Here is a 54,782-nt window from a genome sequence, read left to right on the forward strand (position 1 = left end):
CCGAGCACGGCCCAGGAGGGCAGGGTGTGGACTTTGATTTTTGAGTGTGTATTCTTCATTGTTCTGGATGTTTTCATTGCTTCTGCTTTTCCTCTGGGCTTTTGCTGTTGAATTTGTGTCAAAGGGGTGCAGGAGTGAAGGGGAAATGTGGCAGGCACTGGCAGAGAAAAATGCCTCCGAAGAACTGCCAGCCCTCCCGGTTCTGTTGTGGAGCCATGTCTGCTTCTACTGGTGCCTGGAAATGTACATTATCAGGAAAAAAATAAGCAGCTTTAGTGACCTTTTTTGAGCTCATAGAAAAGGAAGTCTCTGTCGTTCTCTCGTGGTGCCCTGGACAATGAAACATCCTCCATTTAACAGGTGACCTCCCCTTCTGTCCATGCAAATATTTTAACTGTTAAGCTTTGTTAGACATGAACACTTGCAGTTTTGATGCACTTTTTAACGGTTCTTCTTGCCTGTGTGTGTTGTCTTTACAAGGTGGTGACACCCGCAAGAGTGCCAGTAGGGAGGTGGATTCTTGCCATTTTTCCCAGCTGAGTTAGAAAGCAGATGATCCAAGTATGACATCATGGTGGGAAATAGGGCAGAAAAGATGAACTTCCTTTACTTCACATCTCTACATCTTTAATCTTGCTAGGTCAGGTCCAGGCATTGCAGGTAAAGGTAGCAACTGAGCTGTCACCTTCAATCCACCTTCTTCGACTCACTTACCACCTGGAGGATCTTCCAGACTATCTCAGGTAACCCCAGACTCAGTTGGGCAGCAATTGCTTGGCAAGGGACAGTGTGAAGAACCGGTCATAGATTCAACGCCATTCCCATAGAAGGTAAAAACTTTTGGATCTGACGAGAAATCGAATGGGACGTGGAAAGGCAAGAGGCAGTATCTGTGAGAGAGCATTTGTCCAATGGGGATTCACACAATCTGGTGAGGGGAAAAAAAAAAAAAAAAACTGCCAAAGATGCTGGAGGATGGGAATGTACAAAACATGGGTAGAAAATTTGTTTATCACCACTCTATTCTCCCAAATTAATTCTGGGTTCCTTTTTCTCCTCAATAGCATCCCTTTTGTCTATAGGCAGGCTTAGAGCTTGTGAGAGGGGAAGTATAGCCTTTTATAGTGTCTGGGGAAAATATCTAATTTTCCCAGGTGTCGGGGTGGAGTCTTAGGGCATTTGTTAATTTTAACAGAAATTCCTTGGTATTTGCATCTGTCCATGGTTATTGCCAACAGACTGAACACATAAAGGCCATGAGAAACATTCAATCCCTTCAGCCTCTATGGTAGGAGGAAGTGTGGAACTGGGAGTCATGCTACGCTGCCACCTGGAACATTGAAAGCCATGAAAATAACTTCCCTTTCTGGGGTATTTTACTCCATCAGTTGCATTCAGAGTTACTGTACAATACACTCATATGTCTGCATATTCCTCAGTTAGTGGACAAGTTGAGTAACTCAGTGTTTCAATGTCAGTCTTACATTAGGTTCAGTAAGGTTAAAAGCTTGCCATATCCTCTTCCACCATTGCTAAGTCCAGGCAGACTGCAATGCAAGCAAAGGAAATTATATGAGGAGGAGATTATGCTATTACAGGGGTTTTCGTTTACAAAAGAGGGCTTTCTGAAAAAAGGATGAGACAGTTCACGTACATTATTAACACACCACCTCCTCCTCCTTTAGGGTCTTATCGCAATGATTTCAGTAGTGCTACTGGTGACTTACAGTGAAAGCATAACTAAGCCCATTTGTATTTCAGGAAATCCAGTGAAAGAGGATATTTAGTCACATTTTGGGGATGCTTCAAGGAACATCATTCAGTCTCCTTGCAATATGATACTCCGTCATAGATGAGTATGGCATGCGATTAAGAAAACCAGTGTTACTCTCCATTGTTGTTCCGAAATACAGTTTAAATTGATATTCAGATTTGTCTGTAACTGCTGATGGAAGCCACAGAGTGGGAGAAATTGTTGTCTGGTGCCAGGAGCATATCTTGATTCCAATGTGGTCGAAGTGCTCCCAGAAAGATGCACCTTCTGTATCTTTCCAAAGAGAAGATTTTGGCATGATATGAGATCAAAAGAGAGAGAATCAGTTGGAAGAAATAAGCACTTTTTTCCTGGGAGAAGGGAGATTTGTTTTGCAGGATGGCTTAAACCATGACTTTGTCATCAGACCTTCATGCAATAGTAATTGGTGTAGTCTGTATAGACTGTAAACACCAGTTTTGATTATCAAGAGGACAAAGAAAGAATATGTGGAGAGCTTGATTTTTCCAGGTCCACAGAAGGAACAGAGCTGTCAGGAGCTCAGAAAATGGTTTTATTGGATTCCTTCTTGCTGTAGCAATTCTGTTCTTTCAAAGAATCTGACAAAGTGGATGAGATAGGCAGAAGTGGCAAAGGGAGGATGAGAGAAATGAGTGAAAGCAGGAAATTGCAAAAGGCTCCAACTCATTGTTTCAGATCTTCTCAGGAAAAAAAGCTTGATGGTTACCTTCAGTGGTTGCAGCACCCACTTGCTTCTCTGAGCATTCAGATATGACTATTTTAAGGAGATAATGCAGTGGACAATATGGTGGAGTCAAAAGATTGTGTAGCTCTTCATGTTAAATGAAAATTTTGTGATGATGAATAGATAGATAATCATTTGCATGTGAAGAAAATTTCATAGACTACTGTTTTGCTGTAATAAATGGATCTGCAACAAGCTATTTATGTCTCTATGCAGGCATGTGGCACTTTGACAACAGTAATCAGTACTTTCCTGGGAGCTGAGTACAGTTCCACAAGCGTGAAAGGTAGCATCATGGCCTCTGGATGGTTTGGCTGTTGGAAGAGCTGACTGAATTATCTTTTGGAAGGAGCTGAGAAACATGCAGACACAACCAACCCAGACTGAGACAGGCACAGTAAATTAAGCCAGGCTGCATTTCTTGGGGGCATCTCAATAGAAACTAAATGAACATCACTACTAATTGGCAGCTATGCCATTAAGTGCAATTAAAATTAAATCAGTTCTTTATGAAACACACTGTTTAAGGACTTCCTAACTAAAAAGACGATGTTGGTAACATCAAGGCTGACATAAAAGCTTTGTCATCACAAATACATCTAGCTCTTGGCTCTCAGCTTATACTGTTTCTGAAGTCTTGCCTTATCAGGCAGAGTAATTTCAGCTGTAGTCTGTTTTGTTGCTCACTTGAGTTCTATTCTTGCATAGAAAAGACAATAAATCCCAAAGTGGTAGTGCATGGTAGGCACCATCAAGGAATGTTGAGGAAGGTTACATTTGTAGTGTAAAACTGTGTTAATACCATCACTTTGCATGTCTCAAACACTATTTTGCATGTTAGTCATGCACAGAAGCCAGTTATTCCCAAATTATAGCGGGTGTTGAACTTTTTTCATGTTCTTTGCTGAAATGGACTACCATAATTCAACACCTTAGAGCCTAGGGAGCACACATGAGATGGAGCAGACTTCACTGAAGTCTGTATTTTGTATTCAGACCATGGAATTGTAGCTTGTTCTTCCCCATTGCAAGTGCCTTTGTGCCACATTATTGTCCTTCTTCAGTTAGGGCTCTGTCAGTCTCTCCTTTCAGAGCGATTTAGGTTCATATCACCAGTGGTATCTTTTTTGAAGTCAAGAACTTGACTCTGGATCTCTCACACCCCAAGTATGTGCCTTGACAAACAGGCTGTCATGGAGACAGAGCAGGCTGTTTCCACAGAGCAGGCTGTTGGAAATTCTAGGTAGGTGCTGCAAAATTCTTCCTGAGGAAGCTGGCAAGTGTGCTCCCACTGAAATTGGCTGTTTCTGACAAATACACACTTTCTAACAAAATGGAAAATTCCATGCCTGTCCTGTACTTGCAGAGATGCTGCTTGAGCGCAGTTTGCTTGATTAGACAGTGCAGTAGTGCCCAGCACCTCAAAAAAATGAGAAGAATTAAAAAAAAAAAAAACAACCTCAAAAAAACCAAAACAAAAATGAAATGCAGATGCAGCATTTGTAACATACAGAGCCAAGAGCATTGTGGTCAACCAGTAAGACAAGGAGTCAAGTCACACTTCTGTCTGAACTTCATGCTCGCTTCTGATGAACAAAATCACATAGTGTTGGTCTGTTCCCACCCTTATTTGTCAGGGGTCCCTTTGCGACTGTTTGGTGACGAGATACTTAGATCCTTCTGCACCAGGCAAGCAGCAGATCTTTCTGCCCTCCCTTTTTGATTTCCAAATTTTCAAATTCCTGATCCAATTTTTTTTTTCCTCTGCTCTGCCCCCCTCGCTGGAGGTTACCTGCTGCTTGGGTTGGGAGCGTCTATGCACGGACATCTAGAAACCAATTTTATGCCAAAAGAACATATGGGGAAAAATAGTTTCAAGGGACAGTCGTAGCCTTTCTCCTCCATGCTCCATCTCTCTCCAGTCCATTTTCCTCTTCTCCTGCCTGGCTCCACTGCTCTAATCTGCAAATGATCTTCACGGGCTATGCAAAGTACTACAGCATAAGAGCAAATAATGAGAGGACTGTTTAATTTGGAAACAAATAAGAACGGACAGTCAGGTAAAGGACACCTTATTCACTTTCTTGCAAGAACAAGGAGATACTCAATCATATTTAAAGCAGTGTAGTGTAAATCTTACCAAAGGGAAATGATTTTATATTATGCAGAAGCACTAGTGCACAGCCACAGGATTTAAGTAAAGCCAAGGTCAATAGGAATAATGAGGGGAATTCAACATTTGTATGAGTAATAGGACCATAAAATTATGTCTGATGGGAATTTTTGTTTTGTTAAAGAAACATTAAAACAGCATGTTTTTAAAAACTATCCAGGGGTGTTATTAAATACAACTCATAAAGAGAGCTGGTGAGAAATGGAGGGGAGACTAATATACCAAGGGGAAGGGGGAAGTGATCTAATTCTCTTCCGATGTCTGAGCCTGTAGGCAGGACAGGGCAGAGCTCCAGACCCCTCACATCCACCTGGTCCTTGTGTGCCAACCAAAGAGCTGGCACGAGCCGTGTGGTCATTCAGCACTGTCCCACAGCTGTTGCAGAGGGCTTCAGTCTGGTAAATGTCACACATGCCACAGCTGGTTAAGTGGGAGAAATCCCTACTACCAGAGTGGAGACCTTGGGATTTGGGGTCACTTTGCCAGATAACAGGATTTGTCACATCTTAATAATAGGAATTTCAACAAAAACTCCAATGGCATTGCTTTCTGTAACATCTTACAGAGCTGTTTCACTTGAATTCTTAAACCATCTTAATTCTTGTATTTCATTTGTTCTCATTGTAAACAGATTGGCAAGACTTAGCTGCCTAATGAGGTAGAATCCCTTCGTCTTAAATCTCTGGAAACTTCTACTGTCTAGAAAAAAGGCTTTTGTGAGGAATTATTTGATTCTTAATTCATTTTTATCACTACTTTATCTTAATAAAATAAAGAAAACATGAAAATAGTTTAAAGAAATATACTTAACCTTGTTTTATGTAAGTAAATGAGGGATTTTCTTGTAAATTATGCTCACCAAAACTGAAAAATTGAGGATTATTTAACAATAAAATCAAGAAAAACAATAGCATATTCTGAATATAGCTAAGTGTGTATTTCTGTATGTTGAGCTGAACACATTAGCTCTACATTAGAACTGCAGCATTTGAAGTGAAGGATTACGGACTGCAAAGTTTAGCAATCACTCCAACCAAGCTGAAATTTCACATTAGTAAAAAAGTGAGAAGCTTAAAAAAAAAAAAAAAAAAGCCAGGCTGTATTTATCCATCTGCTTTAAAGCAACTTTCACGCATGCGTTAACGAAGTAGACAGTGCCGTCAGCATAGCAATCATTGTGAGTTCTGGGTGTGTAACAGGAAGGAAATAAATATATTTTTTTTTGTCCAATGGAGAAAATAGAAAGATTTGCCCACCCTGATGCTAAAAATACAGAGTAATTATCAGATGAGGCAAGTGCACTTCTGACCTAAGCATATGTGCACACCGTCTATTTTCAAGTCCGCTTTGTTATAATAAACAGATGAATTTTTCCTCAAGTACAGACTTTAAAAGCAAATGCAAGTGGCTTTCCTGAGGAAGGGAAAACCAGTCCGAGAGAGGCAGAGGAAAAGGGAGTCCAGGCACCTTCAATGCCTTGTTGTACTACTGCTTCCACAGCAGAACGAGGGCTCTGAAACATGTGCCACAATCTCTTTAGAGACAGTCCCAGGTGATACAGGCCCTGATGACATTGCCGTACACCATCTATGGCCTCTGCTTCTTCTGGTGAAGGTCCAACAGGTTTCAGGGCACGAACATACCTTGTGGCATTCACAGGATCACAGAATCACAGGATGTTTGAGGTTGAAAGGGACCTTCGGAGATCACCTGGTCCAACCTCCCTGTTCAAGCAGGGCCACCTAGAGCCAGTTGTCCTGGACCGTGTCCAGACATGTTTCAAATGTCTCCAAAGATGGAGGCTCCACGACCTTTGTGGGTAACAGTAAAAAACATGTTTCCTGATGTTCAGAGGGAACCTTCTGTGTTTCAGTTTATGGCTGTTGCCTGCTGGGACAGTCTGTCTCGTGTTTTGCTATTGAGAAGACTTTGACTAATCTCAGCTATTAATGGAAGATGATTCCTGATGTTTGACACACCATAGGGCAATAAACAGCTTTTCTGATTTCCTGAGTGGATGCTAAACCTTCAGAAAACCAGGACTCATATCCTAAATGGGTAGGTATAAAGTCAATACATATTCAGCTTGTATATTTTTGGTGAAAGAAGGTGAAATTTGCTGCTTTCTTCCTTCTGGTTGGATTCTATTTCAGTTTGTCAGTATGTCCCACTTCTGCTTTCTTCCAGATTTTCCTTCTTGGGGTGCAGTTGTGGTCTTCAGCTCTAAGCATGCAGGTCACCAACAGCTCCCTTCGGAACAGCTCTTTTATGACCAACATAAAACCAGACATAGAAAAGCAGGGTATCTAACACACATGAGATGTACCTTGTGAGAGTTAGGACACAACATACTACACCAAACTGCTCCTTTACTTATACTGTTTTCTATTTTATCCTACTTAGTCCTTCACCATTGCCTTCTACTCTTTCTTAGTCCCTCTTTTTGTGGTCCTACACTCCCTGACTTCCCTCAGATCTCTTTTCCTTCTCGGCCATTTTATAACAGGAGATGATTATTTAGCCATGGAGCTGTTGCTCAACATGGGCAGTTGGATGAAGTGCCTGCAGAAGGCACATCTCACAGTGCTTCTCCCTGTCCGTGAATCCAGTGAGGCTCCAGACTAGAAATATGGATTTTGTTCTTTCCCCACACTGAGATGAGGATGAGTGGGAGAGAAAAGGGAGAAGGTTTGGTGTACTCAGTCATAGGCATGGGGGTAGAGCTGAAAGCCTTGTCCCTAATCGCAGTTGTGCCAGAATCAAAAGATGGCTCAGATCCAGGATACAGGTCTGGGCTCAACTCTCTTTAGTGTGTCGGCTCTTCTGAAGCCTTTCCTCATTACATCATTCCTCACCACCTATTCCAGCCCCACAGGAATAAAGACAAGTTGCACTCCCCAAGTGCAAAGGCCCTTTTTGATTCAGGGCCATATGAATGCACATTGGCTGCTAAAGCAGGAACATCAGCAATTATTAAGAAATGAAGGGCCTTTCTTCCAGAAAGGGCTAAATAACTGATTTCCTCCCTGCATGCTCTTTCCAGAATTTCCACAGAAGTCACAATTATTCATTTGTGCCATAAAAAAGGGTTATACTTCTGAGTAACAGACAATCTTATACAATGCCAAATAAAAGCCGCTTTCACTGTTTGTTGAACACGAATCAAGTAATTTTTGTCTGAAAAAAAGTAATGGATAACCCAGGTGAAAAAAAGCCAAATAAGTATGTCTGTCTTTGAGCTCTTTTGAAGGTAATCACTTCAACACCCGCTTGTTGCTCTCGCTTGGTAAAAAAAGCTCCTTTTAATACCTTCTGCCAACTCAAAAGTTTGGCTTCTCTTCTGAAGAGATGCAGGAGTGCAGGCAAAATCCGTCTTACTTTGCAACATTGGGCCCTATTTGTTTTGGATGTGATGATTAGTGTGTTTGATTTGCTAATCTGACTTTATTAAGGGGCTGTACAGACCTATCCCACAAAGAGCAGCCTGCAAGGCAGAGAAAGACAGGGATGCGCCAGAAAGGGGGCAGAAAGGGGGACTATACAAGTTAAATGTACCATAACATAACAAATTGGGGCCTTTTAAAAAAAACAGATCTAAACCAAGGGGAAAATAAGATATGTTTTGTTCCCTACCATTGTCTCAGGCAGAAGATGGAGGCAACTGATAGAAAAGGGCTGCTGCAGTCAGGAACCTAGAGACTTTCAGTCCCTGTTTTCTCTAGTCCTTCTTCATAGCAGGCAATTTTAGGCCAGTACTTTTTGTCCTTTTTGCACAGAGGAACTAAGTGTTTCTGTCCCTGCCCCACAAATTGTTTGTGACAGTGCCTGCTACGGGAAATGTTTTCTGCATCCATTTAATCTCAGAAAATATATCCACAATATATTTATATGCAGTGTAAGATAACACTTTGTTTTCTGTCCCCCAGCCTTCTAAGCAATCAGATCTAACCATTTGTTTTATAATCATAAACACATGATTTAATTATTTCTGAAGGTTTAAATACATGGTTTTCCCCTGATTTTACAGGCATATACAGCTTTTGTGTGAACTGGAACCATTCCACTTACTGCAGTCAAGTGGGGTTGACATCCATGTTAGCTCAGCTCTTTTACGCTTAGAAAATAAGAACAGGATTATGAAAAGAATATATTTTTCTTTTGTTTTAATTTAAAATGCTTTAAATTGAACATATTACATTTGCTTTTGTTTGGTTTGGGAAGGGGGGAGACAGAATTGCCTGCTTAACTTCAAATAAATGAGTCTCTTCAGAAGGAAAAGCTTAGTTTAACCCCCTGGCTTTGAATTTGAGAGTGCTTTCAAATTTTCCCATGTGAATGATCTAAACCCTTTGACTTTCTCAGCTGGGGTTCCCTCAGCCATTCCTGACAGAATAAGGGGAAGTTTCACATCGTATGAAATGTTTAAGCCCCCTTGGGCTCTGCCCGCCCATGGCGGCAGCAGGCTCTGCGAGGGAGGTGGCTTTGTGGCCGTGGGAGAGGAAGGGAGCATCCTGCCAGACAGAGGCACTTAGCCAACAACCAAGCCAAAGCTCCCTCTCTTGCCATATTCAAACAAGCCACGGTGCCAAATCTTTCTGAGCACAAAAGCATCGGACAGAGTAGTTGACAGTGACAATATGAAATACTTTGCTTCTCCTCTTTGCAATGTATTGATATTATTTTAATCAAGCATTTAAAAGGAAACCAAACTGTTGTCTCAAAGTAATGCTGGAGAAGTGACCCATGGACTTAATCTGAGGTTTTATTTTATTTTATTTTCCTCTGCTCTTGCCATCAGCAAGCAGGCACTAACCATTTCTTTTGAGCTTCCTGCTATTTCCAGTAGCCACTAAGCCTTGGTAATAGGAGTTCCCAGTTCGCTGCTCCTAGCAGTAACCCCAATTTTCTCCTCTAGCTGGAAATGCTAGGTATCTCGTTTCCTACTCTTTCATACTGTCTGTGGCCCCTTTCCACTGGTGGAGTGTGAAGAGAGAGGTTGGTCCGGGGTAGGCTGCAGAGCTCCGTCATTTTCTTATGCTTTCACTAAATAAAATCAAACTCCAATCAAGATACACAGCTACTCAACACCAGTCCAAGCAAGACCAGAATCAAGTGTCCACTGAGAAATTCAATTTCTCTTCACAGAGAAATTCACAAGAAAAGAGGAACTGAAACAGGGTTCACAGAAAATCTGTGGAGACCAGACTGAAACCAGACACATTAGCGTAACCCAGAAAGTCTTTGGGCAATCAGGTGCCTGTCTCTGCGGGCTCAAAATTCCCCTCCAGCACAACCAGCAAATGCTTGCCTGGGAGGGAGAAGTGAAAAGACAGTGGATCTGAAATCTGAGCTTCCACAAGAATTTCTCTGGTTGGTGCTCAGCGTTGTATTGGGGGGATTAAAATGGCTGGGAGACAGGATGTCGGGTGGCTGGGTTGGCTCCCAGCGGCTGCGGTTCTTCCTCGGGTAATCCCACACGGTATAGCTCCACTAAAAAGAAGTTGTATTCATTTCTCCTCAGCCCATCTTTCCAGAAGCAAGATTTTCTTACTCTGAATAAACACCGAAATAACATTTTTCCTTATAATTCTTTGTCTGAAGAAGACTGTAGCTGTCATACTGAAAGTATTTCCTTTTGCAGCAATGACTATCTATGCTGACAGTGGTGCAGACTGACTCTATTTTACTTGCCTGTGGCAATTTAATTTTTCAGTATCTCTTTTCTTTAAAGCATTTAGAAATCCAACAGAAACAAATAAGCTTTGGATATGTGAAGAATACCAGGCATAAACCTTAAATCATTATTTAAAAGAATGTAGTAAGACATATGTTTTCATGCCTGATATGGGACTGAAGATTCCCTTATACTTTTGGGCATAAGCTGTTCAACTGAAGTCACAAGTGACGCACATCATAAATCAGATGCCCTCCCACAAAGGGCAGCTCTAAAATGTCCATTATATATAAGTGTTTTCTCATCCTTTCTGGGTTTTACTCAGAGAAAGGAGGATTACATGGGTTTCAAAGTCTGGTGGAGAAAAAGGAAAGGAAGACTTTCTTCATGGGTTGGGTTAAGAACAGAGCTAGATGCCCCACAAATTAAAATTTAAGGTTGAACTTGCATTCCTTAAACACAACACAGAGAATCTGAATAAAACACATTCATGCAGATCAGCTAAACTTGTGTATGACAACTGAGTCTAAACTCACCCTTCTTACAGTATGTCTTCAATCATAAGGAAACATAAAATTGTCTTTTCCTCCCTCTTGCTTTCCCATTTCTATACCTTTCTTCTTCCTGCCTGAATAATGCAACTGTCCTGCTTCTTTGTACTAGAGCTCAATATTGAGCCATCAATATTGGTGAGTCAGCATCCTTTCCCACAAGATTCAGTACTTGGGATTTTTCAGGGAAACACTGCCAGCTTGTTATGTCTCAATGGGAATTTTTTTGGAAAACACCTTACATTTGGAACACAAAAAAATACACCGCTAAGCATTATGTAGACGACGGCCAAAGACCCATTATCTCCCCACAGGATACCTTACCAAGAAGGTAGTAAACTGCTCAGGAGGTGGGGAAATTACTCCAAGCCCCCTCCAGTGTTGGCAAGAGGTTCCCTACAGGCATCTCTGAATTGATCATTAACTTACTCTGAAGCAAGAGTGAATAGTATCTCCAGGGCTGAATCTGAAATCTGATGTTCTCCTACAAAAGAGGAACTCAGGTGGCTCTTAAAGAATTGTAGAAATTTTTATTCTTAGTCTTATTATTGTAATTATTTTAATTTACTCTTTAATTAGCCAACTCTGGAAGTATACATTTATTTCTACAGTTAAACTTTCTGTATGAATGGTATCTCTGGGGCATGAGAGCAAACCCAGGAAACTGCTGATTAAGTACTTCCCATGCTGAATGGGCTTGTAGGTATTTTAGCCTTAAGCAAAGCTAACCAGGCAATGTGACTTATGCTTTTGTGTGTGTGTGTGTGTGTGTGTCAGATTTATTGTTGCTCCAGCAAAACTGGAGCATGTGTCTTATAATACCTGCACCGTGGGAGCAATGATGATTCTTCACAGGACTGTATTTTCCTAGCTTAAGGGTTTTCCTAGTCATTACCCTTCATATAACCCAGGCTTTTTGGTTGTCAGAGTTCTTTTATTCTGTATTCTGTGGGTGTTTGAGTTTGTCCTATACACTTCAGGATTGTATTGTGGGATGTAGCAGCAACCACCCTCTTACCGTGGTGTCAGAAGGAGATTTGTGTGGGACTAGGTGCAATTTCTGTAAATACAGCGTAGCACAGAACAATAGCACGGGTGCTTCACCGTCCTGTTTACCGCTGATGGAGCCTTTGCACTGACAAAATATTTTGAGTAGGGTCAGTTATTTAAGGTGGGGTGGCTCTGGGGCTAAAGCTGCTCCTTGCACTCTCAGTTTGTGCCTCGCAGGTTTTCTGCATGGCGACAGGAGGAAGACAATGTGGTTGGAAGGGAGAGGGGTGAAACGAAGGGTAACGGCAGAGCCATTTACTCCACCGGATCAGAGGAAGGAATGGCATCAATAACCTGTGAACTGCAAGAAAGCAGAAACAGCAGTAAGTGGGATATTGTGTGATCACAACGGTTGTAAGGGAACAAGGACGATGGGACGTGAACAGTCAGACCTGTGTGTTTTGCCCAACGTTGTTCTTTTTGAAGTGCTTCTCTTTGTGCATGTAGAAACACTCTACAATTAGTTTAATTGAAGAGAACCCTAAATTAATGGTAGCTGACTCTCGGTTTGAATTCGCAGTGCTGTACAGAGGGGTTTTGATACTTCCTTGGGCAGAACTCCTACAATTAAACCTCAGGCCTCATTACAGACTCTCCCAGGACTGCTTGCTTAGTCTGTCAGACAACTCCCTGCAGATTGCGCTGGTATCAGTTTGATGTCCCATATTATTGCAGGGAAAGATTCTTCTAAGAACTTTCTGGAGTTATTCTGAGGTTACTATGGTTAAAATAAAGAGATGGGTTTTTTTTTCCCTTAATCTTTTAAAGAAAAAGGGCAAACTTGTAGGCCTTAAAATCCTTCCAGATTTGTGCAGTTGTGTAAAATTTGCCCACCCTGCTGCAAACCACTAGGTTAGGATATAAGAACTCCTCTGTGTGTTGAGTACAACTTCACAGGCTCCCTTGAAAAGGATATGCTGTATGTTAGGGAATTATTAATAAAAATTGAATATGTGGGGTAGTTTCAGGTTTCCTGTCATATTAGGGTTACAAAATTAGCTACAGAATCAACTGTTTACTCTGGCTGATAACTGAATCCACCCCTCCTTGAGTGAAAGGTATCTTTTCTGCTTCTGAAGAACCACTGGCTGCTGGGTTTTCTGGGATAAGATTTCTGCTTCATGTGTTTTTCTTATTCCATTGGCTTCTGAGGAATCACCCTGATATGTGCAGACACAAACCATGGGGGAACCAAGTCCACAGCCTCTGGCTGCAGCTGGGGGGTGAGCAATGCTGTCCTGGAGATGCACACGTTGCCCTATGCACCCACAGCCCTGGTACTGGTTCGTTCGGTGCCCACCAGCCCCATGGCTCCAGTCTTACTTGGGCTGCAGGGGTAGAACACTGTGTCCTCACCATGGGGTCACCAGCCACAGCCCTCCATCCTCCTTCTTGGAGGCTGAGCCACTGCACAAGCAGAACATGCCCCAGTGGTGGGTCATGTGGGGTGGGACATCTTGTAGCCTGCAGATGTGTCTGTTTTCCTCAGCGCCTGGGGACGAGGAGAGAGGGTCCTGGCCATCACTTTCTGTCCCAGCAGGAGCTTCTTTCTATGCCTGTTTAATACAAATGCAGCCTCTGCCCACATTTTTTTCTATTCCTGTTTAATGCAAATGCAGTCCCTGCCTGCCCATTTCACTATGCCTGTTTAATAGGCACTCGGCCGCTGACATGGCCCCATTCCAGGTTGGAGTCTGGAGGCTGGTGCATCCTGTCCTGTCTCCACGCTGATTCAGTGCCTCTTCCCAGCAGCCGGTGTGTAGGAGCCCCTGAGGCTGGGGAGGAGGGAGTCCACCCCTGCTGCCGCCTCCCTGGCTGTGCGCACTGTTGGGCAAGGAGAGGTGGGGACCAGCAGCTCCAGGCGTGGCAGGAAAGTGAAGCAATTGTCTGCATCCAAAGGGATGACTTGGGTGCATCATACCATGAAGGAGAGCCAGGCTATGAGACCATGTTTCACAGAGACATCTAAGCCAGTTATGGGGTAGGGAGGGTGGGATCCAGTTTCAGCACACAAGCCTTTGCCGCAATTTCCTTGGTGGGGCTGAACATCCTTGTGCTGAGTTTCAGGTGTCCAAGCCCTTGCAGGGTACATAGAAGCTTGGGAGCATCACTGGGTCACTGCTGTGGTGCTGCCATCACTTGCCTGTAAGCATCCTCTCTCAACACAAAATCACCCAAATATTGCTATGGGGTCTTGCTCATTAGCTGTGAAAGAAATCTCTTCCTTTCAAAAAAGAGAGATTTAATTTCTGAGTACTTGGTTTTGGTGATTATTTCAAGAGACAAAGTCTGATTTTGAGGCACAAAGTGTAGTTTTCCTGCATCATTCTTCTGACTTCTTGAGGTTTCTGCATGTCAGTCTTCTTAGACTTTCAAAACACGTCTCAACACCAGTAACTACCCATTCCTTGTAAGGGTAGTTGAGCTGGCTCCCAACCCACGCGGCATAAAACCAAGCTGCTCTTCTCTACCTCCGGCAGACGGGAATAGCCCGGTTTCCCGCTGGCTTCACCGGCCTGCCAGCCACTCTCAGCTTATTTTGCTGCAATCCAAAAAACACACCCTCCTTCAAGCATTGACACATCTCCTGAGCGTGGACACCCTTCCCGAAAACAAGGGTCTATGTTCGCCTTCCCTAACTCCGGCCAAGGGAGGCTCCTGCAACCCTTCTGGTATTTAGGCACCTTGATCTTTGATGACTCTCCCCTTCAAAGAACATAAGGACCTGATCCATCTCTTACCGACACTGAGTTTCCATTGCATTGCTAGTAGGACTAATCATCCTTTAGGATGTATCATTTCACTCATCTTAAATGCCATAAGGAAGAGCTGAAGCACAATACCAACACCCCACCGTCAATACTATCAACAGACAGAAATCTTGTTTTGTGTGCTGACAAAGTTCTGCACATCCAGAATGATATACGTCCTAGTTGCCAGAAAGTTTATTTATTTATTTAAAAGTGGTTGTAGACTTTCATTCATAGATAAAGAAAAAAAAAGGAGAAAAATATTCTCCAGAAAGTTCTGTCTTCACCGTTATTGAACCACGCCCTGTCCTCTTCATATAAGAAATATTGCCAAAGCCACAATCTTTCATCATGTGGTTCCTTTTAAATAACCTCCTAGGTACTAAAGGTCAGGATGATTTTAAAAAAATAACCTGGTAGTATGAAAGAACTTTTTTTAAATGCAAAAAGACAAACAGAGGAATCCTACGCAAACTTACCATAAATACAAGGAATGAGGATGATGATGAGTGGAATAAACTACGTTCACATTGCGCTCACCTGCTTTACTTTGTCTCGAGTTTCGTTCAGTTCAAAACTCTAGCACAAAAATAGAATTACTCAATTAATTGCAATTCTGAGTCCACTCTTACAGCCAGCCCTTTCCCATAGATTTGTCCTTCGACTCCACAGGGAGTAGTCACAAAACGACTGCAGCCTTAGCTTTGTAGATATTTTTATCCACCCTCACTACTGAGCTTATTGCCAATATTGGTTCTACCATCTATTTAAGGTGAAGGAAGAAAAATGAAAAACTTTCTCTTTTTTTTTCAGTTATTTTTGTCCTTTTTTTTTTTTTTTTTTTTGCTTCTCCACATTACTTCAACAAAGAAATATTTTGGGGGGTGGGTATTTCCTATATTTGACAGTTGTCCAAAATTGAATCGTTCCTGATAGTCTGCAGAAATTGCTGGTTCTTTTTTCTATAAATATTTACTTATTTCTGAACCACAGTTTTGAATTACTTCAAGGCAGAAAATCCGGGCACTTGGAAGGCGATTCACAAGCAAACCAGACACCTCTGCCTCGGAGGTGGCGATGTTGACCCGTACAACACCAGGGATGGGCATGACAGGTGTCTGAGGGCAATGAAGGGTTTGGTTGAATTGAGTTCCTCACCACAGCCTGTCCAAGCCCCCGGTACAAGTTGTATTCATGGTGTACAGAGTGTGAGAGTGTGAGTGTGTGCAAGTGTGAATGTGGTGGTCAGTTACAGACGTGTGTACTCCTAACCAATTCTTTTAACCTTCATTATCCAGCTCTCTAAACATTTAAAAAGCTATATAATACCAGGTTTTATTTCAAAATGTTCAGTCTACAGCAGACTATATTATTGATTGGTAATTTTATACGAGAGCATCCATGAGTCACAGTCAGGAACCAGGCATCTATTGTGCTTGGTGATGTGCATAGCATAAAGAAAGATGATTAAAGAGCTTAATATCTACTTCTTCTTTAATTTCCCTCCTACTCCAAAACATCATGTATTTTCTGGGACCTGAGAGAGTTCCTCCCTGGAGGACAAGTGCGTATGAAAAAAGATCTGAAAAACAGCACTGTAGAAGATTTTGAAACTGTAAGGTTCTGCTTTAAACCCATGGTATTTTTTGGTGGCTGAGGGTTGTTTCCACTCTTTGAGAGCATGGTTGGGCAGACAACAGCTGAAGAGCCTGCCTTAAAGCCAATCTCACCACTTCCCTCAAATATTCCTGAAACTGCCTTTCCTTTTTCTCAGCAGAGGGGAAGCCGACGCAGCGGGACAACCCCTGCCCCTGCCCGGGGCAGCCGAGGCTGCAGAGGCAAAGGAGGCAGCACACTCTCCCTGTTCCTCTCCTCCTTTCCACCCCAAGGCAAGGGCAGCTTCACCGCTAGCCAGGGGCTGGCAAAATGGTTGCCTTCCCCTGATTCTGGTCCACAGCCAGGCTGGGAGGAAGGCAGGGACCAATACCCTGGCAGGTCAGGGTCCCTTCAGCACAGCATCCCTCTTCCTGTCACCCCCAAGGCCCAGCTCTGGCTGGTTGTCCCCAGCCCTTGTGCCTCCCTCCGTCCCTCCCACAGCAGCATTTCCTCTGTGCCTCGGACACGGGTACCCCTCTCCCACCGCACAACTCCTCTTTCCTCCTGCAGTCTTCCCTGAAAAACAAACCTCCACCCCCAAACCCACATTTTTTCCAAGCAACCCTCCCACTTTCTGTTTGCCTCACCCTCTCCCTCATTATCCCGGGTCTCGCTTTTGTTTGTCTTGGCTATTTTGGGCTGGAGGCTCTTTGGGGAAGGGAATACGGTTTAAGCGCCGCCTGCTCAGGATGTGAAGTGTTCGATTCCTTCCAGCTGAGCAAAGCTGAACTGATAAATGAGGCATAAACTGGCTGAGAAGTGTCTACCTGAGTGTGAGCACTTGGTTAGCTGCATCAGCTTTAAAAGGTATAATTCATTGAACAGGTGTAACTTTATGTTTAGGAAAAAAGAAGTATTCCTATTTTAAAAGGCACAGGTAACAGTTTAATGCTAAAGTTTCAGAGGAAATCCAGTCAAGGCTATACTCTACTGTAGTGAAGTACAGCATATTCATACAGTGGCCATAGCATAAACTGTACTCTGTGGATCTGAGCACCTTCTTCAGTATTATCATTCATGAAGGACTGCATTCACAGTGTTGCTTGCAATAAGGCTTATATAATTATTTGGAATATGGAAGCCTAAATGTATAAATTAAAAAGCAGTGTCATGTACTAAGAAGCAACTGTGCTTTTCCCTAGCCCGTAGTTCTGTTGAAGTGATTCCACCGATACATATTTTAACTATATTACTACTTGATACTGTAACCGTGCTACCAATTGCTAAATTGTTGTATTAAATGGAGCTAATGTAGAAAGGATTAGGATGGAAATGTTTATAAGACGTGTGTGGGATTCCTCTTCCTTTCGCTGCCTGTAAAATGATTATTCTCATTTTAATACCTCCAACACCCCAAACCTCCACACCTGGCAGAATCATGGAAACATCTGGTCTCTATTTTGCAGATTTGAGACTCTGTTGTTATCATCTTTTAAGCCTTTTAATTATATGTAAACCCAGTTTCTGTTGTAAAAGTATTTAAATTACTTCAAATTAATCAACACAAAACTAGGAATTTTTTGTGTGTGTTCAGCTCCATTTCTCAGCTACTTTGATAAATGAGATGCTAATATATAGGATGTGAAATATTAAAGGGAGTTCATTCCTTTTGATACAAAAGGTGATGTGAGAATTCAGTGAAAAATAAAACCCAAGTATTTTAAAGCAGTACGTCCCATTTGTACTCTCTGTAAGGAGAGCACTTCTGATGAGCACCTATCATATATATCAGGAATCTTTTTCTCATTCTTTACTTAAGATCCTCTCATCTGTAACAGAGGAGTATTTGTCATACAAGGCTAAATGCTGCTGGCTTTTCCATCCTTTACACAAGGGAAAAGAATACATTGAATACTCCAGCTCTGTTCACGTGATTTAAACAAAAAGCAAGAGCACAGTGTCTCTCTGCAGCCACTGAAGCTTTTGGTGTGCAGTGAATGATCACTGGTCCTTAAAATTATGTGAGCTTCTGATAACAACACTCATACACTCTCTGTTCCCTTTTTTTGGGGCCCATGGCTTTGCAGGTGCCTCATTCTGCAGCTGAGGGCAATGGATTTTTATTTTTTTTTTATGTGACCTCTCTGTGCTCCCTTCCTTTAAACACAGTGGCAATATGTGAGGCTTTCCAAGTCCGGCCGGACCCTGCATCATCTTTTCTCCATGAAATTACAAGCTGTGGTTAGGGCAAAGGTTGTGAGCTCTCCAAGAATGACACTGGGCCAAGAGTGATGCTGGGCCAAGTGTGTCTATGGAGCTATAATCAGTTGTATCACAACCGCCTGGGCCCCCTGAACTAGAACCTTTAATACTTTTTACCTTCTTTTACACCTGTGCAGTGACAATGAAAACCCCGTGCTGGTCAATGTTTATTTGGCTCACATATTAACTCCTAGACCAGACAGGGAGTAGCAGAGAAGCCAAGCCCAAGATAAGGACTGAAATCCACATGGTCTGCCTTTGTTATTAGTTCCTGCTTCAGAGTCAAGAGTAGAACAACAGTCAAAAAGTAAACTGAAAAATTTAATTGTTTTATAAAATAAGATTATGAAATTCTATGTAAAAATCCAGCTTCTTAAATATGGTACATTCACTTCCTCACAGAATATTTAAATATTCAGGTCACTTATGCTATATTTCCACCATATTTGAATTAAAATCATTGGATAAATTAAAACATCCCTACCAAAAGATACCACAACTTATACAAATAAAACTAAGCAATAATATTTTTTTAAATACAAAATGTAAAGAAATTAATAACTCTTAGAGCATGCTACAAAATTTTGCCAGAAAAATATATGGGATCATTTTTGTTTAACTAGAAAATATACAGTGTGCTTTTCATTTCTCTTCCTAAAATTGTCTCATACAATTTCCATTTAACTTAATAAATATGTACAACAAAAATGTTTATAACTCGAAGAATATAAATAGCAAATACTGTAGTAGAGCCTGGTCCGGCATTCTTTTCTCATCCAGTGACTATAGTGGGGCTTTTCAACTCTGAATGTGCAAAAATGCAGAATCAGGCTCTTAGTGTTATCAACAGGTTAATAGCTTTTACAAAAGTGATTTTATTAAAAAAACTTCCAAAAACACTGCAAAAGACTTAGAGCTATTCCAGTCAGGCATTTCTATAAATAGTAAGACATAATGTAGGAAAACAACGTTCCAGTTTAATTACTGCTGGCAGTAATTAGGGAAAAATAGTCAGTGGAGAACGAAAAACATCTTGAATTAGACACATCTTACTTTCACTGATTTAACTTGGTTCCTTACCATTTCTAAAAGGAGTTTCTGGTGTAATCTATACATTGTAAATCTGTGAAGAAACTTAATCACCTTCTTCAGACTTTGGATAGTTGGTTTTGGAAAGTGGTATGTTTTCAAGTGCTTCAGTCCATACGTTAAACCTTTAATGGTGTCTTGGTCACCATTCTTTATTCTCCACAGACTGAGAAGCTTCAGAACTTGCTCTGTAGATCGACATAGCTTCATTGTGTGCTCGATATCTTCTTTTCCCACTTTCTTGCCTGGTAAGCTTGCCATTAGCGTATTGAGATGTTCATAGGTGAGATTCGGGTGGCCAATGTGTCTTAAGACACTATTTTCGCAGAGATCGATATCTATAGGAAGCGAAAAGACAAGAGAGATAAGTACAATGCATTACAACGTTAGCGTGGCCTGCAAAAAACACGTCCACATTTCAAGGTGAATATTCTTTCCTTTTTTACGTTATTTCAAGTAATTCTCTCAGAAATGTTTTTTTCTAGGCTGATGAAAACCACTTAAGAATTTAATTAACTTTGCAAATGCAAACAACCCCAAATTATGAACAAAGTTAGTAGCAAGTATTTATTGCTATATACTTGTTTCATCTCTCTTGTAAAATGCTATGTGATGAGAATCCTAATACTTGTTTCTCTTCTTCAGAAATGTCTAGGCAAGGTTTGCTAAAATAGTCATTTTTGGTTTTGAATATTCTAGACACTTCAGAGTCTACCATAAGCATGCATATTAAAAAAGAAGTGGGAGAAAAAACAATTTCTGCAGCACCTTCAAATCTATTCCACGTGGACAAAAGGTCATTCTAATGTGGCAGTTGTTGATGGTGGCTTACATGAAAAGAGTTGGCTTGACTCTCATAAAAACCTCAGTGCTAACATTGCAGCACTATTTCACCTTTGACACTTGTCTTGGCAGATTCAGCACAAACAAAGCGGTGAATTGGCATGACAAATAGGTACCAGAAGGAAAAAAGAAGGGAAAGCCTGTCTGTGTATTCCTCACTCCCATGCGTCCCCATTCTGTGAATAGATGTCCTAGCCTGAGCTGTCAGTCTCCACTTTATAGAAAAATAAATTGCACCCTCAGTTGCAGGCATCCAGCTGCCTCTAACTTCAACAGCCACTGCTCAGATATAACAATGGGAAACACTTTCCCAACTTGATCAAAATTCTTCATATGTTGTGCAGTCTCAAAAGGGGATCTTGGCTGTGACACCATACATGCTCCCAAGGGGGCTACAAGTCTGGGAAGAATTCAGTCCTCCATGGATCAGGAGAAGCTGAATTCTCTTCCTGCTTCCCCTCAGCTTCACTGTGCTTAATGCATCGATAAATCTCAATTAGGCCCTGCAGGTCCTCCTCAGAGCATAACATATCACCAGGAGGTATTTAATCCCAAACAATTTTTAAAATGCCATTTAGAATGTTGCTTTTAATATACGTGCTATCAAAACAAGGTACCTTGAATAATCTTCTTGACCATATCCTGCTCTTTGTTTTGCTGCTTCCATAATTTCAACAGCTGGAAGGTCTGCTCTTGAGTACCGTGCCTTTGTTTAATCCTTTCGATATTTTCTGTGCTAACCTTTGTCCCAGGCAAACTGTCTGCTAGTATGTTCAACCAGTTAGGTGTGAGAAAAGTAGGAACAGCAAACCTGAAAAAAGCCTCCTCGCACAGGGTCACATCTGAAATGAGAAAGAGAAAAAGAACATGTCAATCGTCCTGATCTCTGTTAACCTGCTTGTCTCAAGAAAAAAAAGAAAAAAAAAAAGGCAAGTAGCAAGGTTGATAAGAAAAATGTTCTTAAAAAACATACTAAGTGGTCTTTATAGCACTGTCGCTCTTTGTGCTTGAGATCCATTTGGTCTGACCTACAATAATTAAAACTCTACTACCGCCATCACCACAGCAGGCAAACGGTTACCAACCTAGATATTTTTATCATAAATGCTGATACACTGTTTTTAACTGTAATTAAAGGTATGTTTTCAGAGCACTCTTCCTTAATATGATACATACCTATTCCACATTTTTGAGGTGTTGTATCTGTATTTTCCTGACAGACATTGTCACGAACTGCATTTCCCTTCAAGGCTGTTTTGAAACCCAGTGCACTACAGTTGGTGTGCTTTAGACAGGCTGCTTTGGATGATGTTTCATTTGAGAAAAATCCTTCTGGACATCTCTTACATACAGTGTCACTCTCAGGGGTACCTGTGGAAACAGGAGAACAAAGCATTCAATTACACATAACCTCAACTTTAAAAAAATGCAACAACACAAAAATAAAAGATTATATTCCTCTCAAAATTATCATGCTTCTGCTTTTCACATTTCTGATTTACGAAGGAATCACATTTAGGAAAAAAAACCCACATTTTTAAAATCAAAAATGATACTTTAAGAGAACGATGTTCCTACTGGAATAAGAAAGTAAATAGCACGCTGACATACACTTGTTACCAACTTTATAATCAGTAATTACTGATTAAATCAGTAATTTAGTAAGGTAATTTCTTCAAATCAGTAATTACTTGAGTCTATTCAGACATTACACAATGTCTGACCTTCACCCTTTGACTATAGAAATACTCTGTAAAATAATTAAATAGCAAAAGGAACTGCCCTAAATTGTGCTCTAATACCTGCTCAGAACCTTACTCAAATGGGTTTAGTTCTATCTAAGAATATAACTCAACTAAATACCAACTAAAGAACCTCTGAAAAGTACTTTCCCTGCTCAAATATTAAATTATACAGGAAAACAAAATTTCAGTAACATTTTTGAACTTTTTTCTGGGCTTGAATAAAATATTATTAAAAGCAAGGAAAGTAGATGGTCCAATATATCAAAAATATTTAATATACATACATATGTTTTACTTGGTGTTTTAATTTTATAAGGCATAGTTTTACTTCAGAATCAAATATATGATATAACAATAGAATGACAGTGTATGTTTCTGTTGCATTGACAAAGAGGAAGAAAATAAATGCATGAAATCTGAAACAATGCAAACAGTCAAACCAGCAGTGGCAGGAAAATAACAGCACCAATAAATGCTGTATATTCACTCTTAATTAGTCATTATTCAGCCAACATTTAAGCAAGCGCCGAAAGTCTAATAGCTAATGTTTCATTATTGAACGTAAACTTAAGCACATGCTCAAAATTCTTTGGAAAAAATTGGAAATTATATTTGAATAAGAAAATGCCTCCATCTAGTGTATTTTGGAAGTATTTACATGTGGATGATTATTTTAATGCTAGCTTTTAAGTAAATTTTATTTATTTGGGGCATTTCCTTAGAGAAAAAGAGTATGAATCTCCAGTTTTCAACCAGCCGTGAAATAAAGTATAATACTTGCATACACCCAGCCTAGCACTTCTTTCATCAGACATCACATGGAAACAAAGGAGAATTTTTCAGTTGTGCCTCTGAAAATCACAGACCCTGTACACTGCCAGACCCTCGAAATCCTCCCCCCTCTGCAGCCAGTGCCCAACCCACAGCAGCAGCCTCTGCCCTTGCATTTTCTTGCACAACGTGCGCTGCTGCAGCCCTGGGCTGTATGAAACTCCAGCCTGCACCTGCGCCTGAGCAGGCAGCAATTAGCTTTGCTGAGAAGTCTGAATTTTTAGCAACTTTCCCTGCTACAGACACACCACTGTTGTGTTCTGGCAGCGAGGAGGGGGAAGAAAGGAGAGTCCCTGCAAACGGTACGTCGTTCTGCTCAGAGCTTCCTTCTATAACCTTTGCGGCACAAGAGGGGAATAAACTGGGTAATCCATCAAGTATTCTCAGGGTTGAGCATAAAGTCACCTCCCAGCTTTGCCAGCTTCTTCTTTGCTGCTTATCTGGCCACTCTTGTTCAGGGCCCTTCTGCCGCTCCCTGCAGTTCTCCTGGAATCCCCCATTCTCCCCAGGGAAATGGCAGTCACCACCGGGGAGGTGGTGCAGCCTCATCGCAGCTCTGCTTCCCCGGCACAGAGCTGCTAAAAACTCTTGACAGGTACAGGACCCACCGCGGCAGAAAGGAACAAAACCTTAATCTGCACTCACAAAAGGGAACTGCCAAAGTAAAGCGATCTGCCCAGTGTAATCACGAGTGACTGGCAGTGGGGAAATGGATTTCTAATGTTTTAAGCTTTGAATGAGACACTGGAGCTCACCATCTCCCTGTGTGGTACTGGAACCGTATTTCTCTACACTTGGGTTTTATTTCACCTGAATTTACATTGTTACAAAGTTCAAGGCTATCATATGGCAGAAACCGGGAACACAGTGTGGTCCACAATTACTAAATTCTTAGTCGACGCCTCATCTCAAAAACTCACTATTGACACAGAGGGACGCAATTATTTTTACAATGTTTTCGTTTCTTCTTTGAGGTCTGCTTGGGTTTAGCTGGTTCATTCTTATGTTCTTTTGGAAACCAACTTTCCAATAAATTACTCGATCAGACAATTTATCTTCTTCCAAAGTTTGTTTCATTTTGAAATGAGGATTCAAATTTGTCTGCCATGGTTTCACTGTGCTTGCAGGGATGCAGCAGGCTGGTTGCTCAGACAATTTATACTTCTTTGTTCATCTCCCAAACGTCTTTCTGAGAACTTTGTTTCTATCCCCATTTGACTTGCTGCTTAGGTACAGCGGAACCTCATTAACCCAAGCCCCTGGGTATAATGATTTAGGTTAATGAAGGTTTATAATATGGAAATGTGGTAGCTGCCAGTGGAAATGCTTAACAGTGGCAAGGGCATTAGAGTAATGCTTAGTTAACCAATTACTCGGGGACTAGAGAGCAGCTACAGCAGCAACATTACTCCTTACATCAAAGTTGTTCTCCAAAGAGGTGTTCATAACCCAAGAAAGGATTCCTGACCTGTCATTCACAGTAGCTCTAGATTGTACAGGCCAGCTGTAGTGTTTCTCACTGTGTATATGTAATTCCTAGGGAAGTAATTCTGCAGCCTGGAGATTGGTTGCCTATGGGTTCGTGGCTTTGATTCCCTTCCTCAGTGCTCTTCTCCGGGCAGTTATCAATCTACGCTACAATGACAGTTTACAATTCTTTCAGACTGTATTAAATATGGAAGCTAAACTGGGCCATGACACTTGCCAAATGATAAATGATGTATTTTGTTTTGAGAGAAGAACTTATTATTGGTTTAACAATGTATGTTGTCTTAAATGAAGAATACACTCCGCTGAAAAGCGCCGCTTCGCTCTGTAACCCCACCAGACCTACAGCACAATGCCAGCCTGCTTGACAAAGAAACGGTTGTTTGTTTGATAGTAGTAACAGTTTCCCTCAGAGTTCCACTTAGGATGCTGATAATTAATTATTACCACATATTGCTGTGATGCTAGAGCTATATTAATATTGTTGTAATTATACACTTGGTGTCAAACACGTAGTGCTCCTGGTGTTTGTCAAGATATACAGTTGCTTGAAACAGCAGATTTCAAAATGGAAAAACATTATTATTTATCACACACAGAAATACTACATTCCAGATAATGTTCCTTTAAAAGAGGTAATCCATCATGTTTCTCATTAGAGTGCAATTTGCTACATTTGCTACTGCCATTAAGTTATATATTACTGTAGGAGCAGGATATTCCACTGAGAAATGTTCCTTTGGCTACAGTCCAAATGATGCAGGCTAGGAACAGGTTCAATTGGCTTTACAATTTACTGTCCTGTAATTTCCTCTGGAAGAGCCTCTTTTCTAATCTTGCAACTGCCACACGAGCCGCCGACATGCGGCAGAGCTCTAATTAAACCTGTGCGTATCGACAAGCAGTACATACCTGGCTGTGCGACGCCGAACCCGGGAGGACACTCTGTGTGCTTCAAGCAGAACTCGAGCTCCAGGTACCTGCCTTCGATGCACTGGCAGAGGCGGTCCTGCGTGCTGGTGCATTCCTGCTTGACGTACTGCAGCTCCTTGCAGACGGCGCTGCAGTACTGGCACTCCTCGTTGCTGTTCCACTCCTCGGCGTAGTACTCGTCTGGGCACGGGGCACACTGCGTGGGGCTGCTGGCCGTACAGTGCTGCTTCACATAGCTCCCAGGAGGGCACTGGTCGCACAGCAGTTGGCGAGACGTCCCTGGGTCATAGTGGGGATACTTGTGGGGAGAGTCGTCCTGGATGGTCCACCTCACAGAAATATCCAAGAGCTAGCAACAGGAAAATAAAACATCGCTCGCTTGAGTTCTGGGGAGCACCATGGTCAGAAAGAAACTTACACTTTAATGAGTTTATGAGTATAATCATGTCGCCATCTTCAAAAAAATGTTTGTTTTAGAAATTTGTAAAAAATTAGCCAGCTTCCGGACTCTCCCATGTCTGTCTTAGAACGGGAAAATTTTAGGATCTTCCCAGCATAAGTACATCCTTGTTCTTCCAGAGTTGTAGATCCTGTTCTTCTTCCATTTACCCTTTTAATATCACTGGGTAATGACCTTTTACTGCCTGGCACCACGGGACCTGGCCTATTAATATCATTGGCAACATGTTTGATGAACAGCAAGGCAGGGATTATGCATGACTGTGTTTTTAAGTATCACTTTGGGTGCAAAAGAAATGGTACCTGAACTTACAAATCTGTCCAACGTATTGCACCACTACCACAGATATCTTTAAAGGTGATTCCTTACAATATTCTTTTTTACTAGCAACGAATGGCTAGAACAATATAGGTTCCTTTTTAATGCCTTCCATTTGATCTTGCACTGAAACGCAGCAGCTCTGGGGATAAAACGCGGCAGCTACATAGAGTTTGAATATGCAGCTTCAGGCAGAGGTAAAGAATGCTACAGTTTAGGAAGGGAATATTAAGGACTTAATCACATGAACTGGCAGAGGCCAGGCTAATGCTTTCCCTTTCTATCTAAAACCACAGATTTAGGGCTGCAGTGAGGACCTGGTTCAGTACTGGCACATGTCATGACCCTACACTCGCTCTGCTTTCTGCAACAGTCCGCTTTGCTGGTGCGATCTAAGGAGCTGAGGTGGCCCTGTCCTTCTGTAGAGACAACCTCCCTGTAACATCATTTTGGTCTTGTAACTTATAATTTGGTTCCATGATTCCATGAGCCTATCAAAAAACAACTCTTGGGTTTACCCCCTATGTACCGCCCTGAGGCCCAAGGGGTCTGCCTGCAGTTCACTCTCCCCACTGAGAACCCGGATCTGTCCCAGCGCTGCATGGCTGATGTGCCACTTCTCTTCTAAAACCTGTACATTTTATAAAGATGAAGTAAACTGGCTCTGACTGAAGATTTTTTTTAATGTATCCATTCAAATTGTAGATCCAGCTGACTTGTCTTTGTTGCTATTTTAGTCCCAGTCAGATAATACGGAGTTGCCAAATCAATTGCAAGAATATGTTTTCCTCTTTTCCAATGCATATGTCCCCAAAGTATAAGTGGAATTAACTCTTTTTATTCATTCAGACTCTATGTTTCTTAAAGAGGTGTTGTCTTGAGGGAGTGTAGCGATAGGAAGAGGGGTAACGGTTTTAAACTGAAAGAGGGGAGATTTACATTAGACATTAGGAAGAAATTTTTTATGCTGAGGGTGGTGAGACACTGGAACAGGTTGCCCAGAGAAGTTGTGGATGCCCCATCCCTGGAAGTGTTCAAGGCCAGGCTGGATGGGGCTTTGAGCAACCTGGTCTATTGGGAGGTGTCCCTGCCCATGGCAGGGGGGTTGGAACGAGATGGTTTTTAAGGTCCCTTCCAACCCAAACCATTCTATGATTCTATCTAAGGGCCTCACTTGTGCCACAGCACAGCATTAAAGTGATAGTCTTATTAAGGTTGGAAAGGACAATTTAATTGTACATCTGCATTAGTACAAGTCACAGAGTTTGCACCAAGTAATATTGGGTACCTAAATTAGGAACTCTTACTGCTTAAGAAAATATTCTTTAGTGCATTCTCCTGTAGCCTGTCTATGAATCCACTTTTTATACAGCTATACTTAGACAGGCTGAAGAATGAAATGCAGATAGTATGGATATTCCCCAAAGCTTCTTCTAGTTACCCTTGACTAAACCCTGTAACTTGTCCAATCTGTGATTTCTAGAGGTGGAGATCCCACTTTTTCATGTAATCTCAATGCACAATCTCTTCCACTGTGAGAAATTCCTTATTACTCATTGAAGTTTGATGCACCACTTCATTTTTCTTAAATGACTGGATCTGTTTCATGCCATCTATTTAACAAGAGGGTGCAGCACATTTTTTAGTGGTGAATGGCTTTCCATCGATAAAAAATACACCCACCCTTGGTAAATCTACAGCTATTACTCTAGTAATAAGGAATTCCTGGTAATCCCATTAATTGTTGATGTGGTCAGATTTTCTCCTACAGTTTTTATTGAGTAACAGATAATACAGCATCCCAGAGTCCAAGACTTGCATGGACACACACATTCCCTTTGCAGAACTGACTGTAACATGCGGCACAGAAGCTACAAAGACAAGCATCAACCCACATTTCATGCAGACGTCTGTGGAAACCCAAGACAATACCCAGCACAGATGAAAATCTGACACCGTGAAAATGATTAGGGACAGCAAGCAGAGATGCGGACAGCATGTCCTTGTGCAGAAATGCCAGTTTTCCTTCTCTGCAATCCACAACCCACAACAAACCCAAAGCTGTCACTGCAGCAGAATCTGCTTCTCTGGGTCATGCCTCTGCCCTTGGTCACACATTTTCAGGTCCCAAATGGTTAGGTGGACCATTTCAAGACTGCTCAAGTCCCCTCTGCAACATGCAGGAGTAAAAACAACAAGATTTTCTCTATTTTCCTGACTCAACAATTTATATTGGAAATCACATATGAGGCAAGTGAGAAATTTTGCTGCAGGAGATAATACAGGATTAGAAATAATTCAGGTTCAGTAATCAGTGTATGAGAGCATGGGGTTTTGTAAGGAAAAATGGAGGCACTTGCTTCTTGAAGAATGTACAGCTATGTGAAGCAAGCCAATAAAAATTGAAAATAATTCAACAGAATTTGAGAAGGATTGATTTTAAAAATTGAGCAAAACCATAGTTGGACAATACATGTTTGAGACCATGCAAAGTTTTGCCTTTGGAAGTACCAATAGCTAGGAACTATTAATGGCAACCAGAATACTATTAATCTAAATGAGCATAGTCAATAACCATAATAATAGGATTAATAAATCAGTATCACTAAAAGGACTATCAGCCTTTGCATTTGATTTTTTCTTCATGTTTTTAAAAGAAAGGCACATCATACCTGTCTTTCTTCCCTTCCTTCACAGAAACACACATTATGTAGCTGCAGTAACCCGTCCGTCCACCTACCAGTGGCTGAGCCATATGTATGCAGGATCCAACTCTTTTATTTAGTAAACAATTATGAGAAAAAGCTCTCAGTCAAACTAAAGCTATAAATGCAATCAATATCCCAGTATTTCACCAGAGCACTTTATACATCATTTTTAACATAGAGCTAGATTACCATTACTACTGCTGTTTGACTACTATGATCCTATTAGTACAGTCAGCTGTGCAACTCGTTGCCACAGGACATTGTAAACAGTTGAGTTCAAAATGCAACTGGACAAAGTGATGAAGGAAAATTCTAATAAAGGTCTATTAAAAATAAACATCACTTTTAGATCAGGAAATCCCAAACCACAAATTGCTTGAGTCTGGAGGAGTATTTTGGAAAAATATTGCTATTTTTCTGCCTTTTTCTTCCATCTCCTCTATGCACCAGTTCTCAACCCCTGCCATAGACAGCATATGGGGCTTTTTAGGGCTGTTTGTCTGGATTCATTTTTTCTTAGATCCAGTACAGCCATTAGTATGTTGTTAACTACATTTCTAGAATCCGATCTCCAATACCACACTTTTTCATAAGACTACTATAGGTCACTTAATAATACTTACAGACTAGAGCAGCAAGATTGTCTTCTATGCAGACTAAAAACACCTAGCACACAGGAGTATTCTGAATATTAATATGAAACGTGAAAATCAAAAGATATCCTTGAACCTATGTTAAGTGCCAAAGTAGAAGCAATCCATTTTTCTGAAGTTTTGCAAAAATGCAGGAAGAATGGTGGAAGGTAGTTAAGTATGATTGTTACTAGTTTTACTGCAGCAACTTGACATGAACAGGATGAAAAGACTCTTCTTGTCCCTGAGTTCCCAGAATAAGCTAGAGGGAACATCACTAAATTGTCCTTTCTACTGGTCTAAGACACACTGAATTTGTGCTTAGATTAGCAAGTTGGGTCACCTGGTACAGCAGATTTGTAGAGCAAAACAGATGGTGCCGAGCACCTGACATCCACATTATGCGTGATTCAGGGGGGTTATTTTGGACTAACTTCAGTCTGTTCTCATGGATTGAGCATGCATTAGTGCTTACGGTGCATCTGGTGTGTCTCTGGAGTCTCTCTGGATTTACTTTCATCAGTTTACTTTTGTAAATCCACTTTGTGCGCTTCAAGTCTGCTCTGAGGTGCAGACTAAAATACAGCAAATAAGGATGATCAGAAGAGGCCCTTCAAAAGCATGTTCCTGAATCACATTAAAATGCTAATTCAATGCATTCTGTGTCTTTCCTGACATTTCTCCTCCTAAGCCATGCTAGGACCAACTTGTTAGCAAATTCTCTGTCACATAAAACCTCTGATTGACCTGAATGCCCATATTTAAAGGTGGGCAACTTACTAAACACCTTAATCTCTGCTGTGAGGCATAGCACTATTTGAATACATGAAAATGCCATGATCTAGCTCTGATCAGGTAGACATAGTGCTTAGAAACATGGTTTAGTGATGGTTTTTATCAGAGTTAGGTTGATGGTTGGACTAGATGATCTTAAAGGTCCCTTCCAACCTAGACAGTTCTATGATCCTATGATCATTGGTCTTCCTCAAAGCTTCACAGAAAGCAGGATTTCTCCCTAATCCTGCTGGTACTGGCCTTTTTGCACTTGCTGGAGAAGGTGGCACATTCCGGTTTCAAAGGAGAAAGAAACAACAACTATGTCTTCAGTTTACTGGAATCAGCATGTTCACCCTTTAACCCTAAAAAAACCAAAGCTGGAGTCTCCCAGTAATACACTTGGCCAAGTTATGGATTTGTCATTCAGAAGATTGCACAGAATTCTGTTCATCCTTGTTTAGGAAAGGTTATTTCAGCCCAGAAGAGGCATCAAGAAATACTGGAAGGATATGGAGACCCTCATCTTGAAGAGGATCTTCACTTGTTCAATATCTTGGCAGTTCAAAGCAGTGCCTATAGATTCAGTACAGGTAGACGTGAACACACACAGAGAGAAGAACTTTCTCTGTTAAAGGATCATGCTGACAAACGAAAAGGGGATTCTCTCACCAGAGGAAGTTTGGGAGCAGCCTTTTACTGAGAAGCAGGTGCAAGAAACCCAAGTAGTTTAAATATAGTTCCCAACACATTTCTGAAAGCCATTTAGTTTCCTGGAAGAAGTTTCTTTCAGTTTTGAACCCTAAGCACATCCTTTATATCCCAATACCAATGGAAGCCTTGTTCATCCTGTTCATCTCAACAAACTAGCTGTTACTCTGATTCAGAGTGCACGCAATTGCAAAGGGTTTTCCTAGGGGTACTGAAATACAAAAATTAGTTTTTTTAAAAAATCCCAAATGTTTTAATGTGTTGGGTTTTTTTTCCCCTATGAATATGAAATACTATCAGTAACAAGATAATTACTAAAACAAAACAAAACCTACTATCATTAACTGCATCTACCTACCACCCCGTTGGGTGAAATTTACATCTAGTGTCATGGGCTCAGTTCTGAAAGGACTGAAAAACTCAGTCCTCGTCCATCTCCCTGGGCCAAATCCTGGGTACCTCTCAGGATGGCCATCTCCATGACAGGAGTTGGGATGAACTGTAAATACTGAAATACAAATCTAGTGTAAGTTAGTGTCACGCAAGTAAATACTGAGAATTATTCAAAAATGAGTTACCCAAGGTTAAAAAGTAATTCTTTGATTGTGTCACTCAACACATCAGGCCTAAAGCTATATTTTTCTGTGCCATCTTTATGTCAGCATACAGAAAATTGTCAATGCTAACATAAAAGGCCTGTGCAGTCCATTTATTTGAGCCCTCCTTAGAAGACGCTTTTGAAAGAGAAATAATGCGATTGTAAAATTTCATTTCAGATCTTGGGCATGAAAAAAGTACACACCCTTTTCTTTCATCTTTAATTGTAAGGCAAAGAGCCACTTGCTTTTTCTTGTTGAATTAAAATGAACTGGAAGACAAAGCACATAAAGCAAAAATCCTTCAAGCATCATCGTCTTAAATCACTGCTTTGTGAGAGAAATGAAAGTGGCTTTTCAGCATATGAAAATATTATTATATAGCTTGGGTTTGCGGTTTTGGGTTGTAGACCAAAGGAGAATGTTTAATTTGCTGAGAAAGATAAATCTGTTTCTGTTCTGCATTCCACAACTATTCTGAAGCATATTTTCCTGCGTGATAAATAATCATTCAAGGCATCTGTCAGATTGCTCCTAGTGTTTGCGTTGGGTTCAAAGTAAAACCTCACGACTCTCCTGCTTTGCTTTCTACAGAAAGTATTTGGACAAAGCTAAGGCAGGAGGCCTTCACTTGCCCTCAGCCCTTAGGCAGAATGCCTCACTGAAATCATGCACAGTCCTCAAAGAAATCTCAGTGACAAAATATAGCAGTGATCATATTGAAGAGGTCCTCCTAATCAATAGCTTGTCAAATCAAAACAGTATCTCTAGATCCAGTACATGACAGTGTGATGCTCGATCAGATCCATGGTTGTCTATTTCAAATAGCCATCATAAAATATTTGTCATCTAGATAAAAATGACTCCCATTCCCCTGGGAGATGCTCAAATCTCACTCTCCTCACCTTGCTGTTGGGGGGCCCCATGCAAACACCAAATTTAACCTCTTTGGGCTGACAGCTGAGCAGAACGGCATAATCCATGAGTTGCTGCAGGCTCTCTTGAGAGCACAGCCCAGAGGAAGCACCTTTGGGCAGACCGCAGCTGAGCATCAGGTACACAACAAAAGCTAAATCAGAGCCTTTTTTGCTGTTTTGAGTTTATCTTATAAAGCAGTTCCACCACTCCGCCAACAGCTTCAATGCAATCTGCTTGCTTTGGACATAACGAGACGTACTTTTGTACGGTCTTTGTGAAGTGGAGGCTGCTCTTTTATATTACGAATATAACTAGTGACTGTTTTGAGCAACCTCTATTCATAACTGAGGATACCAACCACTGTCTCCATTTCTCTGTCAGTGGAGCAATACGCCAACCATTCAAATGTTTTAGAGACTTTGTGATGCAGTTAGTTGCCACTCACAAAACAACTTAGGTCTCACAAAGCAATTTAGGGATCTACCATATTATTTCATTTTCAGTGGTAGGAAAATTACATTCAACTGAAGAGGAGTTTTGCATCTTATCAAAGAAGTGTTAAATTGAAAGTATTTGTTTACGTGAGCTTCATTTGCCTGGAAGCTTGTGGAAAGAAGAAAGACAAATGAGCTACTCACCAAAAGTTGTGTCTTATAACTCATATTTTGGAACATTATTCACCAGAGTGACAGCGAGATTTAGAGAGAACCCAAACCTGGGATGTTACCACCATGACTACAGTCTGTCTTTGCACTGCACAGAATTACTAACAACTGACCATCTAGCTAGAGAAACAGTATGTCCAGTATTATGTACAAACAGGTGTTTTTCTCCAGGAAGATCATCCGAGTAGCAAATCTACTAAGATGAAAGTTAAATACAGAAGGAACAAAATTAAAGTTTCTGTGAGATTTGAACAGTGGGTGTTACTTAAATTGTGACAATATCTTTTAAAAATCCTTCTGGTAACCTTGGTGTTTTATTTTTAACCAACACACATGCAGACAGACAGAAAGCAAGTCAGACAGAAAGATAACTCCTACCCTCGCGGGCTGCAAAGCCACTGCTGCCTACACACAGCAAACCCAACAGGCAGGCCAGAAAAAGAATGTCACATGCAACCAGAGATCCAAAATAGAGAAAGGTCAAGTTTAAGGGTCAAGATAGTTACGTGACAAGTAACGAGATCCAGCTCTGGGGAATTTCTTTCAATTCAGTCCGATTTCATAATGCTTGTCTGTTTGTAAGCAGTTTTAGTGTTCCAGCAAACAACATGTATATGTGTGCACCACTACAGCAGGTCCCCTTTCTGAAACCTTAGCAAAAAGGCCAAGGCTGAAAGTACATCATGTCCAAAGAACCTTTTTTAAGCTATGGTGTCTCCGAACTGGTCTTAAGGTATGTGAGCCAAACACACACAACTTTGAAATGCTGCTGTGCCTCTTACAAGTGTTCTCATAAAACAGGTACTAAAACTACTTTTCTGAGCTCTAGCACATCTGACAGTACTTAAACTTCATGATAACTTTAAATAAATTGCTTTTAAATAATAATTTAAAGAAAGAGTTGAATGATGAAGCTCTCTGGTATGTACTCCTGCCACTGACATATTTCAGCCCTGGGACTCATCTGCCAGAGGATTATGCTGAATTTCACCAAACACTATTACTTTATGGAAGAACATGAACAGGCACATTACATTTAATCAAAATCAAAATACTGATGTGATTATTTTATGACAGCCACAGATAAGAAGCCAAGCCTATAACAGGCTATTGCTGAAATTCCCAGATTAACTTCCCGTACTTTCATATAGACAAAGAAGGCACAACGTCAAATACGAGATGAAAAAGTTGTCCTGTGTTTCAATTTGCTGACCACAAGCGTGACAATTTTTGCTTCCCTTGCACCATTAATTACTTTGGGTTTGTTTCTCAAAAAGCTCTTTCAGAAAGTTGTGCAGAGAGTAATAAACACGCATTACTCATCGGATCCTGGAAATCTCATTGCATTTATAAAGAGCCTTCAAAATAAATGGATCTCAGTTCTAACGCTCTGCCACAACATTAATGCCACTGTACTCACCAAAACAACCCAGGAACAAGTTACCGTGCAGACATGCATGACAGCCTGTTTTGGATATTATTTTTTAATGTTTTTCTTTGAATGTTTTCTTCTCCAAAAGATTAATAGCCTCCAAATAGATGTTACACAGTATTTGTCTGTACACAGGTTTTAATTACTCTGACACCATACACAATTCCATACGGCTAAATGGATTAAATGACACTTTGAAAGATTTACTGCACTGCTAACATCTCTAAATTTGCATCTGGAAGTATCTTGCTAAATCACCAAGTAAACAAAAACTTATTGAAGTGAGGGCTTAGACCGAAATTAGTAACACAACTTTTTCTGTAATAGCTACTGACACAGCTACTAATTCATCACTTTCTCGCTTATGAAGCTGAATTTTCTAAGCAAGCAAAAACAAGCACCACATGCTTGTGCTTTTTTCTGGAGTTCACAGTGGTTTTCCCAGGTAGGAAAGCCAGCCCAGTATCTGAGATACTGACCAGTGCCAGTGCAGCAGAGATTAGAGGCAGGCAGAGATGGAGCTTTTGTAAATCAAAACCAAACATCCCAGCCTACAGTTTCGAAATCCATTCCTAGACACAGCACTTTGTGTCAGCCCGGTATAATGAAACCTTATAGAAGGAGAGAGATAGGAAAAAGGCAAAACAAAAGCAAATCATGTCACTACCTTAAGAATGGGATCAAAATCCCTGCTGCCTCCCTGGAGCTGGATGTGTCCATCACACTCCAATCCTCACCAGGAAAGCTCAGCATGATGAAATGAAAAGGGTTTACCAAGAAAACGGAGAGAAGGCAAAAAAAAATACCCAAAACCAAAAAAAACCAAGTGAAAACAAAACAAAACAAAACAAAACAAAACCTAAGAAAAGCTGTCTGTCTTTACAGCCTGATCTCTGAAGCTGTAATGCATCTTAAAGCCTATCTACCTCTCTGAAGGGACTTACCACAAGCGTGTAGCACAGGAACTTGTTCATTGTGGTCGGTGGAAGAAACCTCAGCGAGCTGGGAAATCAGGCAGAGAGTCAGCGCCTGCTCCAGTCTCCTAGCAGCCTGCGTACATCCCCCAACATTAAAGACACGATATATATATAGTCCCGGTGTAACAGGAAGCTTTGGCTCAGCTTTGATCACTCATTCCCTACCATGACCAAACTTTTCTCTCGCGCTCTCTCTCTCCCCCTCTTTTTTTTTTTTTTAAGGAACCTGTAAAACTTGATGACTTAATGGAACCCTTTGAGTGCTGTAACCACAGACTGGAAAATGCAGGAGGGAGTGTCAGGGGCTGGCCAGGGGAGGGTTTAATTGGCCTCTGTCTGTCTGGCTGTCTGTCCCCCCCTCCTCTTCCCTCAGCAGCTGGCTTATAGAATCACAGAATAGTTTGAGTTGGAAGGGACCTTTAAAGGTCATCTAGTCCAAGAATTGGCTGGGACACGTGTGCCCCGGGGATGACAGCAGCTCCTTCGGCGCCCCAGGCTCACTGGAGACATGGTTTAAAAATGCCAGCCCCAGGCCCAGGGCAGCACAGCCGCCCGCTCACAGGGCCCTCCAGCACACCCGGGGCCGCCATTTCCCCAGGAGGAAGAGGGCTCCTTTCGGCTCAGCTCCCCAGGGGTTTCCAGGAGCGGAGCGGAGCTGGCTGGGAAGCAAAGGCCAGGGAGGGGGAGGCTGAGGGGAAGGAGGATCCCTGCCGGTTTCCCTTTCCCGCTGAGGCAGGAATGCGAGGAATGGCCCCGTTGCCCCCTGCCTTCTGCCACAGCAGGCCTGTGTGACACGACGGGTGTCCATCTGCCTGGGCCACTGCTGGCCAGCCCCAGCCCCGAGGGGCTTTGCGAGGAGGAGAGACCTGTGGGAACAATATGGGGCTTTTGCACGTGCGGTTGTGATTTTCCAGGGACATCCAGTGTCCAGAAAAAAGGAAGGCTTAGTGTTTTCAGCAAGCCCTTGTCCGCAGTACAGGCCCCACAGGGGCCTGTTCTTCCTTCCCCCACTTACCAGTCAGTGCTTTTAGTTAGAAAAGGGCATTTTTCTATAGCCATAATGATCAAATCCTGCTGGTCTTGCATTCCTGGATTTCTCAGAGGGCTCCCTGGAAGCCCCAGGGAACTGGCATGTGCCAGGCACAGAGCTGAGCGTGACTTCCCAAGCAAAGGTGCAGAGAAAGGATTTCTTCTCCCAACCTGCAGATGTTCGGAAAGTGATTATGGGAGGCTGTGGGATCCTGGGGTAGAAGCCAAACCCAGATGTGCCTCCAGTTTTCACAGATGGTTTTCTCTCCCTTTTTACAGGCCAGACCAAAACCTCAGCTCTGGATATTCCAGCTCTCGAGCATTGGAAATCTGGGGCCCACGTTGGCTCTGGGTTGTGCAGTTTTGCCCCTTTGAGTCACAAGACTGTGCGGGATTGGCAAAAGAGTAAGGTGGAAAAAGCCTGCATATTTTTTCAAAAGAATTCAGCTACGCTAAGTCAGGAAACCATCGTCTTAAAGAAGGACAGCCGAGGCGCATTCCTCCTTACACATCTGTAACCGTTTGAACACCCATCAAGCATAACCTAAGATTGAAACAGATGCTGATTACACTCATCAGGAAAAATTCTAGACACCTGAATTAGTGATGAGCTCTTTGTAAGAGGTGATGTGACAACTAGCACAGAAACCTTACCACCCGAGGGAGTATTGCTGGCATCTGTTGGGTAGTAGTCACCACTCGATTACTGTTGCAGCTTGAACAGATGCTGTAACTGTCCCTGTAATCTTCTCAGAGCCTTTTAGTACTTTAGCATCTATTCTTAGATATATTTACAACTGTACTACCCAGGTAAAGGGACGGTAGTACCAATAAACAGGATCTACCTCTATATTTCTACATTTTCATTGTGGGGTAGGGGGAAGGACTGTTTTTGAAATGGCCATCTTTGACTATGTCAGGGTAGCTATGTGTGAGTATCGTATTCTCATATAGGGACCAACGTTAAGTGTCAACCAGAATGCTTTATCAACTCCATCAGCAGAAGTTATTTAAGCCAAACTAGCTTTATTCCCTCAGAGTTGGACATGGCATTATGTCTCTTCTCCTGATTGGGAACAGCAAGTTTCAGTGTCAACTCAGAGGTCCCTGGGAGGTGGCTGAGGCTGATTGCTTCCTGCTCAGATATAGCAGAAAGAAAAGCACCAAACCTACAGCAAACTCCCCGCGATTAATTGATCAGTGTAACTGAATTTCAATGGGTCTTGGATGGGGCTGCGTCTTCTCATTGCCAGTGCCAGCTCTAAATACACAACAGGTGGTTCTCTAGAGAAATATAAATGTAGCTCATAAGCCTGTGTTCAAACAGGTTAATGTGTAGGGAGAATATTGTTCATATCAGAATTTTCTAGAGATCGAAATATTTTATACCGTGAAACAGACCAGAAGACAAATTAAAAAGCCATTCAAATTCTTTAGCTGAAAATGTGGCTGTGGTTAAGAAGTGGCATCTTCTTTGACACATCTGCTTTGTGTATATTTTTGTTCAGAATTAGATTTGCCTGAAAAGACATTTTACTCCCATAAGCAGTGAAAAAACTGACACAGGTTAATGAGAAGAAAACAGATCCTCCTTGAGCTCATTCAGTTAATGGAAGGGGGCCAAGGTGTATCTGTTTCAGTGAGGACAGCAGGTGTGGACAGATGCTAAGGAGACCATTGTCTTAATGATACACGAATGTAAAAATTTCAACTATCTAATCTCATTGGAGCCTGTGGAGCTGCATGTGGATGTTAGGAGGGAACGATATAGTTGTACTTAGCATGTTTGATCTGGAAATCACAAATGGACAATAAATACAGGATCTCACACTGCCATATTTAGTGTCACTTTTCAGAGAAGAACTGTGCTTTAACAAGGTTTAAACTGCAGTTTGAATGTTTTCACAAGTGCTTTGCTTTGTTGCCACTTTGCCTTTGGGAATTAGTTAAGATGTGCTTTGCAGAGCATGGAATCATAGGACAAGGCAGTAAACCCTGTAATAAACACTTGTCCGTGCTACAACCAAGTTGTTCTCAGCAATGTTTAAAACAACCAAGTTTGTGATTACATGCCATTACAGGGAAGGGACACAGCCTGAAATTGTTTTTTAAAAGTTAAGTTCCTTTAATTATTCATTATCCATAACATAGTTTACAAGATATAATAAATTTAAAAAAATAAATCAGGATTTCTTCTTTTGCTAACAAACCTAAGGTGGTGGATATAGGCATCAAGTAGTCTGTTCCATGTTATAAGACTATGACTAGCTTGTTTTAAAAATCATTAATTAAAAGTAATGCAGAAACAGCCCTCTAGTTAACAGGAATTGTTCACTGCAACTCGTAACACTACATAAAACTGGAGGAAAAGGATCACTTTCACTGGGCAGACTGAAAGTTACTGATACCACATTGCTTTCAATCTGTAATGACGTGCTTTTGGTAGGACATCAGCTTATTGATTCAGTAGTAGTCATATTTCCAGACAGGTATTTATCTTTCCCTGTTTTTTATCCTCACTATTTGTATTGCTGTCCTGGATGTTATGATTGTTATAAATCTATTTTTGTTCCCATGCATCATTATAATCACCAGGTCTATAAATGACTTTGCTCTTTCAGCCTGTCTGCTATCTGGAAAAACTCACAAGTCCAGACCAGTGAGTTGGTGCTGGCAGGTGAACGCTGTGTAGCTGAGTCACCTCAATATATCAGTGTGATGTTTTTTGAGCCCAAGCAACAACAGTGGGAAGACTGTGGCTTCAGGTTTGGGACTCAAAGTTCACCACACATTGCATTTAGAGAACACTCAGAGCTTTGTCATTAACAGATTTCTGTCAAACTAAGGGGAGGAGGAATCTTAAAAGGATCGATTGCCTCTGAAAGCAAACAGCAGCTGCAAGAATGAAACAATCTAGCATTCTACCATGCTCTTACCACAATCCCTGAGAAATAAATCTTTCTGTTTAAATTGTAAGAGCTGATGATCTGAACTATCTGGGAAAACTTTGAAAATGGAGGCTTAAGGAAACCTGGTAAGCTGTGGACAGTATAGGGGTGCAGATAGCAGGAAAGTACGTTTCAGATTTTGCCAAAGTAGATGAAAACCCCCTGTGATATTTCCCCATCCCTTTTCTGTCATATAACTCAGAAACCCCGGGGAAGAGATTTCATGCCAACATATACTGAAGGAAAAGAAAAGGTATTTAGCTAATAATGTCAGAAGAAAGCTTATACCTAAGTGGGTATCTGTGTTTAAACTGTGTGGCTTGTTTTATCTTGTAAATGGTTTTGCCTCATTTTTTTTGATTGAGACCTTGGCTCATTTTGTAAATCTGAGGCAGATTCGAGGTGCTAATATACCATAAGGAAAACCTCACTCCTCAAACTATGTATCCAGAGAAGGAAAGACAGAGCTTGTCCTATCAAAACAGAGCTCAATTTGGATTAGAGGATTTGAAGGTTGCAATGGAGGAACTGAAAAATCAGAGTCACAGAATGTATAAAGTTATCAGCCATAAACAATTAAACACAAACAACTCCTCCAACTTCAAAATGAAGAAGGCCATGTATTCTTTGCTGTTCAGGGCTTGCCTACCTAGGGAATTAAGTCAGCTTGTGAATCTGAAAAGTGCTGGTTTCCTGTGTGGACACCCTGAGCTTGCAGATAACATTATCTTCTCTAGTCCCCTTTCAAAGTGAATTCATACCACATCACTCATCTGGATTTGTGAATTTTTCAGGGTAGGATCAGACTCCTAACTTTCAGATGGCTGTAGTCGTGAGTAAGCTCTTGACCTCTTTATGGGGGCCACCAAACTGAAGCACTGTAAATTTGCACCCCAGCCTGCTTCACAGTCACTCTGACCTACAGGCAAACAACCTCGAGCATAAAGGATGCTGGAGGGCTGTAAACTGAGAAATGGCTGTTTTATCTAGTCATTCCTGCCTTAGCCTTTTTTGGCCTTGAATTTGTTCCTAACTTGACCTGTGTGGCATCAGGAGGCTTCTTGAAATGAGCCAGAACATTCAAGCACTCAGAAAGCTTCAAGGTCTTCTGATAAAACTCAGTTGTAAACCCCAACCATTTGATAAGAAAGAATTCATTGTTCCCAGAATCAACATTTCCAGTTAACACCAGTACTCCAAAAGAGACAGCACATACTTTACCGAAAGCTACGGAAACTGGAACTGAAACAAGACAAGCTTTAGCCAGTAAGATTTTCTGGCTAACAGGTTTTTCTTTTTTGTCTCTACTAATTTGCTTGCTACTCTGTAATTGAAGGTCACTGGTTAAGGAAAATGGTCCCGTTAGCTCATGAGGAGCGGCTGTAATTTCATTGCTTTCAGTCTGACTTCATTGTGTATATTTGGGTGGTATTAACATAGCACCAATTTTCCCTCCTTCTGGTTTTCCACATACACAAGGATGTCAGGCCAGCAACGATGCTGTGCTCGGCCTTCAATGAATTTTGCATGGACATCTGAGGTTTTTTTGCTACATGCTCTGAATTTAAATTTCTCAAACACTGGGTTCACTCAACTGTGAACCAGCTATTGGCTTGTGCAGCTTGATGGACAGCCTGTATCATTTACATCCAAATGGTTTCATCACCTGTGGATTGCTTGGCTCTCCACTTCCAACCAGGAAAGTAGTTAAAGGCAGTTAAGGTCCAGGAGAAGCAGCTGACTACTCCTTGGTACAGGACCTTGGCTGCTTCTTGTGGCAGTAAACCTCCACAGCACAGCAGGGACTTTGAATGCTGAAGAATCTCAAACACAGGTGAGGTAAGAGACCAGAACCTCAAGTGCAGACTTTACCGAGGTTAGACAGAAAAAGCACTGCGAGGGAGTGCTGCCTTTTAAGGGAATCAACCAAAGTAAGAATACTGGGTATAAAAGCAGTATTTTCCAGCTGCAAATATCAAGCAATCTGTATGTCAGTCCTTTTAGGTATGTAGATAGCATTACAAATTAATTTCAGACACATACAGCATTGCTTTTCCCTTATGTATAAAAAGTTTCTGACTTTGCCCTCTGGCATACCACCACCATGCTCCTTTGAACTTTTCCAACAGCCTCTCCTTTTCCTATTGAATTGAGTTAAAGCATCTTGTCCATACCCTTGAGAGATACATGGTCCTTTCCCTTCCTAATTATCTTCATGTTTCTTTTCATGTGGCCTGTTCCCTTCACCAGGCCACTGAGGCCAGCCTCAGCTTGCCCATTTCCCCACAACCATCTCTAGGTTTTCTTCAGCATTGTCCTCTGTTCGTAGGTCACCCTTCTTGAACGAAGTTTGAAGACTCTACTTTCTAGTCTGTCCACCCTCTCTGGGAGCAACCCACTGCCTGCGTGAGATGAGTGTCTGAGGGGCAGGCCAGGCTAGTATAAAAAAAGTGTATGTAATATATGTCTGTGTGCATATTATAAAAATGGAATGCACTTCGCCGCCATCTACTTGCTGGACTTTTAAAAACATTTTAAAGTTTCTTAAGAAAATATGCTGCCTTCCTTGGACTTCATGCAGCACCACCTATAAAAAGCCCCACTTGTGCCTATACACAGAAACAATCACAATGAAGTAACAAAATCAATAATGAACACCCGATGTTTCCTCCCCAAAACGGCTATCAGAATTTATTTGAAATTCCTTGTACAATGTCAGCTCTTCAGCTTCTGGCTTCAAAGGAAGTGCAGTGGTGCAAGCCAAGAAAAAAAAGGAGGGACCTTCATGAAGTAACACAGAGGGAATATGCAATTTGTGGATGATGGCAAAAGTCACTCAGAAAGCTTGCCACGTCCCTGCAGAAATAGCACACACTCATGTACTAAATGCTCTGAAGCACCTTTAAGGTACTTTTGCTTATGCCAAACTTCAGGCATAATAAAGCTTTTGTCCTTTTCTTGGCAAAGAAGGTTGAAAACCAAAAAAGGAGGGGGGAGAACGTGGAAGGAATTTCAGCCTCCTCAGGAGATGCATTCCAGCCAGCATGGACTGCGCTACATCCTCCCTGGATGCTCCAGCACATTCCTTTGTTCCCTCTGACCAGACATTTTCTTTTGTTTAGTCCATCAGTGCCCTGCAAAGTATGTTTTACCTCCTCAGCGATGTGGAGTGCATTGCACAGTCCTTGTCTCCTAGCTCTGAAGTTTCCCCAGAGTTAACATTTTTATCACATGCCGCTCTTTACTCACTGTGTTAAAAGAACTATTAATTATTGTTATTAATTTCTCTTATTCAGCGCTGACAAGTGAGCTAAATTAAGCTTTGGTGGAAGCCAAACTAGCTGTCGACTTCATGCATATTTATTCTCCATCACCGTATACACAGCAGGGTGGCACCCTGAGAGCAACAACACAGATTCCAGCGCTTCACCCAGCAGGGACCAGGGCTTTTAAAGAGATTGCTCAGAGACAAGTGACTATTGTTCACAAGGGAATGCTGTTGATTTAAAGATTTTGTATCTACTGTACTGTGCCTCGGTTAGCACCGTTGGTTTGCTGTATTTCATGCAATGTGAATTTTAAACATTGGCTGTTTGATTTCTCTGTGTATGTGTGTGTGAGCAAGATGTACCTCTTCCCTGAATCCACCTTTATTAACCCTTCTAAAAACCCCTAAGGTTCCCCCTCAGCTTTCTTCTAAGCTTGTCTGCTCCCAGTGTTTGTGGAAATTTTCTTTTGACGCTTTCCCTCAACTTTCTAGCCTCTGCTCTTTTTTTTTTTTTCATAAACTTTCATATTTCTAGAGATGCTAGAATTCTTCTGGCCTGCCAGCTGAGTAGGCAACACAGCTTTGTACTGTGAGATGAGTTTGCATATTCACACATTCCTCATGAATCAGGATTCAAGAGTATCACTACCGAGACAAATATTAAGGAAGGAGCCCACAGTCAGTGCTGGTGGGCCATGGACCAGGCTTGTCTCAGTGGACAACAAACTGAAGGCTCCTGATTCAAAGCTAGTAGTAAGAAGCAGACATTTTTTTAGCGGGAGCAAAGCAGAACTTGCTTGGTAACGCCATGTATTGCAGGTGATCCTTCCCACTTGATCACTCATGAAATTTTGCAATAGGTGTTCCTGCAGCTACGATTTGAACTCGGGGAGCCGGAAGCGTGGCTCCTTGGCTGGGTCTGCTCTTGGACGGGCGTAGGACTCCAGAGTCTGGGGAAGCAAAAAATAAAAAGAGAGGAAGTGAATCTTCACCCTATTAAAAAGGATTAGCACAGAAGAGATGAACACACTTTTTCCTATGTAAAAGCAAATTTTGCAAACAAGAAAGATTAATAATAATTGTAAAGTGCACTTTCAGTTGAAGAATTCAGTGCTGCTGCTTTAAATTGTTGATGCTGACTGTACAAGGAAAGCTAGCAGCGCTCTGATTTGTTGTGAGAACTTCTCTCTAAAATGTAAAAAACCTTTCTTATCAGAGAAAGCCTTTCCCTTCTCTGCTTCTGCCATCTTTTTTCATATTGCTATAAAAGGCTAACAGTAAATGTCAATGAAAATGAAGGCAATGTGGTAATACATAGAAACTGCTGCTCTGTTTTTTTTTTTCCCTGTGAATTCTTTCAAATAATTTTGATCTGCATCCAGAGCAGTTTATGAAGGCACAAAACAGTGCATGTGGAACAGCAGGCAAGAATGTGGAGTGAATACTAATGCACTCAAACACCCTCCCCCAAGCTCTCTAAACCTGAAAAATCCTTCTGCGGCATAACTACCAGTTCCTGTAGGGCTTGCTTGTATCCTCATGGAGGAAAGTCCTTTAGCATTTAATAGAAAATTATTATCTTTTCATACACTTTTTGAGCTGTTAGAATTTAATACAAAATTATATTCTTGCCATAATGTAGTTCGGGGGAAAAAAATCCTACAGACTAAGACTATCATGAATGAATTCTAAAAGGTTTTAAGGGCAGATTTTGCAGGAGAATAATACTTTTTCATAGGACCTGCCTGAATACCTCTTGTTAAATACAATGGGATTTCTTCACAATAGGAGAATCTTGAAACCAAATAGATTTTTACAGATAAATTTGCCAGGACAAATCTTGGCCCTTTAGTGAAAGAGGAGAACAGAAAAGGGTCACCTGTGAAAAACAGAAGAAAATTGAGAAAATAAAAAATTGACTTCCCCCCCAAATATAATATCTAAATACTTTAATTATTTAACCCTATTCTGCACAAAATGCAACAGAAGGCCTTTCTTTTTCTTCTAATTTCAAAGGCCTAATTGCAATCTGACATACAATCCAGAGATGCCAGCTGGAGTCGATGAGGTGCACAGGACACAGTTTGGGGCCAGACTGGTATCAGAACACTTTTTTTTCACTAAACCATTAATTTTGTGATAGGGACCATGTGATGTCTGGCTTGCAATAGCAGAAGACTGCAATAAATGACATCTCCTTTTCTGCTCCCTCCGCCTCATGTTTCTCATAAACCGAGGGGTTTGTTTTTCCTCCCATTCTGCCTATAAAGTTACATGTTTGGAGTGGAAATACACTTGGGTAGCCACCCAGAAGGACAGACATAAAATTTCAGCAGAAGCCTGCATTGGATGCCGCTCTTCTGTACAGACGCGAGCAGCTCCGAGGACAAAGCGGCTGCTGTTCCCGCTCACATGCGGAGTTTGAAGTTGTAGAGGGATGAAAAGCATCACAGTTCCATAACTAAACGCAGCAAATTTACTATTTATAAACCTCGCATGTGGGTGGCATTGGGCTGTTTGCAAATGTTTGGTAAATAGAACGTTCGGCCTCGTGCCCACGGGGACTGGGACTGCCTGGGAGTATGGACGTAAAAGGAGAAGGGAGAAATTGCACATGACTTCCCCGAGGCCTTTTCTCCACAAAAGGATGGGTCACACAGTGTGAGCCTCTTGAAAGAGCCGGCTTCAATTCTCTGCTGTGGCACTGCCTCGCCCACGTGCTCCCAGCAAGACATCTACAGTGATCTCCAAGTTATTTTGGCTCTGCAAGCAGAGATGGGATCTGGCTGTCATTTATTTTTGCCTTGGTTTTTTATTCTGTTTGGGTAAAAAGCCATAAACTGGGATTGCTAACAGATTAATACCTCAAATTGGGATGCAGTTGGATTCTGCAGTGAGAAGAACTATATAATTACCTTGGGTAGGTAACTAAGAAGTGGTGCTGACAGGCCTTGGCATTTAGTGCGCTGACGGTGACAATGGAAAGATTTATTCAAAACTACTGTGTCAATTTGAGTCTGTATTCTATTTCACTGCAATATGCTGCGTGGTGTTTTGCTTTGTAGCTTATTTAGCAAAATAAGCTCCCTGTCGAATACATCAGCTGACTGTTAAAATGAGTCAAAATCCATGGCCTTCCACAACAGCACTGCGCATAAAAAAGAGAAAAGCAAACTAAAGCCAGACAGGCAGACGAGAAGGGATGGGGAAGGAGACTCATCAGCCACTCTGGCAGCGGCAAAAGCCAGACAGCGATGGTTATCTCTCCATCTCCTCTCTCCTTGCCACGCAGCCGTAGAGGCTGGATTCGATGAGAGGGGGAGAGTGAAACCGTCTGTTTGGAGCAGAACCCAGATCAAGGACCTCTGAGCACTCCTGAGTGGATTTCCATTGCCCCACAGTGAAGAGCTGCGTTTTTTCCACTCCTTATCTCTATCTCGACATCTTCAAGCAGCTTTGCTGCCTTTGCCTCATCTCACCCTTCCCTCCCCAACCTCGCCCCATCTTCCATCCAGAAAGGAAGAGGCATAAAGCTATTATGTTGCTTGCTGCTACTGCTACATTCATTTTCCTTGTGTGCTGTGACATTTCGTTTGGGGTCTTGACTATTTGCATTTTATCCTTCCCTCTTTTATACTACTTACAGTGGGGCTGAGGACCCTTGATGTTGCCAGAATAAATAAGATCAATGTAAGGCCAAGCATGAGACAGCAGCATCCCACACACCGATTAAGAACAGCAGACACTATCTTGGACATCAAATCAAAGCTTAGGTGAGACTCTTAGGTCCCCCCCACACCAGTTAGTTTCATTATATGCCAAGCCCTTGCTCCTGAGGCATGTAAGCACATGTCCAGCTCTTAAGTGTGTCAGTAGCCCACTACTTTGAACAGGGTTACCCACACTATGAAGCACCTTCCTGAACTGGAGCTTCAGTATTAAGTTGAACAGCAGAGAAAAAAACCTTTTAAGATCCATTGGAAAAATGCTAATTCAAACCCCATGTAAAATGTGGGCTAGTCTGAAGCAGCTACATTATTTCTCCAAAAAAATATACAGCCGGCTTGGCAAAGCTCACTTGTTATTGAATTCATTTTTATACTGCAAGTTACGGGAAATTAAATAATACCTCACATTTTTCTTTGTTATGGAAACAATGTGAAAATATTTTAAGTTAACAAATGCTAACACCCTTTGCTAGTCTTCAAAACATAACTAGAAAATTAACATCTTACTTTATGATGGTCCTAATTAAAAATCACAGATATGGACAACTTCTTTCATCCTGAAACACTGGGAAACCTTTTTAATTAGTGCATATCAATGAAAGAAAATGCAAGTGAAATATAAAGGTAGATAGGTTTCTCAGTAAATAACATTTTTGTTTCTTTTATTGTCGACCCTTCTGGAGATCCTTTGCGTTCTCACATGCTGGATGTTTGCATGGGGCATGTCACTCATTCTGAATTGTGTACGTCTGCCCACCATTGCATTTGTCCCAATGTCTTCTCTGTGAAACCACAGCTTGTGGTACCTCCTAAGGGTATTCACAGTGAAAACTTTGTGTATCATTTTAGGGGTGTTGAAATGACTGAAATACAGCGAATAAGAGACATACAGGAATTTCCCTCACCAGCAGGAGATGAAGTAAACAAATAAGAAAATACCATTTCATCACAAATCCACAGAGGTCAGAGTTGGGTCACGATGTCAAGCAGTATAGAAAGAATAGCTTGGTTTCCATGTTCATTAAATCCTCCTCTCTGCTGAAACTGCAAGCAAGAATGCTAATTAGCACTTGCCACTCTACATTGGAATGACATTATGAGATGTCTAAATATTCATCTGGCTAAAAATCTGTAGTTTCTTGTGACCTAAGTTATTTCTGAAGCAATTATATGGAGGTAAACAATTCTGCTTCCCCTTTTCAAAACCTCAGTCCCCATCTTAAACTGTTCTAATTTTGAAAAAAATGCACAATTAATTCTTCTAAAAACTGCAGTCTTTTATTGCTACAGGAATGTATTGCACGTTGCTCAAGGATCACATGATAGCTTAAAATTTTGCACTGAAACTCTGAGCTGACTTAGAGAAGATCATGTGGAAATACATCTCATTTTGTCTGTAAAATCACTCCCTGAAAACTTAAGGTGTTGTTCCACTGATTAATTACTAACAGCATAAAAAGTTTGGCTTATCTTGTTCTGCATATATAGAGCATCAACTTCTCTTTCATGCCATGCAGTTCACAGAACACCACTTTGCTACCTCAGTATTGAACCCAGCAGCCTTTGTCCACTTTTTCCAGAGAGACATCTAGTCTGTATTCAAAGACATCAAGAAGTGGAGAATACACCAGTATTCTTGGTATTTTGTTCCAATGGTTAACCACCACCAAAATTATTTCCTGACTGTTTATTTTCAGTTTCTTCTGATTTAAATTATGCAGACAGTTCTTCCTGATGTCATTTTGAACAACTGAAGCCTCAGTCCAACACCTTTTTAAATCAGGGGAAACATTCCTATTGATTACAAAGAATATTGAACCAAGCTCTGAATTATATGTAACACTTCTCTGTGGTTTATGAGGTGAATGTTAAAGAAAGCCTCTCTTAATTTTCCAGCAGAAAGAGAATACAAATGCTAGAGAGAATGCTGCCCTCTCATGGTTTTATGGATGAATGTGTTCTCAAAATATATTAAAAATACAAAAATAATATTTTTAGACTGCTACATGCTGATCTGTTCTCTTATCTATTGCACTGAAAGGCAAATTTGTAACAGGCATCGCTTCTGCCACATAAATGATATAAAAGCACTAAAAATACAGCCCATTAATGGCAGACATGAAGTAATGAAGCACAAGGAGAAAGGGTGATGCAAGAGACATGTTTAGGATCACTGTTTTCCAACCAGCTTTGTAAGCTGAAGCTGGCTGGGATGCAGCTGGGTACTCATTTTGCTCCCCCTGCCTGGAACTGTGGAACCTCACATGTTCCCAGGATGAGGACTCATCTGGTCTCCAGGTAAACTGTTCCACACCCCATGCTTCCCCTGCTGGAGAAGTCCTGGGTACCACTCAGCAGCAGATACAGGAACAACTTCTAGATCAAGAGCAAGTCATTTCAGCCATGTGTACCCAAATTACTGGAATCTTTTTTCCCCTCCAAATGAGTAATCTCCTGTGCACGTATAAAGGAGCAGAAATAGGTACAAAGTGACTGCAAGCTTCCTACATGTCCTTGGTAGCTGTTGAGCAGTATGGAACGTATCCAGTATACCCAACATATCCAGTGTACGCAGAACCCAGGGCAGCTACAGAGCTAACCACAAGACCAGAGCTGCTGTTGGCCTTCTGTGCCCTCCATGTGCACTCTCTGCCCAGTTGATAATTTGACCTTTATTGTCTTCACGACCAATTGAAATTTCACAATGAAAAGCATGACATCAAAGGAGAAGACCTCATATGGTGATGTCCCTGGAAAAGGATTCCTGCAGCCTATTCAAAGAAGCCGCCTATTTTTTGGTAAGAACTGGATATCATACCGTATAACCTCAGACCATGAGCTCAGTCATGTCCCACATTTTGCAAAGTCCTTCATGTGCAAAACCATGAAAGAAACCACATCAAGATGTGCAGACCATTGAAATCTTCAAGTAAACATCACCCACATTTATCTATCACTTCCTTACTAGGAATAGCGAAATTCTATCTTGACTAACTGCTAAACTATGTTGAATTGGAAAAAAAAAATGCACAAAATAACTAGTTATATTTAAACAATTCATAGGCCAGAATAGAGCATTAGGTTATGTAGCCGTGTCTCCTGCATAACACAAGTCCTTATATTTCACCTAATTACTGCCAATAAGTTACATCTGACTGTAAACATAATCCTCCAGGAAAGCACTGGTGTGAAAATGTCAAGAAAGAGAATTTCTCTCTCCCTTTGGCAGTTTGTGAAGGTTAAATCTCTCTCATTGTTAAGTGTTTGAGTATTTCTCCTTCACTTCTCACTGGAAGATATGTCTGTCTTCCAGTCATCATTTTATAGCCTCATTGACAAAGTATATCTTAATTTTACAGATGGATCTTCCCAACAGGTGTTACTCAAAGAATTTTTTTTTAATGGAGACTTTCTAAAAAAACAATAGCTTCATCTCCACAATGGTATTTCTTAATAGTTATAGGTGTAGTCATGACAACATAATGTAAAATAAGCTTCATTTCCGATGGGGGTTGGTTATCTCCTGTAGTTATTGCACTGAAAGGGGAACTTCATCCTTAATACATTGTGAATGATTAAACACCCATTTTGTCAAAATAGGACTGGGAAGTTTCAGTCTGGCCGTACTAAGGCTAAAAAATGTCTTCGACAAAAACTGTGAGTATTTAACACATTTCAAAGTACTTTATTTTGGGGTAGGTTATAACACTGTAATGGGGTGAATGGCAGAAGAGTAATTCTGGTTTCCAGTTGGTCTCAGGGAGGAAAACCTTCTACCAGTTCTATCACAGTCAACCAGACATATCCATCTGAGCACAGGCTGGATTTTACTACTCTTGAGTGTCCTGGAGAAAGTGAGAGTCCAGGCTTCCCCAGTTACTCATCTCTCTCTCTGTTGCCAGCATTGTATGTTATGCTAACCAATTTTAAAATGTCAGAATAAAGGTAGAATAAAAATATACTGTAAATATTTTTTCTCCTCCATTTCTTCATTTCTTTGTAACAGTTTTCTGGGATTCAAGACTCAACTGACACATAAAACCGTATTCAAAAGATCACTTGAACATATCCCTGTGTCCCTTCCCAAAGCAACTGCATCAGAAAGAAAATAGGACAACAAAAGCTTATGACTGTTAATATTGCTGTACAGACCAAAGGAGGGTAAATATCTGCCAGGTACATTTCTACACAAGAAGAAGATTCAGACCAGCTAAGCAAGCTTACCTCTTTAATCCCTCTCGAAAGACTCAAGGGGAATAGCTGTCTGGCGAAGTTATTAGATTAGGCCAACTTTGGGGAGGATCACAGACCTCAAATTTCCATTCCATGTAGAGATCTGATGGAAATAGAAAGATGCACCTGCAGAAAATCCACAGATCCAAAGGGAAATCTTCACCGATTTGCATCCTCTCTGATCTGTATGATGGTGTAAGAGGCTTGTGACTCATTCGGACACGCAGCTTGCTAACAAGGCTATCTTGTTACCCATGTACTCTGGGTTGAAATTATACATGATTTCCCTAATAGAGGGTTACGCTGAAATATGACCAGTTCGCATTTCTCATACTACATTGAAAATGCATATAAGCAATGATGCAAGTTAAATAATGTTTGTCAAAAACTACCCTGGCATTTTGATTCACCCAGTCTGCTGGTAAATGTTCTTTCTTCCTCTCCGCAGCTATGCTAAATACAGCATGGCACATTTTATGTATTTGGGCTTGGAAAGCATTTAATTCTTTACAACATGCATCTTCAGAGTCTTAACCAGAAATACACTTTGCCAAATCCATGCAATCCTAGCAAATGACCTGCAAGCTCTGCAGCCTGAAGCTCTAGAGAAGTGGCTTATGGGCCATATTACAGACTCCCCAACTTCCAGCCTTACATGCAGCCAGGCACAACTGCTGCTACCAAAACCAAGCTGATAAGGGCAATAAATGATGTTGCTCCAGAACATAGTTTCAGTCAATATTGTCACAGGCCAATAAAGTTTTGGGTCTGTTGCTCTAAATGACACAGAGCTACCCCTGAAAGGGGCTGAAGGGGAGATGCCACAGAGCTGTCCACCACTGCACACAAATGTAAGCTCTGGGCTAAAATGAATGAAGGATGGGAAAAGGCATTTACTCATAGTTATCTTTGGGTGCACGGAGCCCCACTTTTCCCTCACGCTTCAGCACGGTGAGGTGCCAGAGAGCTCGCGGTGGAGACTGCATGCCAGTTGTACTACACTCAGGTGCTCTCACTCAGTTTAAGAGTTGCTGCTCTTCTCTGTGAAAATCTGTTTACTGAAGTAGCTGTACAGCTAAAACAGCTCCACAGCTACAAACCAGAGGCTTACCATCTCCTTTACACGTTTTGTATTATCTGTGCCTTAGGCTTGTTTTTTTACCCATACCTCATCCTGCCTTATTAGTATGGATAAAGGAGATGATGACTACAGCGATTACAAGATTTTTCTTCAGAATCCCTCAAGGGTCATTTTGAGCATTTTTATAGCTATTTATCTACACAAACCAGAAACCAAATGGACAAATGAGAGAGGAATGCAGCATTATGCAAAGAAAGAACTAAAGAACAGGGATGACATAGTCTGGAGAAGGGGACAAGTCTCCTAAAAAAGTGAAAAGTAACAGCAAAATTAGCTGTTCTCTACCCATGTTGAGCACAGAAGAGGAAGAAATCAGGCAAAATGACAGCAAGAGAGATGTAGGCTGGACTCTGGAAAAATACATTCTGCTTGGAAGAGAGTTAAATACTGGAAGAGATTGTGTGGAGAAACTATGGCTTCACTGTCATTAGGGTTGTTAAGCAGAGGTTAGATAAACCTTTTCAGCTACAGTTGATTTTATTTGGAGACAGCAGAAAGTCTCCACTGGCTTCTCAGGGTCCTTTCTAGGGAACAGCTTCAGTCCTGAATGAACTCTGTCCACTTCTGTTCCCCATCAACTGACACTGAAATCAGAACTGCAGTAGGTATGAAAGCCTCAGGAAAGAACCAGGCAACATTTCCAAAAGGTTTAGGGAGAGGCTTTCCAAGTACACCTGAAGACTTTAGGCCTATTATACCCACTGCCACCACACTGGGAGAGAGGGTTAGCAGAGGTGGATGGATGAAGTCATGTGGTTAGAGGACATTTGCTATCGGATGTTTACACCAGCAGACAGGAAACCAACTTAACGAACTCTTGGCAGAGTTACCAGGGGAGAGCTTTTTATTTATCATTCACATAGACATATTGCTGTTTTCTCCTGCTAAGCCTGTGTGCCTTTTCCTCCTAATACAGTTCCACCAGTCTCCTATACATTCTGGCACTTGGTGGCAAAGTTGTGTTGTATGTTAGGGACATATCAGGAGGTCACACAATCTGCAAGAGAGCTTGAGCTGGGGATGTTGGTTTCAAAAGGAGATCCGCCCAGGAGCTATTTAAACCTGTCCCGTATTTTTGCCAGTAACACCAGGAAGAAGGCTTACACACAGAAAATTACTTTCTCCTAATACTGGCCAGAGGCCTTTTTCAGAAAAGAGAGAAGAAAAATCTCTCCTTGTAGAGCTTCTCTTCCCGTCTCCCTGACAGTTCTTGCGTACCGGGTATAAGAAACAACAAGTAGGCACAGAACGGATTTGAAATGCTTGATTAGATATGGGGGAAGTAGCAAAGCTCAGATTTTCAAGGAGCTTAAAGCACAGGGCTGAGTTTGGGGGTCTCTACAAGAACCTCATGAAGGTTCAACAAGGCCAAGTGCAAGGTCCTGCACCTGGTTCAGGGCAACCCCCAGCATCAATACAGGCTAGGGGGATGAAGGCATTCAGAACAACCCTGCAGAGAAGGACTTGCGGGTACTGGTGGATGAAAAGCTGGACATGAACTGGCAATGTCCACTCAGAGCCCAGAAAGCCAACCATATCCTGGGCTGCATCAAAGGCAGCATGGTCAGCAGGTCGAGGGAGGTGATTCTGGCCCCTCTATACTGCTCTGGTGAGACCCTACCTGAGTACTGCATCCAGCTCTGGAGCCCTCAGCACAGACCTGTTGGAGCGGGTCCAGAAGATGATCAGGGGGATGGAGCACCTCTGCTATGAGGACAGGCTGAGAGAGTTGGGGTTGTTCATCCTGGAGAAGAGAAGGACCCAGGAAGACCTTATTGCCGCTTTTCAGTACTTAACGGGAACTTGTAAGAAAGATGGAGACAGACTTTTTAGCAGGGCCTGTTGTGATAGGACAGGGGGTAATGGTTTTAAACTAAAAGAGGGTAGACTTAGATTAGATATAAGGATGAAATTTTTTACAATGAGGGTTGCCCAGAGAAGTGGTAGATGCCACATCCCTGGAAACATTCAAGGCCAGGTTGGATGGGGCTCTGAGCAACCTGATCTAGTTGAAGATGTCCCTGCTCATTTCAGGGGGGTTGGACTAGATGACCTTTAAAGGTCCCTTCCAACCCAAACTATTCTATGATTCTATGACTATTCTAAGAAAGCGGGGGAGGTACTCATGCCAACAGGGGAGGAAGCGCAGAGGAATACCAGGGGAGTACACCTATGGACTCTTATCACTATAAAATTAATATGCTTAAGTGGTCTCAGCAGCTTTGCAATGGCAGGGGAGCATCTTCTAATAGACTCTTTGTTCAGAGGAGGCCTTGAGAGGCTGAGAGAAACCCAGATGCACATCTGGAACAACAATCTTTTCCCTGGCTACACCAATCCCTTCTGGGGAATCAGGAAGCAAGTTCAAGGATGGCTGAAGCTCTTAAATACACCACAGTGCTTTTATCTAAGCAAGGCACATCCTCTGCCCATCCCACGGGCAGTATCAGGTACTAAATTTCCCAGCAGTCATTTAGCATCTGTCATTCTCAGCACGCAATTTTTCTAGTGGGCCTTTTCATCCTTTCTGAGCACTTTAAAGTAAGACTCAGTCTTTTGTTGCAGTCAGACATCCCTTCCAACCATTTCTAGGATTTATCTCATGTGTGCTGCAGACGTGCTGTAGGCTCTGCTCCAAATCATGTTTCAAGGACCATTTGTTTTAGTCATTTCTGGGTTAGTCTGTAACCTCCCAGCACAGCCCAGTCCAGGCACTTGCTCTCCCAACACAAAAGCGTAG

At 41.6% G+C, this 54,782-nt stretch overlaps 1 protein-coding gene across 1 annotated transcript; it reads right to left on the minus strand.

The window, feature by feature from the left end:
• Window positions 1-18,883: 18,883 nt before the first annotated feature.
• TNFRSF11B (TNF receptor superfamily member 11b) lies at window positions 18,884-35,957 on the minus strand. The gene is made up of 5 exons (XM_074145539.1): window positions 35,663-35,957; window positions 25,484-25,853; window positions 21,684-21,878; window positions 21,125-21,349; window positions 18,884-20,002 (listed from the first exon to the last, which is right to left on the minus strand). Exons 1-5 carry the CDS (start codon window positions 35,690-35,692, stop codon window positions 19,614-19,616), a joined length of 1,209 nt encoding a protein of 402 aa, XP_074001640.1. The 5' UTR covers window positions 35,693-35,957; the 3' UTR covers window positions 18,884-19,613.
• Window positions 35,958-54,782: the final 18,825 nt, after the last annotated feature.

The sequence above is a fragment of the Numenius arquata genome, chromosome 3 (assembly GCF_964106895.1).
Source record: "Numenius arquata chromosome 3, bNumArq3.hap1.1, whole genome shotgun sequence".
NCBI classification, from domain to species: Eukaryota; Metazoa; Chordata; class Aves; order Charadriiformes; family Scolopacidae; genus Numenius; species Numenius arquata.

Excerpts from the sequence above, each read along its gene's own strand:
- TNFRSF11B (XM_074145539.1), bottom strand. The coding sequence starts at position 35,692 with ATGAACAAGTTCCTGTGCTACACGCTTGTG. Across the intron at positions 25,854-35,662 it reads TCCTGTGCTACACGCTTGTG|CTCTTGGATATTTCTGTGAG; the intron begins GTAAGTCCCTTC and ends TCCTGTTGCTAG. Across the intron at positions 21,350-21,683 it reads ACCTCAAAAATGTGGAATAG|ATGTGACCCTGTGCGAGGAG; the intron begins GTATGTATCATA and ends TTCTCATTTCAG.